This window comes from Schistocerca americana, chromosome 8, assembly GCF_021461395.2.
Source record: "Schistocerca americana isolate TAMUIC-IGC-003095 chromosome 8, iqSchAmer2.1, whole genome shotgun sequence".
Classification (NCBI taxonomy): domain Eukaryota; kingdom Metazoa; phylum Arthropoda; class Insecta; order Orthoptera; family Acrididae; genus Schistocerca; species Schistocerca americana.
In genome coordinates this window covers 489,360,017-489,432,105 of record NC_060126.1, presented here as the reverse complement: position 1 = coordinate 489,432,105, position 72,089 = coordinate 489,360,017, and the positions used below count along the sequence as shown (strand labels likewise).

Here is a 72,089-nt window from a genome sequence, read left to right as displayed (position 1 = left end):
TCTTATATGAGGAATACCACTGAAACCACACGTGAATCCTGCGTTTCAAGCAGTTATAAGATACGCGCAGTATAAAGTGAGGCGATGTGCTTCATCACATAATCATATGTATCGATCGGTGTACACGTGCTCCGCGTAATATTACGTCAGTATTTTGATTGTGGCTAACACGTCTGAGATTGCTTGCCTTCCAGAGTGCTTCATTCTACATCGTGACTTTTATGTGACCCTCTGAGTGGAACCCAAAGTACTGTTATGCCCTCACACGTATTAATAATCCGATAAAGTTTTGTTACAAACGTGGAGAAGCAGTTTATGGGCAGAGAAAGTGGGCACTCTCACCAGCAAGGAATAAAGTTTAATATATTTATGGTTCCGTGTAGGAGACGAATCGAAAGCATGTGCACTTCAAGTTTGTTGTGCGGCATGTTCATCAACTTCAAATGCATGGATGAAGTGAAAAAAGGATTCCATGAGGTTTGGAGTGTAGGGAAGTTGACGCTAAACCTACAAACCACATAACAGATCGCTACTCCTGCTTGTTGTCTCTGCTCAGGAAACGATTCCACAAGGAAAAAGAACCGCATCACACGGTACCAAGTCCGATACGACCAGTGTCCTACGAAGTGATCTTCCAGTTCCATATCCTCCAGTATCTCCTCCAGTGGCCACAACAATAAACTTTTCTAGTGACAGTGAAGATGAAGTCCATTTACATACATGCAACCTTTCTGCATCTAACGATCTCATCTTTACACCAGCATCAACTAGCCAAATGCACAAAACTATGCAAAGGACCGAGCGAGGTGGCGCAGTGGTTAGCACACTGGACTCGCATTCGGGAGGACGACGGTTCAATCCCGTCTCCAGCCACCCTGATTTAGGTTTTCCGTGATTTCCCTAAATCCTTTCAGGCAAATGCCGGGATGGTTCCTTTGAAAGGGCACGGCCGATTTCCTTCCCCATCCTTCCCTAACCCGAGCTTGCGCTCCGTCTCTAATGACCTCGTTGTCGACGGGACGTTAAACAACACTAACCTAACCTAACCTATGCGAAGGAAACTCAGTGATTGTTTTCGAGAACTGCACCTTCCAGAACATGAAGCTGAACAACTAGGATCTCGTTTCATCGAGAGGAAACATCTGGAAGACGCAGCTCAGCTGACGTATGTACATTCATCAACGTCAAAAGACAGTCGAAAGGTTTTTCAGCAGAACAAATTTAACGACGTGCTGTACGAATGTTGGGGGTTTGTGCAAGAACTCAATACCTTATACAAATAAGACTATTGGAGATTTTCCATAGATGCTTGTTTCCATCCCAGAGGCATATACGACCATAGCAAAGAAAAGTTAGATCATGATGACCGACATTTTACACAGTATCCATATGACAAGCATCAGTCGTTCAAATGCGCTGGCTTAAGAGTCGTCGTTATGCTTGTGGGCCTACAAAGTGGGTACACTAAGTACTGCAACAGCATTTGTGAGCGGGCAGCCCTGCTCAGCATTTTCATAACAAGCAGAAGGACTGGTCGCGAGGAGAAGCTTTATTGCCTGGCAAGAAAGTCTCATGCGAACCCCTTGTAGATCTCATACAAGTTAAGCTAGGATTGATGAAGTCAGTTGCCAGATCAGTGAGTAAGAGCAACGATGGAGCATTTGAGTACTTGCTTCGAAAGTGCCTGGACTAAGTGCTGAGTAATTTAAGTACGGATTACTCATTGATCCACAAGTACTTAATGTTCTTCGAGACCAGGAGTTCCAGGGTATTCTCCATCTTCATGAACTAAACGTGTGGAAATGCTTTCACAAAATTATGTCATTGTTCGGCAATCTGGCTGAAAATTAAATGAGCTTCTGAATAACGTTATATGTTCGTATGAGAAACTGAAATACAATAAGAAACTCAGATTTACTTCATTCATTCACATACCGTGGTTTTCACTGCAGATGGTGGAATAGTTGGTTTTGAATATGGTGAGAGGTTTCACCAACAAACCTCTGTATGGAATATCGATAGTAACGAAGATTAGAGCTTCAGTTTTGGCATATATCTGCTAGACGTTGCAGAAAGACTCGCAGTCGCATCTCCCGTATAAGCGGCGGATGAAGCGAAAGGCGTTTTTTACAAATAAATATAGCTCTCAGTAGTGTATCTGCAATGAAACTAAGCTGACTGCACCTTTTCATATATTTGATCTAAAGCACTCTGATTTATTTTTGCACACGACTTTGGAATAGGTCAGAATTTACGATTTTTCACTGCTCATAAATTTCAATGAAATACCCTACATAATACCTAAAACATTAGGGCCTATCTGGCAAAAATGGTGTGATATATGTATTCAGTATCCCGTGGTGGAAACTCGCCTCCTCGGTGTCAGATCGAATATCTTCACCTTAGCGGCAGTTACGTTGAATTTTCTACGACAGGATTATATGCATATTTCGCAAAATTCAACTGGAAAGCACGTTCTTGATTGATAAGAGCTTGAAACAGCCGTATCTCAGCAGGTTTACTGATAATGAATTCCCTGAAAAATATGCGCTAGAATTTTTATTGAACTGTATTCAACCGAACGACCGACAGAACAATGTTCTGCGACAGCGGGTTAGCTGGCTCGTGGGTGCAGAGTATGCCGCTGGTGTTCCGCAATGAGCTCCTGAACAGTGCGGGGCGTTTGACCTGCAGGTGACTTACCGCACTTGCAAGGAGTATCAGAAGTACCTACCTTGCGCAGCTCTTTCATCGATCGTACAAGATCCGAGAAATTTGATGGAGAAGGATGACTACCCACTCACCGTAAACAAAAATAAGTAAATGTTAAAGGTTATCGCTAGTGAAGTATGTGTATAAGTGTGTGTGTGTGTGTGTGTGTGTGTGTGTGTGTGTGTGTGTGTGTTTGCTGTCTTTCTGCATATGTATTATTATCGTTCTTGGTCAGCATATTCCTGCGTACCTATGCTTTCAATTTCCTTGGACAGCGCTAACTCGTTGCATTTTTGCCTTGAAAATGATGAACATGTGGAATTAGAGGCAGTCATCGAAGTAGTCATCCGACCGCTTTGGTTGAACATTTGGTACGCTGGGATGGACTTAAGTTTCTAATTATCTTCTTGATCTGTGGCCGTGTTTTCCTATGGGCGTGCTTTCCTGTGGCGATTATTACCACAGAAACACTCGCGCCCGTGATCTTCTGAAGATGACAACTGCTATTGTTAAATGATATAGCATGAGATGAACGGAATCCTCTAGAATGCAAATTTTTCACTTTGCACGATATGAAGTTTCGTGGAACATAAAAACTGCAAGTCGGACCGTGATTTGAGCTCGGGAACTGTGCCTTTCGCTGCAAGTGCTCTAGCAAAATGGAAATGTTATATAATTCTTTCGTCGCTGTCTGCTGTAACAACTTAGTGATTTCAAATTAAAAACCTAACATTGTGGATGTTCTAGAGTAAGCTAGGCGGTCAGGCACCACGTTGTGTTATGTAACAAACCAAAGTGTTTCACGAAGACTTGCACGCTTCGTCACTATTCATTGCTCTTGAACACATGCCTGGGAAAGGCAAAGGTCCAGAGTGCGAGTCTCGTTCAGGCACAGGGTTTTGATCTGCGTTGATGATTTATAAAAGTCTCTATTTTGAGCGATTCAGACGGTCTCATTTGTTCTATTCTCAATCGAGCGCATTCTACGTCAGGATAAAGATGACTAGTGCTGTAGAGGATTTACATAAATATCTACGTATGTGCTGCACAAGCCATCTTATGATGTGTAATGGAGGGTAAATAGCTGTCGCCAGTCATTTCCGTCCTCATAGTTCTATATGCGCATTGTCAGTAGGATTCAACACATCCGATGCCTATAGCTCAACCTCTCTTATTTTATCTTTAGCACACAAGCACTCACACAGACACCCCCCCCCCCCCCCCCACACACACACACACAAAAACACACACACAAACACACATACACACGCACACACACACGTAGTCTATAGACATACACGTCAATGTACTCGCCCACATAAACCTCCTTCTCCTTTTCAGCGACCAAATAATTGTTCAAAAGGGAGATTATAATCTTCAAATTATAATTCATCTTTCAAATCACCTATGTGAGATTTATAATCCCCTACTTTTAAAAAATAAGCTGAATAAAGCAAACACTAATAAACAAACAGCCAACAGAACGGGCATTTAGGGTGTGATACTAGCAGTCTATATTAAAACGAAGTCGTTAGTTAATAAGTTTCAAGAGATATATGGTACAATATAAGTAACAATAGTTGACAGGAAATTGAAGGTTATAAAGGCAAAAGTCTTAAAAAGTAATGTCTACCACTACAGCAACAAATACAAATTAATTCTGCACTTAGAACGATAAAAGAAAAAAACATTCTGCTGATAAATTATGAAATTGTAAGGAAAGTGAAGGAAATCAATCGGTGATATAATACAGAAAAATGTTATTAGAGCGAAATTTCGCATACCATTATAATGTGTGAATGAAAAAATAAGGCATGAATATATAAATTGGATACCTATTGCCAACATATGGGAGATCATTGTATGATCAGACAAGTAATTAACTGTAAACCAATACAAAAAGGAAACGTAAGTCGACCAAGAAGCACATGGCCTCAGAGAAGATGAAGCGAAATCCCAAAAGAATATTTTGCTGCATACCAATCTAAACATTGTTACAGATATCCAGTAGTTGCTGTGACACTGCTGCTTTTCTTTCCCAATAGTTATTTGCAGTGTCACTTCCTTCTCGACCACTGATTTATACGTTATTCCTCTTGCGATGCGGCAGAGGGAAATTTAGAGCCCTGAAATCCTGCTTCTCACATTTCAGCGTAAGCCACGAAGGCCGTTACGCAGAACACCAGAATGGACTCGACACCGCGCAGCGGGGAGGGCGGAAAGTAAAGCGCATCGTGGTGACGACACGTCCCTCATCTATCCCACGCCTTCCCCACCTCTCCCACGCCTCCCTTACGACGGACACAGTTCCTCGCTATAATGACAAATCAGAACTCCAGGGACAGTGCCAGCGGCCAAAGAGTGTATAAGTGCAGAGAGCTCCAGATGAAGGCACACACGTTCATCCATCACAAACCTCGCTGTCGCACATCGTCAGCTAGCCAACATGAAGGTCGTAAGTATGCGACAGTTTGCTGCTACTACCCACCACGTTAGGGAATTCCTCTGGCTTTGTGTGTATAGTCCTCGTGACATACCTCTGTCCATTTTGCTGTTTTAAGAACAGCATCGTTGCAACTACTGTAATGCAGTCATTCATACTTAGCTGTTCGTTAGGAGTTGCATTCCTGAAAACAAGGCATAGCTATAGCCATTAAGTACTTATGGTACTCTCATCTGACCATACGGTGCCTTTCCGGCTTCAGTGCACCACTTACATCTGCGTATTTCGTAGTAGGAAAAAGGGTATCATCAGTCGTAAATTTTAATCTGTTTACTGTATGTCGATTTTAGCTACAGTGCAGGTATCATATCCAAGTCATGACGGCCTGTCGTAAATAACATCGCACATGGTATTACCTTGACATTACATATAACAATGTATCCGTAACGTCGGTGTATTCGGGTGCGATTTTGTCTACGATGTGTCATCATGCCTGATATAAATGCGCTGAAGATAGCTATACAGCATCTGAAATCTTTTCCTCCTCCGTTAATGCTGCCACAAATAATTACATAATGTTGGCAATGTAGTGGGCCGAAGTCAGCGTTTAACGATAGAAGATGGAACCAATGTTGCGGCTGGCAGATACTGCACACCAAAACCCAATTTTTGATCAGACAACGGCGTTTCGTGCAAGTTATGCGGATCTCCTGCTGTCCAGAAGCGGTGACTCTGGAAGGTGACACTCATACCATGTGTGGGTCACGCAGGGTGTGGTTATACGCACTCACTGTGTTTATACGCGCCAAACGTATCCAATCGCCTGGACCACTTCTATGTGACCCAGCCCGTACATCACTTTTTCATAACATTCCTTGAGGACCTCTGCTACACTTTCACATAAGTTGTGCTGATCTGTCAGGAACCTATCAGCTTACTCACAACAAAATATATAAGGGCACTCTTTGCCTATCATCCAACCGATTCTACTTGTTGGTCTCATTTCGTATAGAAATATTAAGCGATATGAGAAGCTCCATACCTTAACACGGATACTGTAATGAAATACTATCAGATTGTCTAGCTTTTCTCTGGTAATTATGGTGTGTTTATCCACTTTTACGTAAAGATGTTATTAAGGTACAGAGTAGCAGTAGTGTCCAAGTAGTTCCGCATTTTCTTCGAATAATCCAGCGGCGATACTTCGACTGGATAATAGTAAGAGAATGATCTGACCGTACTGATGACATATCTGATGAATCGGTCGCACATGTTGAAACCGTGTGCGGCCATATTAAACATCTTTTTGAAGACACACGACGATATTTTGGCTTTTCTTTTACTTTTGATATCCATTAAAACGAATGGACCATGCCATTCAAATAATCTGTGACCTATTACATATCCGTAAACATAACGGATCATACATTGGTTATCGGTAAGAATGATGTAACACCTTTCACAAATCTAGGAATACGGAGTCTATTTGCCTGAGTCTACTATATGACAAATAGAGTACTCGTAAATGTGAGGTACACTTCAGCTGCGTGATTTTTCTTAAATCCGTACTGCATCATAGGGAAGCACTCTTACAATGTCGTCTACAATTTTAAAAAAATTATCTTAGGGAGGTTGGCTTGTAAAGCATATCGACCATTCTTTTAACTTTCCCGGACTAGGATAACTGTATATATTCCTGTTTTCTCTTCGGTCCTTGTTCTTCTACTGGCATGGTTACTTTATACCTTTATTGCTCGCCCATTCTCTTCGGTAACTCTTCAGTTTTCTTATTTGGTCTGTCCACTTAATCTTTAACGTAATTCTACAACACAACGCCTGTAAAAAATTAGATGGACGTTTTGGCAGTTTTCTTTTAGCCAATAATGGAACTATGAAATTGTATGTAAAAAAGTAAATCTCTCTCATAGCAGAAAAAGAAACCTTTTTTGTGTTTGTCTGGCTCCTGACAGAAAGAATGCCTTCGTTCATACAGATATGACACAAAATTCGAAGAACTGGCTCTAAAAAAAAGGTTCAGATGGCTCTGAGCACTATGCGACTTAACTGCTGTGGTCATCAGTGCCCTAGATCTTAGAACTACTTAAACCTAACTAACCTAAGAACATCACACGCATCCATGCCCGAAGCAGGATTCGAACCTGCGACCATAGCGGTCACGCGGTTCCCGACTGTAGCGCCTAGAACCGAACGGCCACTCCGTCCGGCCTGGCTCTAAATTATGACGCTAGAAAAATAATTCGTATCACTCGATAGGGACGGTCAGGACAAAATTAGGGTCATTAAATAACAAACAGAGACATTAAAGTAATTTTCCCGAGCTCCATACGAGAGTGGAACACGAAAAACCCCTAATATCTGGTACATGGGAATGTACCCTCTACATGTACATCACAATAATGTGGAGAGTATAGTATTGGGTAAAAGTGCAATGGAATGCGCACGGCCTGCAGCTGATAGCAGAAGGTCAGTTGAAGTCGTACAGTGAGTGGCGACCGCTGAGCTTGAGTCAGTTGCAGTGCGTAGTGTCTGAAAGAGTGGGAGACCAGTTCGAGTGTCCTAACAATATGTTTAGTAAACGCGATAAACACGCATGGATCAGGACTGTAGTGACGGGTAGTCGGAGCGCACAGCGGTATTTTCAGGCACTGGGTGAGGCGTGGGATAATGCAGCATTGTCGTATCGCAGGGTGGCGGCCGAAGACTTCCGACATATGAAGTCAGCCTCATTCTGCCAACGGCCTTGTCAAAGAGGGCGGAGGAGCGGATAGAGGTTCAGGGCACTCTCTTGTCCTAGGGGTGGGAAATTGCCCCTAAAGGCGGAAGAATCAGCAATGACAACGACATGAGGATGCAGAAGGCAATGGAAACCACTGCATTAAAGACACGTAACGTGTATCCACAGGACATGTGGCCTGTAATTGAAGAAGTGTCATGATGATCTCTCCATTGGCAAAAGATTCCTGAATAGTCCCCCATTCGGATCTCCGGGAGGGGACTGCCAAGGGGAAGGTTACCATGAGAAAAAGACTGAATAATCAACGAAAGGATAACGTTCTACGAGTCGGGGCGTGGAATGTCAGAAGCTTGAACGTGGTAGGGAAACTAGAAAATCTGAAAAGGGGAATGCAAAGGCTCAATCTAGATATAGTAGGGGTCAGTGAAGTGAAGTGGAAGGAAGACAAGGATTTCTGGTCAGATGAGTATCGGGTAATATCAACAGCAGCAGAAAATGGTATAACAGGTGTAGGATTCGTTATGAACAGGAAGGTAGGGCAGAGGGTGTGTTACTGTGAACAGTTCAGTGACCGGGTTGTTCTAATCAGAATCGACAGCAGACCAACACCGACAACGATAGTTCAGGTATACATGCCGACGTCGCAAGCGGAAGATGAACAGATAGAGAAAGTGTATGAGGATATTGAAAGGGTAATGCAGTATGTAAAGGGGGACGAAAATCTAATAGTCATGGGCGACTGGAATGCAGTTGTAGGGGAAGGAGTATAAGAAAAGGTTACAGGAGAATATGGGCTTGGGGCAAGGAATGAAAGAGGAGAAAGACTAATTGAGTTCTGTAACAAGTTTCAGCTAGTAATAGCGAATACCCTGTTCAAGAATCACAAGAGGAGGAGGTATACTTGGAAAAGGCCGGGAGATACGGGAAGATTTCAATTAAATTACATCATGGTCAGACAAAGATTCCGAAATCAGATACTGGATTGTAAGGCGTACCCAGGAGCAGATATAGACTCAGATCACAATATAGTAGTGATGAAGAGTAGGCTGAAGTTCAAGACATTAGTCAGGAAGAATCAATACGCAAAAGAAGTGGGATACGGAAGTACTAAGGAATGACGAGATACATTTGAAGTTCTCTAACGCTATAGATACAGCAATAAGGAATAGCTCAGTAGGCAGTACAGTTGAAGAGGAATGGACATCTCTAGAAAGGGCCATAACAGAAGTTGGGAAGGAAAACATAGGTACAAAGAAGGTAGCTACGAAGAAACCTCGGGTAACAGAAGAAATACTTCAGTTGATTGATGAAAGGAGGAAGTACAAACACGTTCCGGGAAAATCAGGAATACAGAAATACAAGACGCTGAGGAATGAAATAAATTGGAAGTGCAGGGAAGCTAAGACGAAATGGCTGCAGGAAAAATGTGAAGATATCGAAAAGGATATGATTGTCGGAAGGACAGACTCAGTGTACAGGAAAGTCAAAACAACCTTTGGTCACATTAAAAGAAACGGTGGTAACATTAAGAGTGGAACGGGAATTCCATTGTTAAATGCAGAGGAGAGAGCAGATAGGTGGAAAGAATACATTGAAAGCCTCTATGAGGGTGAAGATTTGTCTGATGTGATAGAAGAAGAAACAGGAGAGGATTTAGAAGAGATAGGGGATCCAGTATTAGAATCTGAATTTTAAAGAGCTTTGGAGGACTTACGGTCAAATAGGGCAGAAGGGATAGATAACATTCCATCAGAATTTCTAAAATCATTGGGGGAAGTGGCAACAAAACGACTATTCACGTTGGTGTGTAGAATATATGAGTCTGGCGATATACCATCTGACTTTCGGAAAAGCATCATCCACACAATTCCGAAGACGGCAAGTGCTGACAAGTGCGAGAATTATCGCACAATCAGCTTAACAGCTCATGCATCGAAGCTGCTTACAAGAATAATATACAGAAGAATGGAAAAGAAAATTGAGAATGCGCTAGGTGACGATCAGTTTGGCTTTAGGAAAAGTAAAAGGACGAGAGAGGCAATTCTGACGTAACGGCTAATAATGGAAGCAAGGCTAAAGAAAAATCAAGACACTTTCATAGGATTTGTCGACCTAGAAAAAGCGTTCGACAATATAAAATGGTGCAAGCTGTTCGAGATTCTGAAAAAAGTAGGGGTAAGCTATAGCGAGAGACGGGTCATATACAATATGTACAACAACCAAGAGGGAATAATAAGAGTGGGCGATCAAGAACGAAGTGCTCGTATTAAGAAGGTCGTAAGACAAGGCTGTAGCCTTTCGCCCCTATGTTGGACTGTATGAGAACGTGAGAGTAGACACAACTATCTGTACATCGAGGAAGCAATGATGGAAATAAAAGAAAGGTTCAGGAGTGGAATTAAAATACAAGGTGAAAGGATATCAATGATACGATTCGCTGATGACATTGCTATCCTGAGTGAAAGTGAAGAAGAATTAAATGATCTGCTGAACGGAATGAACAGTCTAATGAGTACACAGTATGGTTTGAGAGTAAATCGGAGAAAGACGAAGGCAATGAGAAGTAGTAGAAATGAGAACAGCGAGAAACTTAACATCAGGATTGATGGTCACGAAGTCAATGAAGTTAAGGAATTCTGCTACCTAGGCAGTAAAATAACCAATGACGGACGGAGCAAGGAGGACATCAAAAGCAGACTCGCTATGGCAAAAAAGGCATTTCTGGCCAAGAGAAGTCTACTAATAACAAATACGGGCCTTAATTTGAGGAAGAAATTTCTGAGGATGTACGTCTGGAGTACAGCATTGTATGGTAGTGAAACATGGACTGTGGGAAAACCGGAACAGAAGAAAATCGAAGCATTTGAGATGTGGTGCTATAGACGAGTGTTGAAAATTAGGTGGACTGATAAGGTAAGGAATGAGGAGGCTCTACGCAGAATCGGAGAGGAAAGGAATATGTGGAAAACACTGATAAGGAGAAGGGACAGGATGATAGGACATCTGCTAAGACATGAGGGAATGACTTCCATGGTACTAGAGGGGGCTGTAGAGGGCAAAAACTGTAGAGGAAGAAAGAGATTGGAATACGTCAAGCAAATAATTGAGGACGTAGGTTGCAAGTGCTACTCTGTGATGAAGAGGTTAGCACAGGAAAGGAATTCGTGGCGGACCGCATCAAACCAGTCAGTAGACAGATGACCAAAAAAAAAAAAAAAAAAAGAGTGGGGGGGTGGGGGAAAATGCTTCGTGATGGCAGGGATGTTATTCAAGATCGGCCCTGTTAAGGACGAGGACAACTTGACATCTTTGCGCCTTTCCTGGCTGCTGTATGTGGATCGCTGATGGATTACATCCCATCATCCTTCGTGACAATATACAAAACCACATGGTGAAACCCGTGTAGGTGCTCCTGCGTATTTGAGCGGTCGGAGATATTTGAACATCCAGTGTACATACCCGATATGTGTCCGTGCGGATGGGACATATTCGTCAAAATAAAGGACACTATTTGTGGCACGCCCTAAACAAAGAAGACGACATCATCTGTGACATACGGCAGTATTTGCGAGAAACTGCACTGACGGTGTACGACGCCTTCCATCTGTGGGGCAGAAGGTGATCGAGATGCGGGACGATTACATTGAGGGCATGTAATACGGTCATCATCTTCAGTCCACTATGAATTGTAACAGTGTTGCAATTATCTTTTATCCAACACATGTAGATATGGGCGTTGAGGAGATGGACTGTCTGTCGTTACTGTCTTCATACATATAGTTAAAGGCTACCCAGCCATTGACCTTCGTCTGTGCGAATGCGCACACGTTGCCCAAACTCTTACGGGAATCGCCAATGCGTGCGCGAGTAATGAGTGGATGGGCAAATGTCTACAAGGTACTTTACATATGTAGAATTGTGGACAGTTGGGAATGTGAGTCTCACGGGAAGCGTGCAAGGGATAAGTCCCTGCAGTCGCGCTATTCATCTGTGTCCTCGGTGGCTCAGATGGATAGAGCGTCTGCCATGTAAGCAGGAGATCCCGGCTTCGAGTCCGGATCGGGGCACACATTTTCAGCTGTCCACATCGAGGTATATCAACAACACCTGTCGGCAGCTGAGGGTTTCAGTTAGTCATCATTTATTCCAGGGAAAAGCTGCACGGTCATCAACAGTATCTGTTCTTTCAAGAACAGTTACAGTCTTCATATATATAGTTAAAGGCTACCCAGCCATTGACCTTCGTCTGTGCGAATGCACACAGGTTGACCAAACTCTTACGGGAATCCCCAACGCGTGCACGATTAATGAGTGGATGGGCAAATGTCTATAAGGTACTTTACATATGTAGATGGTTCAAATGGCTCTGAGCACTATGGGACTTAACATCTGTGGTCATCAGTCCCCTAGAACTTAGAACTACTTAAACCTAACTAACCTAAGGACATCACACACATCCATGCCCGACGCAGGATTCGAACCTGCGACCGTAGCAGTCGCGCGGTTCCGGACTGCGCGCCTACAACCGCTAGACCACCGCGGCCGGCACATATGTAGAATTGTGGACAGTTGGGAATGTGAGTCTCACGGGAAGCGTGCAAGGGATAAGTCCCTGCAGTCGCGCTATTCATCTTTGGCCTCGGTGGCTCAGATGGATAGAGCGTCTGCCATGTAAGCAGGAGATCCCGGGTTAGAGTCCCGGTCGGGGCACACATTTTCAGCTGTCCACATCGAGGTATATCAACAGCACCTGCCGGCAGCTGAGGGTTTTAGTTAGTCATCATTTATTCCAGGGAAAAGCAGCACGGCAATCAACTGTTCTTTCAAGAAAGAACAGTTACTGTCTTCATATATTCTCATTCCCGTTTTCCATCGTGTTCTTGGGCGCCCTCTAGGTCTTTTTCCATCCATCTTTAGTTCTTCCGTAATTTTGGGGAGCCTCTGCCCACGCATCTTCTTAACATGCCCGTAGCATCTTAATGTTTTTGATTTCGATTTATTCTCTCAAACCTTTTTGTTTAAGGTCCTTTCTAATATCTACATTCCTTACCCTGTCCATTCTTGTTTATGCCTTAACTACTCTGAGAGATTTCATTTCTCCTGCTGACACTCTGCTCCAGTCCCTTTCTGTCATTGTCCATGTTTCTCCTCCATAGGTGACAACTGGGAAGTAATAACTCTTATACATAAGGAGTTTTGCTTTTTCTGAAACTTAATTGTTCCAAATCAGGTGTTTTATTGTTTGGTAGAAATTGCCTCCCTTCTCTAACCTCCTATTAATTTCGTTGGTTATTCCTCCATCACTTGATATTTCACTCCATAAATGAGTGTAACTGTCTACCACTTACAGAGGTTCTCCATTCAAAGTAATATTCCCATTTGTCCCTTAGGCTCTTCCATATACCATTACTTCACTCTTATCTTTATTTATTTTTAATCCATACTTTTTCATTATTTCCTTCCAAGAATCAAATTGTAACTGTAAATCTACCTCTTTATCACCCCATATTACCATATCATCTGCAAAAATCATCTTTTTGTCTTTTTCTTTTACTACTATATCTTTAACTGCCCTAGTCACTCCCTCCATCACAACATTAAAAGTGCAGGAGATAGAATAATTCCTTGTGGTAGTATGCACACATATTTTTGCTGGCAGGTAAATGTCGACATTACGAAATGTTTCGTTGAAAATTTTCCTTCTTCCACTTTCAAGCGGTTTACCATTCAAACTTTAAAAGGACATCCATTATGAAGCTTTCGTTTGCCATCAATAAATCTTATAAGTACTATTTCTTTAGTTCTCACTCTGTATTACTACTGTTTATTCATGAAATGTTTCTCAGACAGTCAGTTTGACCATTATATGCTGTGGAAAAGGCGAACTGACACTGACATTTTGTTTACTTTCCTCTAGTGTGAACAAAACGTGGTTTGACAAAGTCGTCTGCGGCTTCTCAGTTCCATCGAAGTCTATAGGGAATCGACTTTAAGCCTGTACTTGTTGATCCACAGGTGTTCGCCGTCATGGTCCTGTGTGTAGTGGCCGCCGCCAGCGCCGCTGAGGTGCCCGCCAGTACCAGCACCAGCCAGTGGAACCCCGAGCTGGAGCAGTACCAGCCTAGGGACAGACGTGACACCGGAGTGCAGGGAGTGAGAGGGGTGAACTTCGGCAGCCACAGCTTCAACCCCAGTGTCAACAGAAACAACAAATACCTCAATGCACCCTGTACCAAGTGGGGATCACGCCGCTGTTAATAGACTCATCTCTAGCTAATCTCTTGAAGTCTACTCTGGTTTCCATCCCAGTGTTATCGTCCACTCTTTGGATTGTGTCTATCCATACGTGTTTCATTTTGTGAAATCTTCTGCAGTTACATATCTGTAGTTATGTGTCCATTTCACTTGAATAAAATATTGTCTTTGACATCACTGTGTAAGATTTTTCATTCAGTTCACGTCTCAGCTATCAACAGATTCATCCTTTTTTGTTGAATTCTTATTGAATTATATACTCAAATATTAAGTCACGTGTAAACCCTATCGACACCAATAACACTTACATAAAGAGCCATCGTCAACTTCATGTGAAGGGCTTATTTCAATAGTGGTATAAGTCCATTTTTGTTCATTCTGAGATATAGAGTCCTATAATTAAATGAGCACTGAAAAATCTGAGTAATTTTGGTATCTCAACTGCAGATTTTTCAGCGCTCATTTAACTTTAGTACTCTGTATCTCAGAATGAAAGAAATGGACCTGTACCACTATTGAAATAAGCCCTTCATCTATACATGCAGGAAAAAAATTGCATGCGTCTTATGTACATATCCTACACATGGACACTATGTGTCCACATTCACAAATGTAATACAGAATCAGGGATGCAGAGAGAGAGACAGAGAGGCAAGATATGGCTAAAAGAGTTAGAAACTGAGCAAGAAAACCAATCAACAGAGAGAAAGGCAGAAAATGCGAGGAAGAGAGAGGCGAGAGAGAGATGAGAAGCTAAAACTAACAGAAATGGAGTAGTAGGAATGGAGTTAGCAGAGGCTAGAGAGGGTGAAAAAGCTTTGAGATGGAGATACAGAAGGGCAGAAAGGCATAGAAAGTAAAAAGTGGTAAGACTGAATGGGAGGGACAGTAGGTGAGAAACAGGAAGATGTAAGAAGAGAAGGAAAGAGAAGAAGAGAGCAAAATACAAGGCGAATGTAAAGTAGCAAGCTTTTTTACAGCAGCTTTAACACATTTCAAGCTGGGAGATTGATTACCGAGCAGTACTGCGTTTCACAGAAGGTGATTTTGGTCGCAAAGTTCATTATTATATGGAATTGTAATAAATGAGGAACCTGAGCGGCATCGTTTACTTACAGTCGTCTGGATGCAACTTGCTTCCACTAGAGAGAATGTTTCAGGACCTCTAAAAATTTTTCAGAAGGTTGTACTATGATCATTTATAGTTTTAAATGTTATTAAAAACAACTGGCCGCTATTCAGCACGCCACATTACGTGTCAATCGAATGACAATCCATTTTAAGTGGATCTCTGTTAATATATTTAAAACAATGCCTCATCTTCACGTACATCGAATAAGCTGACAAACGCTTCGTCCATAGATTTAAGACGGAAACACCCTTCTTAATCCTTAGATTTAAAACTGAAACACCCTTATTAATTATGTAGTGTCCTCTAGTAAGCTTCATCGTGTACTGTATTCCGACAGTCTATCTCATGTTATCAACATCATCGTGGGGTTGTATAGTGGCCAAGAACCATATTCATGAAACTGGAGAAATGTAGATGCACCACCCTATATTAACCATATTAAAAGCTCCATTAGGCAGTTAAGTTGTAGTTTCATTCATAGAGTCGGTTTCGACTTAATTACAAATCTTTATTAACTGTCTGTCAACAGACGCATTTGTTGCAATCAGTAACAGTTCAAGAGCATTACAACATCGTTGCAAATTAAATAAAAGTGATCATAGGACCATACAGTATACTCACATACAGCAGTGAGATGCCAAGCCAACAGTGAACTCAGATTAGGTCAGAACGGATACACTGCACTGAAGCTGTGCCACATTTAGATAAACATGGTAATTTTTATCTCCTGTAGTTAATAAAAAATACAGCAATTAGTCCTAATAATAATTGAATGTGTGGACTGAAATAGGTTGGAAATCAACCAATATTTACGGGTTTGTTCTCCCATACTTCTCTCTATTAATAAAACTTTCTATCATTGGCTGCAAGCTACTGCATATTTATGTTTTTGAATAATGAAAACTTCCTATATCTGGGTTTTTATCTACTTAAGGGCTGTCCCTGATATTGATCCCCCAAACCAATTTCCTGATTTCGAAAAGAATTAAAATAGTTATGACAGATTTCATTAAAGAACAGATATAGTAAAGAACAGTACACACAAGAACATCAAAAATTATTCCTGTTACACCTGGAAAAATGTTACGACCTGCACCAACATATGACACCGTATGCCGTTATGGAGTGGAAAGAGTGTAGTGTGTTCAGAAATACTTAGAAATGATGCAGGATGTTACTCCTTAGAGAACAACGATATTCACACATTTACTGCAGTATGAGAGTAACAGAAATATTACATACTTAATAAAAAGACTACAGCTAGAAAAAGCGAGCTACTACCGTACGGTCATGAGATTATCAAACTCGGTGGCTATAATAGAGCTTTCCATTTTTAATACATTATAACACGGAAAGTAATTACCGTACGCGTATCAAACTTGGTGGCATTATTGTCCAGAGTATGGGCTGCATGATTTCCATATAGTCACAGAGCCGCCGTCCAGTTCCAACTACGGCGCCCAGGTGACATCATCAGTCGTCGTGATTCATAGTCTCAAACACTTGACCAGTCGCAGTGCACTTGTTGACGTGTCAACATGAACTTGGACAAAAGGAGCAGGGCATTATTGGTGAAGCTGTATTATCAAAATAACAATAATGCTGCAGCTGCAGTTCGAGAACATCTCTGGCTGAAAGGATTAGGGAAGGGTCCTCTTTCTCCACCTGCTGTGCGGAACGTGACGAAGTTCGAATCAAGTGGAGATATGGGCGTCGCTCCGGGAAGAGGCCGACCACCGGTTGCACCACAGGTGGTTGATGAAATCTCTGTTGCTGTAGCAGACAACGCTGCTCACAATCCCTGATCGTCAGGCACTGCGCGGTCAAGACAGCTGAACATCCCGTGGTCCACTGTACGGAACGTGCCTCGATCCATTCTCAAATGGTACAAGATCCATATCGTACGGCAGCTTGCACCACAGGACGCACAGCAACATGCTGACGTCGATCTCCACTTTCTCGCAAGGACTGAAGTTGACGAGGGCGGGCCGTGGACCATCCTATGGGCAGACAAAGCTCATTTATCTCTTACGGGTGAGGTTAACACACAGAACTGTCGAGTGTCGGGATATTCACCTCCAGTCACTGTGCATGAAGTTCCCCTGCATGGTGAACTTGTCACAGTATGTTGCGGTTTCGCGGCTACTTTCATCATTGCCCGATCTCTTTGAAGATGTTGGCGCCCAAGGACCAAAGACGTGCAGTGTGACTGGCCAACGTTAATGCGATGTACTTCGCCATCATGTCATACCCGCCCTACATGAGAGAGACGCATTGAACTCAACATTTTCCTGGAAGATGAGCCCTACCTCAATTCGCGCGCGAAGTTGACCAACTTCTCCGAAACACAATTGCAAAAGATCGACTATTGAAGAGTGGTATGGAATTTTTAACGAGGTTCCCACACTCAGCCTTTTTTGCAGCACACAGGAAGGTCTTGATGTGTACTCGCATGTTTTTTATCCAGTTACGGGGCGGGGAGGGGGGGGGGGCAGGAGGAACAATTTTGTTCCTCATCCGAATGAAATTGCTGCTAAAGAGCATGGATTAAGGACCAGAGTCTAGATTAGCAGGGTGAATACTGCTCCACAAGGTCGCTTCTGGCTTATTACAGAAATTATTCTGTTCATGGAATTCTAAGGATACATACAAGACATCTACCTTCACAGGTATATCTTTCCTCATCTTAATCCTCTCTCCTCTCCTGTATGTCTCAATGTCACCACTTCTTGTTCATCAACTCCTGTATGACCCTGCTTTCCTCGGCCTCTACGCTAACTTCTAGAAGTCTGAAGGTTCCTTGCAAATGCATCTGAATCAGTTTACCTCCGAATCAATCCTATCTAATAATCATAGTATAAACCAGCTGCAGCTTCTACCCCCACATCTTTTACCTTACCATTTACAACTGTCGAGTTCATCTAACACCTGATCACCGCTTAACGTGGAAGGCTCACTTACTAACCACTCAACGGAAAGCCCACAATAGATGAAACTTCCCTAAACCACTGACTGGTAATATGTGAGGTTTCACTTTTTGTGAAGCCTCCGCACCTGATCCCACCCACCCTCTACTATTCAAGTGTCATGTGGACTTCCGCTCGCTGGCCGCTGTGGCCGAGTGGTTCTAGGCGCTTCAGTCTGGAACCGCGGGACCGCTACGGTCGCAGGTTGGAATCCTGCCTCGGGAATGGATGTATGTGATGTCCTTAGGTTAGTTCGGTTTAAGTAGTTCTACGTTCTAGGGGACTGATGACCTTAGATGTTAAGTCCCATAGTGCTCAGAGCCATTTGAACCAATTCCGCTAGTCCCATTTTTTATCAGTCCCCACAGGTACTCAAATGTCATGTACTCCACCTAGCCTTTCGGACCTGCTTACCTTCAATAATCCGAATCCTTTAGCAGCTTATAAAATTCTGTGCCCTACTTTTCTAGCTTGTATACCTCTGAGTATCCTACGTTACCTGTACACTCGACATTTCCACCTACCAGCATCCCCTTTGCTTATTGCTTCTAGTATTCTGCCACGTCGCTACCACCACATTGCTCCACCGCGACACCTACAGACTTTCCAAATCCTCTCACAATGGAACTGTATTCACCTTCCTTTACCTGACCATGAAGTCCATCATGATACACACCAGCCCTACCAGATCCAGAAGAAACCATAGCTCCTCCCCATGTAAGGGCTGCCACTTTCTCCAATCTCTCCACCCACGAATTAATGCTTTGTCCAGAACCTCATACCTCTTCACTTTTACAAATCTCTCCTCCAGACGTCTTCCTATACAAACACCCATATATGCACCATTCCAACTGCTATATTTCCTATGATACCGTATCCTTGCCAGTCTGCATCCCCTCATCACTTTGCTCATCTATGCATCTATGTAAATCAATTAGCAAATCTGCCCTTTACCTTTTAACTTACACAAATGTCCATCTGTCCGTATTCTGCGAAACATTCATTTTCCATTCATCGAAGTCTGTATTTTGATTGATCAACAGGTCAGTCTGTTATACATTTGAATGTGTGCGATTGACGATCTGTGCTATTGTGTGAAACATTTATTTTTGTCACACATCATCCCAGTTTTACAATGTTTAAAAACCATCTGTATTAACTGACAGTCCTGCCGTCCCCCATATGGGGCGAGGGGATGAAATAACAATAAAGGAAGAAAATCACTGCAAAGTTTGAAGCCCCTTAACTAACAGTGACTGAACCACCAGATGCCACTCTTCTAGATTGGTAGTCTTTTAGCTGAAACCCCACTCTTACCGCATTGTATTGTCACCATCACCACTACACCAATTGCCAGCAGTTTTTTCCAACATCGACAACCAGAGGACAGCTTCTTCTGCCACAACCAGACGTTACTTCCACATCACAACGACCAAGCCATCAGAATGACGTCGCCAGGAACTACTGCCTCAACAAAGATCTACATGACACCACCTGCTACCTGGATAACAACATGGGCAACAACTACATGTCGAATGTTTGCAGGATCTTTAGAACACTCCAGCACAACAAACTACGCGGCTGGCTGCACAAGACGTAGCACCAACACAATCACCACCAGTTACTCTAGCGCCTGCCACATCATCGCCAACAGTGTCGACAGCCTCAGCATCACCAGCAACAGCAGCAGCAACACCATCACCAGGAGCTGCCCCAACACCGCCAGCCATGTCACTAGCTATGGTGCATAAACTGATAATAGCAGATAATCATTTCTTTCCTGCAGTCATTCCACAACCTCCCTTCCACACTCCAAAAGAACTTATCGCTGAAACCAAATACCAGGTTCAAACAAGCTACCTCTTCCATATGATGATGATACGCAGCTCAAAATCATCCCAGAACCGAAAAACCAAGTGTATTCCTCCTCATTTTTGTTCAGCTGATGTGGCCCCAAATTTCTAAGTCTTAGGACACTCCTCACTCACATTTAGCGATATGTACGAGCAATGCAAATCCAGCAAGTCATCCCTAGAAAATAATCTATCACCATTTAAATTAAGGACCCACATTCCCATTCTTTCCTTCTCTGATTTATCCTCTGTTTCGGATAAAATACCAACATAACGACCCTTATTAACCTTCCACCTAAACAACTCCAGCTTCCATACCAACCCCCAACGTTCATAGCTGTGATCAAGAAGGTTAACGTAAAGTACACGCATTAAGAAATCCAAAGTAAACTTGTGTGGCAACTAGGGATCAATATGCACGAGCCACCATGCATTCTAAGTGATAATCTACCTCACTTCCCAGTACGAGTACTCTCAGAATCATGCTACACCGCTGGTTAACTTATGACTCGTGAAGCCTTGATGTACCACAGGAAGTACCCTGTAGAAGCATCTCGATCAGCTAAATAAGCTTATAGATGTCAGGGATGCCTCCAGCATTAAACAACCTGACAGAAAGTTGCAGAAAACCTCCCACCTGTCGTCATTGCAGGTAAAACCACCTTCACAAAGAGTGTCTGAACCTGAACTCCTCACCCATTTGCGACCAACCTCACCACAGCTACTGCAACATAAACTAGTCCAAAACCACACTCCATATACACATGAACTCACTGTCATCATACACTCAATTAGTACAACATTCCATCCTCCACCCACCATCGAAGATATAATCCGTTTCGTAACCTTAACCCTGCAAAACACACATCGTTTGGAAAACTCCATATCATACGGCAAACCCATGCATACCATCTTGCATCTCAATACTTACATAACATATTCCCAAAATCAAGCTCATATCATTTTTGATATTCTATAAATGCTAGTCTAAATCTATTCTTGAAACACTTCCTAGCTTTACTGAAAACGGCGTACAGACATACAACACCATATACTAAAATATTCATTCCCTCCACTCCAATAAACATCTTCTGATCCATACCCTCGCACAAACAATGCGAAATCAATGTACACTCCTGGAAATTGAAATAAGAACACCGTGAATTCATTGTCCCAGGAAGGGGAAACTTTATTGACACATTCCTGGGGTCAGATACATCACATGATCACACTGACAGAACCACAGGCACATAGACACAGGCAACAGAGCATGCACAATGTCGGCACTAGTACAGTGTATATCCACCTTTCGCAGCAATGCAGGCTGCTATTCTCCCATGGAGACGATCGTAGAGATGCTGGATGTAGTCCTGTGGAACGGCTTGCCATGCCATTTCCACCTGGCGCCTCAGCTGGACCAGCGTTCGTGCTGGACGTGCAGACCGCGTGAGACGACGCTTCATCCAGTCCCAAACATGCTCAATGGGGGACAGATCCGGAGATCTTGCTGGCCAGGGTAGTTGACTTACACCTTCTAGAGCACGTTGGGTGGCACGGATACATGCGGACGCGCATTGTCCTGTTGGAACAGCAAGTTCCCTTGCCGGTCTAGGAATAGTAGAATGATGGGTTCGATGACGGTTTGGATGTACCGTGCACTATTCAGTCTCCCCTCGACGATCACCAGTGGTGTACGGCCAGTGTAGGAGATCGCTCCCCACACCATGATGCCGGGTGTTGGCCCTGTGTGCCTCGGTCGTATGCAGTCCTGATTGTGGCGCTCACCTGCACGGTGCCAAACACGCATACGACCATCATTGGCACCAAGGCAGAAGCGACTCTCAACGCTGAAGACGACACGTCTCCATTCGTCCCTCCATCCACGCCTGTCGCGACACCACTGGAGGCGGGCTGCACGATGTTGGGGCGTGAGCGGAAGACGGCCTAACGGTGTGCGGGACCGTAGCCCAGCTTCATGGAGACGGTTGCGAATGGTCCTCGCCGATACCCCAGGAGCAACAGTGTCCCTAATTTGCTGGGAAGTGGCGGTGCGGTCCCCTACGGCACTGCGTAGGATCCTACGGTCTTGGCGTGCATCCGTGCGTCGCTGCGGTCCGGTCCCAGGTCGACGGGCACGTGCACCTACCGCCGACCACAGGCGACAACATCGATGTACTGTGGAGACCTCACGCCCCACGTGTTGAGCAATTCGGCGGTACGTCCACCCGGCCTCCCGCATGCCCACTATACGTCCTCGATCAAAGTCCGTCAACTGCACATACGGTTCACGTCCACGCTGTCGCGGCATGCTACCAGTGTTAAAGACTGCGATGGAGCTCCGTATGCCACGGCAAACTGGCTGACACTGACGGCGGCGGTGCACAAATGCTGCGCAGCTAGCGCCATTCGACGGCCAACACCGCGGTTCCTGGTGTGTCCGCTGTGCCGTGCGTGTGATCATTGCTTGTACAGCCCTCTCGCAGTGTCCGGAGCAAGTATGGTGGGTCTGACACACCGGTGTCAATGAGTTCTTTTTTCCATTTCCAGGAGTGTATTTTCTTCAAAACGACCGTTTCCTCTTTCTTATATATGTCTCTGACAGCATAAATCACAATGGTAACCTCATTCTATTGCCTGTGGCGAAGCATCCATTGATCATATCAACAACTGTCCCTAAATGATCAAACTGAGCAGCTCATCCTCACCATATTTCTTCCGTAATTCAGATTAACTCTGGCTACTGTTTACACCGCTCTAATCTTTCCATTCCTCACTATTTCCTAACACATTAAGACTGAACCTTTACCACACACATAATCGCAGCCAACCTAAATCTTCACTTTCAGAAGTCTGCTGAAAAATTGTGGTGGTGTCAGTTTACCAACATTCTCAATGGACATGATATTGATATGCCTATCTACAGCCATCCTGACAACGATACTACTCCTGATGCCTTTATTGTCACCCCTAACATATTGACGTGCACCAGAAAAGAAGTCCTAGATGCAGCTAGAAGTTAGCACTATCTGTCTCTTCCAGATCTCAAACTATGTACCAAACCCAATCCAACCTTTCCCTAATCATACACGCCAACTAATCTAGGATTATTTCTATGCAGAATGAAATAAATGTCATTTCCAAATTTTCTAATTGAACGCCATGAGCCCAACGTTCAAATTGTTGACGACATCCGAAGTGAGGCTGACTTCCTACAACACGCCAACTCAAATGCATTTTGCAGTCATATCCAACTCTGAACACTCTATTGCGACAATCTTACTCTCCCTCCATATCCTCTTGCCATGAGCCAGTAATTCGGACATGCATACAGAAAAGTCCTTTCTACTCACGACCCTGATATGCTGATATGCCACTGATAGCTCCACGAACACGTTTTAGTCACTGGCAATCCCACCGACGTTGGGACTGACACACTACATACGCTAAATTAAACGAAACACCTGTGTTGTTGTGGTCTTCAGTCCCGAGACTGGCTTGATGCAGCTCTCCACGCTACTCTATCCTGTGCAAGCTTCTTCATCTCCCAGTACCTGCTGCAACCTACATCCTTCTGAATCTGCTTAGTGTATTCGTCTCTTGGTCACCCTCTACGATATTTACCCTCCACGCTGCCCTCCAATACTAAACTGGTGATCCCTTGATGCCTCAGAACATGTCCTACCAACCGATCCCTTTTTATAATCAAGTTGTGCCACAAACTTCTCTTCTCCCCAATCCTATTCAACACTTCCTCATTAGTTATGTGATCTACCCATATAATCTTCAGTAGCACCACATTTCGATAGATTCTATTCTCTTCTTGTCCAAAATATTTATAGTCCATGTTTCACTTCCATACATGGCTACACTCCTTACAAATACTTTCAGAAACGACTTCCTGACACTTAAATCTATACTCGATGTTAACAAATTTCTCTTCTTCAGAAATGCCTTCCTTTGCATTGCCAGTCTACATTTTATATCCTCTCCACCATCATCAGTTATTTTGCTCCCCAAATAGCAAAACTCCTTTACTACTTTAAGTGTATCATTTCCTAATCTAATTCCCTGAGCATCACCTGACTTAATTCGAATACATTCAATTATCCTCGTTTTGCTTTTGTTGATGTTCATCTTATATCCTCCTTTCAAGACACTATCCATTCTGTTCAACTGCTCTTCCAAGTCCTTTGCTGTCTCTGACAGAATTACAATGTCATCAGCGAATTTCACAGTTTTTATTTCTTCTCCATGGATTTTAATACCTACTCCGAATTTTTCTTTTCTTTCCTTCACCTATAAACTCTAAAAATTATTTGGATAGCATTCCACAAACTCTCTCATCCCACATAGCAACAGATCATTTTCAGACATCATCATCACAGCCAACCATTTTGTATCCTTTCTGGAAGGCTCATTTACCATTCCACATGAACCCAACTTTGATTTCTCCCTATGTGTATGAGCGTACAAACACCTCTCACTCCATACTTCCGTTACTTATACAACATTCCATGAACAGGACGCCAATAACAGCTGACAGCATTACACAAACACTAACTAAAGAGCGAAATAATCCTCTTCATCACGATACAGTCACCTACTGCCACCTCAAGGACTGTCGCAGAGCTTATCACAAAACCCTTCCATCTTTTACAACAACATCCTCTACACAGGTGCTTACCCAGAGCAAATGAAAACGTCCAAAGTTCTTCTCTTCCCTAGACTTAATAAACCATCCTCGCAGACCTCAGACTATCGATCTTTCAGCCTAATGCCAATTTTCAGCAAAATCTTTAAAACCTTTCTTACTCAACAAATCCGTCAGCACCTTACAATACACCTATCCATTCCCAACACCCATTGTCGCTTTGATCTCAAGTATTCCACGGCCGATCAATTTCTTTACCTTACCTATCCAATGCCCCATCAGCTGTATAAACGGAAGTTCGTCATGTTTGTCTCCCTTGATCTCCAAAAACCCTTCCACAACTTGTGGCATTCTGGACTGATGTTCAGACTACAAATCCATGCACTCCTAATATAACTATATCTGCCTTATAGTACTCTTCCTTCATCATCTCCCTACATATGTCACCATCAATCACGCCTGCTCCTTCATATATCACCCCTCTCTAGCTGTGTCTCGAGGTTCTCTCCGTTCACCCCTCCTTTACATCCTGTGTGATGCCGACATTCTCAACCTACCTCCTACCATATGCTGACGGCACCAGCTTCCTAGCGATCCACCATACCCTTCAACTCACCCATGCCTCCCTGCAACGTCACCTGAACTTCCTGGTCGAGTGATGTAATACGTGGAAACTTCAGGTAACTCCATAGAGATGCTAGACAACTATCTTTGGTCTCATTACTTGGTGTTTCCGTCGTCCAGATTTCCATCCTGTAGCTACAACAAATCCATGCCTCTGTCTAGCTCTGTAAAGTATTTAGGACTAATTCTTGCACAAAACTAACATGGAACTCAGAAACCGCTTCATCTTCTGCATCAGTATCACCTCCCCAACTCGCATCTTGTGTCACTCATCCCCTTCCAACACTTTCCTCTATTCTTAGAACACCTTCGTGTCTGGTGCATTAATCGCAAAACCTACATCAATTTCTTACGCATTAATAACTAATCCAGGTACAATGTATCGCCATTACTGCCACATTCAACATTCCATGCACTTTCATGCCTTGCCCGTCCTCTTCTGCTGGAATTTCAGCTAAGCACCACTCCTTAAAAATGCAATCCGTACGGAGATCTACCCCTCTTTCCAATGCTAATCTCAACGCTTCCCCTCACCCACGATTAACATTTTCTCCCTCACATTTATGTACCTTGCCTACTTTTAGTTCTATTTGCTGGCGTCATAGTCATATTCATCACTGAAACCTCATCTAGACAATTAATTTCACATATCACTATCATCACCATTACATTATGGCGCCACATTCGCAAGTGGTGATATTTTAACTGTAATATAAAATCGAAGTACAAGTCTTCAAAACTGTCACTATTTTTCATATGTGTGTCTTTTAAATCATTTATTGTCAGTTTTATCTAACAATCGTAAATCTCGTTCATAATGTGCTTTTTTTTCTTTTTTTACAAAATCGTTTGCTATTTTCATCTTTTATGTATTCTAGTCATCTTGTAAACATATGTAACGTTTGGTTGAAAAACTGGTTTTTATCCGTTGCTAGCCGGCGCCCTTTGTTGGGAACTGAGCTAACAATAAACAAACAAATTAATGTAAAACACTTCAGAACAAAGTAAAGTAGGGATTAAACAATCTTTTGGCCTCGAAGACAATTTTATTCTAGGCTGTAACCTTTTCTTAAACACTAAATTAAAAGACCGTCGGGTTTGATTGACGCATTCACTACAATCAGTCCTCAAGACGCCTCAGCCATATTTGTCATGTGCAGATCTAAACCTTTGTTTCGCAGAACGTTTTAGGGTTCTGTTAATTTGAAAATCATATTTGCCATTAGATTTTCGGGAACATTTCTCGGTTTGCTGAGACGTATGGCCGGTTAATTTTTGTGGAATTGTTTTCATTCTCTTTTTGTTAGTACTGTTACCTGTATGACTGTGTCTTTGCCTGCTGTTTGTTTTCTGTTTCTTTAGCCTGTTGTACGGGAGCACAACATCGTTTTCCGTATTTCCATACGATAACCTGGATTTGATGGAGAGACTCCACGACATTATGTTGCCTGATAGAACCACATTCACCAGCAAACTCACAAGAGTATACGAACATGGTGACAGTTTAGAAGGTGTTTAGAGGAATTCGCTATATTTCATATGGAGACGAATGTGCGCTTGCTCGCAGACGTTTCTGAGAAACTCTGGAGCTCTAGCTCTTGCTTGATGTTTGCCCATGTTGTTTTATTTCCTTACACAATATTTACTACGTGGTAACTAGAGCTGCGACTGCAGTACTGTGCGGCATACACCTGTTCATCTATGACGCTCGCAAATAATAGGATAATTCTAATCTTCTGAAGAATGGAACCATGTCCCTGAAATCGATCAAGAAATAATATATCTTCCGTGCATTGTTTTGATGACTTCTTCAAAAAATAGCCCTATAGCTGCTGAGGATGGATAAAGTACTGAATGTTGTAAGAAATACTGTTCGTGTGATTACAAGAATCACCGCTATAATAGCTCCTTAGCTACGCAGTGGAATTGTGCACAGAGAGCTTTGGACCACATTATTTTATCTACTTCGCCTCTGGCAAATAGTGAACAATCCTGCATTTTTAGTTTTGTAGTCATTGCAACTGCATTTATCAAAAGTAGCTTACGTATTTACTTAGAGCTCAGTTCGAGAGGATTCCGTGGTTTAGTGTCCCAAAGGCCTTGTAAGCACACATCGTTATTGGAACCAACCTGATCAACTTCAACTATTGGATCTCCGGCGCCGATGAACTACTGGTCGGTCCACAAGGTGCTGTTGTACATACAAAAATGGTAGCAATGAAAATAAATTTAAAAGCTGAAACGAAAATTCTGTCTCAACGTTCTTTGTGGTGACGACCGTGCCAGAAGGGTGTACCTGAGCACCCGTGTGCCATTGGGTGGCTGTGAGATATATCTGGTGTAAGAATTGTGGATTAATAGTCAGCTGCACGATACGTATTGTGAAGACCCCGAGATTACTGATCTCAACAGTACAACTATTACAAATTGTTATTCAAACTGATGCGAAAGATGCAACACTTTGTTGGGTATTAAAAATGATATACCTGAAGGCGGCATGCAACATACATTAAACAGGCATTCACTGACCTACAAGCTTGGATTTGCAAAAGATTATTTCAGCGAAAAAGGTAGACGTGATGTAATCTACATTCTCTTGTAAGGAAGGATGACTTAGTGGGTTTCATTATCAGAATCCGTATTTGATGGTTCTTTGTTTGTCAGAAGATCGCATTTTTCCTCGCATAACAAGCAGAAACGTTTAGCATCACGTGCCAGAATTCAACAGGGACTGGAATGTTGCTCTATCTCGATTGAAATTTATCGTTCTGCGATATGGATTCTCACATTAATCAGGAACCACAACTGGTACACAAATACGGATTCGATGGCTAGAAGAGGTCCTCACTAAGCGTGTTATAGCAACTAAATGGCCCCATACTGCTGTCGCAGAGAGGACAGGTACTGTTCGCTGGGTTGTGTAGTCCCCTTACGTAGCATCAATGGGGATAACGGCCAGTTTGCGGCAAGACAGTGTCCAAAGGTACAAACCGACGAAGGGTGGAGCACGACGGATTGTTGGCACAGTAATACATTGCTGTACCTTGCCTCAGCAAAGCAGCAGAAAAATGTGGGCCGGCAGTGTGAGTGGTGGCTGAACGTTCTGCCTAGTCACATCTCATCCGTGTAAGAAAGAAATGGTGGGATGAATTAGCTTGTTCTTAGCATTACACTCATCAGCTGGACTTGTAATTTTAAACGAAGGAGGTGACAGTGACTGCAGTGGCAGTACTAGCTGCCTGTGCTTTTATGTTCTGATTGGATTCCCTACATGTTCTGCTAATGATACGTAGACGCCGACAGGAAGCTATCCTGTGGACTCTCAGTCTAACCTCTTCCCGTATTTGGCCTGCACAATTCGAAATTTAAGTCCATTTTGCTCTTTCCCGAAACCCTCAGACCTAAGTAAACGCCCAGTTCACTCCAAACATCCCCGGCTTACTATGTAATGGACCCCGACCTACTCAGCGTTACCTGACACTCCATCACCCAATGGCGTACATCAAGAACTCTGCAGCCCAAACGGTAGCCAAACTGCACTATGTGATCAAAAGTATCCGGACGCCCCCCAAAACATACGTTTCTTATATTAAGGTGAATTGTGCTGCCCCCTACTTCCTCCATGTCAGCGACCTCAGTAGACATCTTGAGGGAGCAGAATGGGGAGCACTGCAGAACTCATGGACTTTGAAAGTGGTCAGGTGAGTGGGTGTCACTTGTGTCATACGTCTGTACGCGAGACTTTCACACTCCTAAACATCCCTACGTCCACTGTTTCCGATGTGATAGTGAAGTGAAAACGTGAAGGGACACGTACAGCACAAAAGCGTATAGGCCGCATTCGTCTGTTGACTGGCAGAGACCGCCGACAGTTGAAGAGGGTCGTAATGTGTAATAGGCAGACATCTATCCAGACCATCACGCAGGAATTCCAAACTGCATCAGTGTCTACTGTAAGTACTATGAAAATTAGACGGGATGTGTGGAAACTTGGATTTCATGGTCTAGTGGCTGCTCATAAGCTACACATCACGCTGGTAAATGCCAAACGTAGTCTAAGGAGCGTAAACACTGAACGATTGAACAGTGGAAATACGTTGTCTGGAGTGACGAATCACGGTACATATGGTTCTGAGCACTATGGGACTTAACAGCTGTGGTCATCAGTTCCCTAATCACGGTACACAACGTGGTGCTCCGAAGGCAGGGTGTGATTATGCGAATCCCCGGTGAACGTCATCTGCCAGCGTGTGTAGTGCCAACAGTGACATTCAGAGGCGGAGGTGTTATGGTGTGGTCGTGTTTTTCATGGAGGGGTCTTTCACCCTATGTTATTTTGCGTGACACTATCACAGCACAGGCCTACATTAATGTTTAAAGCACCTTCTGGCTTCCCACTGTTGAAGAGCAATCCGGGGATGGCGATTGCATCTTTCAACGCGATCGAGAACCTGTTCTTGGTGCACGGCCTCTGGTGGAGTGGCTACACGACACTAACATCCCTGTAATGGACTGGCCTGCACAGAGTCCTGATCTGAATCCTACAGAACACTGTTGGGATGTTTTGGAACGCCGACTTAGTGCCGGGCCTCACCGACCGACATTGATACCTCTCCTCAGTGCAACACTCCGTGAAAAATGGGCTGGCATTCCCTAAAAAACCTTCCAGCACGTGGTTGAACGTATGCCTGCGAGAGTGAAAGCTGTCGTCAAGGCTAAGGGTGGGCCAACACCATATTGAATTCCAGCATTACCGTTGGAGGGCGCCACGAATTTGTAAGTCATTTTCAGCCGGGTGTCCGGATGCTTTTGATTACATAGTGTATCTCAGCCTCCGCGTCAGACTCTCCGCTTGGCTCTATACGAAAAGTTCGCAGTGAATCCTTACGTTGATGCTAGAGATGGTGAATTGCGCCTTCATCTTGCAAGCAAGACTGGTAGCTCAGGTAGCAACGCAGAACTACAGAAAAACTCTTCTGAAACTAAGGGACACACATCATTAGAATTGAATTGTGCCACCATCTGCATCCGGCTGCACGATGTGCTCTTCACGGAATCCGGAAGAATCCCGCCAGGATACACAAAAAACACACACTGGACTTCATCCCCTCCTTGACATGATACACTGCATTTTTTTCTTCATGCTGCGTTTGAAATACTAGGGTCCACCATCTAATAAGTTCTGTGTGGGCTGGAACCAAAGGGACCCACTGTGCAGCTCTCATATAGTGCTGGTAAGACTGTAGGTACCGTTTCCCATGCAGCACCGGGTGGAAGTGTGTCCTTATGGAGATCTCCCGTCCTCTGTCTTTGTCTAAAAAGCAGCTGTATTATGCTTACAACACTCTTATCCATCACATTGCAAATAGGAAATTATAAATCAAATATACTGATTTAAGAATAGCGGTAAAATAGGACAGATTGAATAGTAGAGGTCCCTTCACTTGCACTGCCCATGGAGGAGGTCACGGAATGCACCCACGAGCCCGACGCTCCTGTGCAGTGCCTCCCAAGGCTACTCACTAAGGTACGTTGATATTGCTAGTCTAATTAGTTCCTGGTACATTAACCGTTCAAACTAAGTTATGCGTTCTACATGTTGATCGTATACTATGTGATAAGGGATTACTATTGATATATGTTGTGTATGCATGGAATGAGTCTTTTAATATGTTTTATCGTGAATTGACTCTTATTCTAACATAAAGCATGTGTTAAAAATCTGTGTTATTACAGTAGCAGAATTATTGTGGCTTCCACGGTTATATGATAACATGCGTATCTCTAATTTGGTCAGTGTAAGATATTCCTTTATTGTGGTATCTACATGTTCTTCTTCGTATCTTATGTCTTCTATGTCGGTGTTGGAGGAGACTATAGTACTCGATTCCCCATCTGAACTAACCCAGCCTTTCCTCTGACGTCTGCTACGATGCCTGTAAAGAAACATTTGTTTATAAATGGTCTGTTCTGTTTTGGTGATGTGGCTCTTTACTCCTTTTAGTTTTCTACATTTATGTGAGTCCCTGGTGTGTGTAGTAGCGTTTCTGTTATGAGTCCTGTTACGTATGTGAGAACCACTTACGGTACTGCGTTATGTGTTCATGCAATCCATGTTCACCACACTGGCTGCGACTTCCACAGAAAGTGAGAAGTACTGTATGTGTCTTAGATTTGGTCGATCACCAATCACGAAATGAACAGTGCCATACTAGGAAATGGCATGAAGCATCTGTTCTACGTTCGGGGAAAATGTGTACACCCTACGGGCTTTGTCACTTTGCTCCCATTCCAGCTGCCAGACATTCAGTTGCCAGATGTTCAGTTTTCGTATTCATGATTTTATCATGTATTCCCTCGTAAACCAGTAGCACGCTGCTATCTAGCTGATCGTTATGCCAACCGAGAAGTTATCCATCATCACACGAAGCACCTCTGTTGAGGTAGTGCGGATCCGCCCCCCTCCACCCTGACATCATCAGCAGTACATTTCTTTGTTGACGCCTCGCTGCTGCCCTGTTGCTCACGACTGCAAGCCTATGTGCCAATATACTTGCTGTGTAGTTTACCAACGATTCATATAGAGTTTAATGGTACATTCTGACATGTGTGATATATACTGTGTACTGTAACTTCTATATGTGTGCTACTTTGTGGAGCATCTTCTCTGCTTTTCTGGTTTCTATGCGCATTTATTGGATTAAAATGTGTTTTTCACCAATGTATATTTCATAGATAGGTGTCTTGCAACGAGCGTTAAGAAATATGTATGCTTTCTAGTGAGCTGTGATTGTTCGTGTTGCACAAATATTGTATAGTGTTTAGGATACCATTGGCTTTGATCTCTAGTGACTATCAGTTGTCTGCATAAACCACCACTAAGAGTCACCGGCGTACCACGAACACAACAGCGCGTGAGTCGTCGTATGTGAGATGCAACAAGGACTCGACTGAGATGTCCCAAAAGGGGGATCGACAAATCGAGCTTTGGAGCATTCCTCTGCAATCTTTTTGACTGCTTTCCGGTTTTCCGTTTGCCACTCTGTGACTCTGTTTGTGTAAGTATGTTGGATGCCGTTGTAGAGAGATGCAGGTACCTGAAGCTCACGGATTCGAGCAAATTTGACAGCCTTTTCGTAAAGGGGCCTAATTACATGACTAACATTTGAGGTCCCACCCCCTGTAAATGGCACTGAGCGAGATGGCGCAATGGTTAGCACGCGGGACTCGCATTTGGCAGGAAGATAGGTCAAATCCGCGTCGAGCCATCCAGATATAAGTTTTCCGTCATTTCTCTAAATCGCTCCAGGCAAATGACACCATCATTCCTTTGAAAGGGCACGGACGATTCCTTTCCCACTCCTGAAACAGTTCAGGCTTCTGCTCTGTCTCTAATAATCTTTTAGACAGGTCGTTGAAGATTAATCTTCAGTCTTTTCTTCATTGCACTACTCTTTTGATGACCAGGTATTGCAATCCGAGAGACCACCTGAGAAAGTGAAAGCGACTGCATCTAGCTCAACACGTTTATCAAACATAGGCAACGCCTGAAATTTTTTGGCAGACAAAGCGGAGAAGCCTTTCAATCATCCTCCCCCCCCCCCCCCCCCCCCGCCCCTCACCCAGAAAGTCTTTCGTTTCCTGCCACAACTCCCATGATCTCCCACTTGACCACAGGCGAGGAATCAGCGTCAGTGCGTTATTAACCGAGACAACCACAGTAGTGGACGGATCAGGGGGTAAGTGGGATATTCTGGACATCATTTGTAGACTCGAGTCAAACCCTTCACAGTGATACCCAACGGAAACCGCCTCAAGCTGCGCGACCAAAATCAGCACCGTCTGGCCCTGTGAATGAAAAATCACGAAATCAGCCTGCATCCGAACGAAGAAATCACAGTCCCTATTCATTTTAAAGAAAGGATGAAGGATACACTAGGAATTATGAAACTGCTAGTTACTGCCTAGTAAACACCCAAAAACGCAAGAAGTTTACCAATTAAATTACTTAACGCACAGCTAAATGAAAATGAACGGCTCCTCGCTGAAGGACGTACAAATAATTCACAAACGAGCATTGTTCTCTCCTGCGGTACTGCGGGAGCCCTCTACTGACTCAGGCTGTTCAACCAAACCGACTGAATCGATTTTTTCCAGTCTGTTGTGTCTATCATTAGTACTGGTAACAACACATTGAGCTCCTTATTTGAAATCCAGTCGGCGCTTCATTTTTCTAGTGAATCCACTTCTGCTGCAAGTCTGTTAATCGCTGAGATCTCCGTTGTGAAAACTCATCTTATTGATGTCAGAACGATCGCCTTTGCGCAATAAAATCACAGGAAAACGCCGTTAGAAACAGCAAGAAATTTTTGTATGACAGTATTCCATCCAAAATCAAACTGAAAACCGCCATCCCGCTTGATAGAGGGCACAGATACCGTATTTAGAGATCCGTTGATAACGGAGTTACAGAAGTTTGAAGCCAGCGCCACAATTTCCTTTCGATTGCATTTCCCTGAATGACCAATTGAAATGGTGTTCTGCGATATTTGATTAACTAATTTGGAGGAGGCGAGTATGCCACTTGTGTACCCCAATGTGGTCCTGAACAGGACGCGACTTTTGCCCTTTAACGTATTTGCCGCACTAACACAATCTCTTATATACACCAGTCTTGCGCAACGCTGTCTTTGGCCAATCACAGAATCGGCTAGATTTCTAATTGAGGAGAATGACAACACACACTTGGTGAACATCTAGCGATACTCCACAATGTAAGGCGTCAGGAGTTATCGACAGTGGCTACTGTGTATGAACTGTTTGTATATACCGTGTAATGGTCATAGTCGGCATAGTTTCGCATACCTAGGTTTTAAACTGCCTTCCACAGCGCCATCAAAACGACGTGCTGTGTATCAGTCAAAATGTCGCCGTGTGTCATAGACATTATAAGGCTATATTCCCATAAGTTGGTTGAACACTTCGTGTGCCAGAAGAAAAATAAGTTCCACAGTCAATTCTCGTATGTTAGGCTTTCGTCTCGTTATAATAACTACTGGAACTCTCAAACGTAGGAAAACTGGTAAGGCTTCCGTGGCCAATTGTCGAAAAATTGCCTGTTGGCTTCTGTCTTGGGTTCTTCGCACCGAATTGCCGGATGATTTTTCTGACGTTTCGCCAGTACGAGTGGATGGATTTCTCAAAACTTCACCCTCCATCGCCTGTGGCGGCCTTGAGCTCGCAGCAGCAGATTTCATGTCCCTGGTGCGCCAAAACCGGAGTCCTTTTCCATGGTCTTTACCGCTGCGTTCTCCGTTTGCTATCTGCAACGGTCGTTCGCTGCAGCACGCAATCCAGGACTCGTTCACCTTGACGATTTCCTCTTTCTTGTAGAAGCTTGGGTCAAGTTCGTGGATTTCTATAGCTTCCTGAACAAGCAGATGTTACAGCTCTTTCCACATCAAGAACTTTCGTGTCGGCGAATTTTATAATGTGCCCTTCTCCGTAATGGCCGATTTCTCCATCTGTCCCACCCCACAATAGCGCCTATGTTCGGTGATCTTGGTGTTGATTGATCTTCCAGTCATTCCACCACAGACGTAACCACACGTGTGTCATATGCGGTACATTCCCAACTTTGCAACAGCGTCCTTTTTCTCGACCTGAGACACCCTTTGACTTTCTTTGTCGTTTTATGGAGGGTTCCTATGTGGTGTCTGCGTAATATACAGCGCATTCTTGTCGTCACCATGGGGATGTACAGCAGAAAGGCCATATTAGACGTCTCTTGTTCTTCCGACGTGTTACCTCGCCGAGTGTTTGATTCTATGACTCTTCTTAAGTAACTGATGGAGTACCCGCTGACACTGTGAATCCTTTCCAGTTGTTGTGTCTCATGTCTGAGGTGCTGCGGCTCACATACTCGTCTTGTGCTCGTTAGTAGCGTATTAATCATCTTCTTTCCTGGCACGGGTGAATATTTGACATTTGGTGTGTGAGAGTTTTCGATACTCGCTACATTTCTGGTTTTCGCTATTACTCGTAACCAGCACAGCTAGAAAGGATCACTATTGTCCGTTTTCTACCTCATAGTTAATTTTGTGGTGGCACAAAGGCTGTTCCTCAACATGGCTCCATAAAACGAAGGTACTATCGGCGTATCTGCACAACACCTTACGTTTAAAGGAACCAAGTCCAGCGCCTGTGCTTCGAAATTTTCCACGAAGAAGTTGGCCACCACTGCACTAAACGGACAACCCACACCAACGACTTCCTATTGTTCGTAGAGGTTGCTATTCCACATGAAATAACCCTTAGTGAGATATGCACGATTTATTGCCGGGAAATGGAACTGATATAATCCAGAGAATCATTGAGCGGCACTTTGGTAAGCAACGAAACAACATCAAAGCTGACCAGAAAGTCTTTTGGGCAGTCTTCAGGAATCTCACACATAGCAACAGACAGGAAGAGGAAGTATCCATAGTATGATATGGCCATTTATTTTAAAACAACGTCACAAGCTAAATCAGCTACGTTTCAAGTGATCTACAATACAGTGTAATTAAAACAATTTTACAAGTGAAAGAAGAATATATAGTTGAAATATTACAAAGTAATATCTACCCCTACGGTAACAAGTACAAATGAATCCAGGACTTAGAATTACAACAGAGGAATACAGTCGGCTAAAACGAGAGTTTTAAGCAAAGTCATTGAAATCAATGGGACAAGAAGTACTTAACAATTTTGACAGAGGAAAATTTCGTGTAAGGCTATAATGTGTGAATGGAAAAGTAGAGTATATATAAGTTGAACACAACATTACTAGAGAATGCGAGAAGGGAGTATAATTGAAGAAGTAATTCTTTCTAAACTAAAAGGAAAAAGAGATTTAGGATGGCCGAGAAAGACATGGCTTTAGAGGAAATGAAGTACAAACGTACAATTCTTACTGTACACATATCCTAACTTCGTTACAGATTTAAAATGCATTCTGTAACTGCGCTAATTTTCATTACCATCTGATATCCGCTTTTTGACGTCACTCTTGACCGTCACTTCACACGCCATACTTGTAGCGCTGCGCCAGCGCAACATGTGGCGTTCTTAAGTCATGCTTCTCAGAATTGGGTGCTAGCTACGAGAGCCTTTGTGCGAAAACAACAAAACGAGTTCTGCACCGTAAAACTGGAGGATGGGAGGCAAACCACATCGTGATAGCGACTTGTCGCTCCCACCTTCGTCCTCCGTGATTCTTCGTTTGGGCGACAAAAAAGCACTCCGAGGCCAGCATCAACAGCTGAATACATATAAAAGAACAGATGCCATGAGAGGAAGACACACACGGCCCTCGCCGTCGTACATCCTCATCCAGCCAACATGAACGCCGTAAGTATGCGACAGATTGCGGATGCTACCGCTCAGCATAGGGAACCACTCTGGTTTTGTCTAGATAGTACCTCATATGGCACATCCTTTTTTTCATGAGAACTTAGAAACGCGTAACTGTTACGTGTACTCTAATGCCAAATTTCAAAAGAGCTATTACCATTTTTTTGTCAAGTGTATCATGTCTTAATACATACCGTATTCGAGTCTGTCCAAATGCTCCCTTTCGTCGTTTAGAAGCCTTTTGACACCTGTACGTACACTGCACTCTAGAAATAATTCCTCGCCTGCATATACCACATTTCGTCACAAAATATATTGTGAGAATTAAACACATTATCACAACATTTCCAAATGGCCTGTTCTACACTCTGATGTAAACTAAACCGACCTTTCAGGATCCTAGCACGACCTCCTAGAAAACGTGAGAACTCTATTTGTCTAGCCAACAACTGATTATCTGTGTTGGTTTCATATCATATCGGTTCGTCTATATCTACATCATCTACAGCTACATCATACTCCGTATGCCACCTAATGGTGTGTGGCGGAGGGTACTTTCGGTACCACTCCCTGATCCCTCGAACCCTGTTCCATTCGCAAACAGTGAGTGGGAAGAATGATTGTCGGTAAGCCTCAGTATTGTCTCTAATTTCTCGAATTTTCTCCTGGTCAATACGAGAGATGTACCGGGTGATCAAAAAGTCAGTATACATTTGAAAACTTAATAAACCACGGAATAATGTAGATAGAGAGGTAAAAATTGACACCCATGCTTGGAATGACATGGGGTTTTATTAGAACAAAAAAAAACAAAGTTCACAAAATGTCCGACAGATGGCGCTGGACGGCAAAACTGGTACCGTGACGGGTGAGAGATACGCCGATATGTTACAGAATCAAATCATCCACAGCCTGGCTGATAAACAACTGCTGGAACGTACGATGTTTATGCAGGATGGCGCTCCACCCCATATTGCTAGACGCGTGAAAGATCTCTTGCGCACGTCGTTTCGTGATGATCGTGTGCTCAGGCACCACTTTCGTCATGCTTGGCCTCCCAGGTCTCCAGACCTCAGTCTGTGCAATTATTGGCTTTGGGGTTACCTGAAGTCGCAGGTGTATCGTGATCGACCGACATCTCTAGGGATGCTGAAAGACAACATCCGACGCCAATGCCTCACCGTAACTCCGGACATGCTTTATATTGCTTTTCACAGCATTATTCCTCGACTATAGCTATTGTTGAGGAATGATGGTGGACATATTGAGCATATCCTATAAAGAACATCATCTTTGCTTTGTCTTACTTTGTTATGCTAATTATTGCTATTCTGATCATATGAAGCGCCATCTGTCGGACATTTTTTTAACTTTTGTTTTTTTTCGGTTCTAATAAAACCCGTGTCATTCCAAGCATGTGTGTCAATTTGTACTTCTCTATCTACATTATTCCGTGATTTATTCAGTTTTCAAATTTATACTGACTTTCTGATCACCCGGTACATTGGGGGAAGAAATGTGTTGTCTGACTTCTCCTGAAAATGCTGTCCCCTAATTTCAATAGCAAATTTCTCCGTGATACACAACACCTCTCTTGTAACGTCTGCTAGTGGAGATTGTTTAGCATATCAGTAACGCTCGCTCGCCAGCTAAACGATCCCTTGACGAAATGCGCCGCTCTTCGTTCGATCTTCTCTGTCTCCTCTATCAGTCCTCCCTGATACGGATCCCAGATAGATGAACAATACTCAAGAATGGGACAGACAAGCGCCTTATAAGCCACTTCTTTCGTGGAAGAGTTGCATGTCCTTAAGATTCTTCGGATGCATCTGAGTCTGGTGTCTCTTTTTCCCACTATCTGTTTGATTCCTCTGAAGGTCGCTCTGGATTGTTACGCCTAGATAATTTAGGGCAGGCGCTGTCTCCAGCTGTTTGTCATCAATAGTGTAGCTGAACAGTAGTGGATTTCTTTCTCTATGTGTGCGCAATATGTTATATTTATTTAAGTTCATGGTCAACTGCCAGAGTCTGCACCATTCATCTATTCTCTGCAGGCCGTCCTGAAAATTCTTACTATCTTCTGGCGTTGCTACTTTGGTATAGACTACAGCGTCATCTGCGAATAACCTTAAAGAGCATCCAACACTTTCTACTAGATCATTTGTATATACTGTAAACAGCAGGAGTCCTATCACACTTCCCTGCGGTACTCCGGATATTACCTTTACATCTGTCGATTTAGTTCCGTTAAGAGCGACGTGTTGAGGGCTATCTGCAAGAAAGTCTTGAATCCAATCGCAGGTCTGCTCCGGTACTCCGTAAGCTCGTATTTTTTTTCATTAAACGGCAATGCGGGACGGTGTCAAATGCTTTAGAGAACACAGCATCAACCTGAGCGGCATTTTCCACTGCGGTGTGGATCGCATCAAGGAAAAGAGCGAGCTGACTTTCGTAGGATATCTGTTTGCGGAATATATGTTGATTTTTATAGAGGTTATGCTCATTTTCCAAAGAGTCATAGTTGTTGAGCATAAAACTTGTCCCATAATTCTACAACAGCCTGACGTCAACGATATATTGTTTGGACTTGCCTTACGGCCTTTCTCAAAAACGGGAATGGCATGCGCTGTTTTTCCAGTTGTGAGGTACTTTTCGTTGCTCAAGGGATCTACGATAAATTACTGCTTGGTGGGGAGCAAGTTCTTTCGCATAATCCTTATAGACCTCATGGGTATGCCATTGGTCATGACTCCTTTCCACTACTAAGCGATTGGAGCTGGTTTTCAGTTCCGCCATCGGTTATCTCAATATCTGCCGTTTCGACGTTCTACGACAATTGAAAGAAGGGACAGTGCTACGATTTTCCGCGGTGAAACAACTTCGGAAGACCAAATTCAGTATTTCGGCCTCTCTTCCGTATCGATACCGGTGTGGCCGCAGAGAGAATGAATAGATACTTTTGACCCATTTACTGATTTTACATACGATCAAATCTCTTAGGGTTTTTACTCAGGTCGGTTGACAACGTCTCATTTTCAATATCCTTGAACGCTTCTCTTATTGCTTTCCTTACGCTCATTTTCGCTTCGTTCAGCTTTGGTTTGTCAGTTAGATTTTTACTTCTCTTGAGTGTGAGATGAAGTGCTCTTTGTGTACATAGCGCTTTTCTAACACGGCTATTAAACTATGGTGGATCTCTCCCATCCCTTAAAACCTTATTCGGAACATACTCGTCTAGGGCATACTGAACGACGCCTTTGAATTTTTTCCATTTGTGTTCCACATCTTCGTCCTCATCACTGAATATTTGACGCTGACTGCTGAAATATTCTGAAATTTGTATCCTGTCACCATTGTTGAGCAAATATATCTTCCTACCTTTCTTAACAATCTTTGTAGGACCCGTCGTCATAGATGCTGTGACAGCCTTATCATCACTGATACCTTCCTCTACGTTAACCGATTCGATAAGTTCAGGTCTGTTCGTTGCCAGGAGGTCCAAGACGTCACGCTCACGAGTTGGTTCTCTAACTGTCTGCTCAAGGTAATTTTCGGACAAGACATCCAGAGCAACACCACACCATTCCCTGTCTCTGGCACCAGTTTTGATGGCGCTACACTCCCAATGTATACCTGGCAAGTTGAAGTCACGATGATCAGGAAAATTCCTAATGATATTCTGCAAGTTTTGTCCGAAGCGCTCTACAACTACAGGTCGTGACCCATGTGGTCTATAAAAGCATCCGTTCATCATTTTTGAGAGTTCTTTGACACTCAGTTTCAAGCAGATTAATTCTCATTCTGAAACCATGCTAACCTCAGTAGATTTTACTGAATTTTTACTGCTATAAAGACGCCGCTAACATTGTCAACTAACCTATCCTTGCGATAAACATTCGAGTCTGAATTTTGGATTTCCTTGTCATTGACGTCTGGCTTCAACCAAGTTTGTGTTTCCAGCACTATCTGTCCATTATTCCTTCAGTAAGCGACTCTAATTCTGGGACCTTCCCTTGGATGCTTCTGCAGTTTACTAAAATCATATTAATCTTTCCTGTCTCTGATATGTGAGGAACAAGATTCTCTGAGGTCGCAGTGGGTGATGTAACAGGAAAATCGTCTTTGCTCCCAAGGGAGGGGTCCTCTAACCTAAAACAGCCCCATGTGCACACCACACATACTTCGTTGCCCTAGTACCCGCTTCCTGCGTGTAGTGCTCGCCTGACCTGTTAAGGGGAACCCTACAATTCTACACCCGATAGTGGAAGTCATGAAATTCGCATCAGATACGGTCGCAGAGGCGTCTGATGCTCTGGTTTGGATCTTCCGCTCTTCTCCAAACCAGACGACACTTATCAACGCTGGGTACGATGCTACAAATAGACAGCTTAGCCTGCACCCTGCGTGCGTTCCTCGTTGACTTCACCAAAGGAGCCGAGGATGGCGTGAGAACTCAAGCGGCAGGCGTCATTCGTGACGACATGTGCCACTACATGCAACCAGTTGCGTCCAGTGCCCTCGATAGCCGCTGGCAATGCCTCCTCTATATCACGAACGAGACCTTCCAGCAAACATACAGAATGCACACTGTAATTCTTTCCCGCCTTGCCTGCTAGCTCCCCGAGGGGCTCCATCACCCGCCTTGGAGCTCCCAATGACTAGCATTCCCAGCTTCTGTACTGTTCCCGACTGGGCAGGAAAATCGACCGCTGGTCCAACAGGAGAGTCATCCCGTGCTGTCTCACAGTTATCATCAACACTGAGAAGCACCTCGTATCTGTTATTAAGACGTAGGGAGCTAGCCGCATGGCCTGCTCCCTCTTCCGCCTTTCGCCCAGTGACACGCGAACTCACCACTGTTTTCCACCCACTCTGGAGTGAGGACGGACCTTTGAGATGTTGCGTATCGACGCCCGGGTCACCAGGGGACTCCAGTGGTATCGAAACAGCGACGTCCGGATCACCAGGGAATTCCAGTGGCACCAAAGGTGTCGTAAACCTCGTCACTGGTGCCCCGACGTCACCGCAACTTCGAGCATTAGCTGTTTACCTGTTTACGCACAGCAGCCCACTCTCCTTGTGTCCGCTCACAACAAGCACAGTCCCTAGCCATATCGAACTGTGTATAAAACGGACATATGGTCTCAAATGGCGCTAGTGAGTTAGAAAATATACCAGAGGAGAATAAAGTAAAACTAAAAGTTGGTGTGCAGATTTTTCACTGTACTCTGAGACTGATATAAACCGAAATAAATTTCTCTACACGGAAAATTTAAACTAGGAAGCCGCCCTACACAAGGATATTCACAAGACTTATGCTGAAAAAGAAGTACGATTAATTTTACAGTTGATCACAGAAGTGCTACTGCTGGCCTGCTGCGCTTGCTCTCAGCTCGGCGGCTGCCGCTCCACTACATGGTGTTTCCCACATCCTAAGTGTTATGAAAGGCTCCATTCCTTACCACTGAGGTTGTAATCAAATACTAACAGTTTCTTTCGATTTGCTTTCAGTCTTATTTATTTCTCTACTTTTAAAGTGAGTTTTCGTTCACACATGAAGTGGTAATCTAGTCCTATTAGTTTTGCATTTATGATGAATCATCCAAAGGCGTTGTTTTTCTTCGACTGTATCATGGAAAGAGGAAAATCTGACGGTAGTGCTGACCTATATGACGATTCGTTCACGGATAATGAAAACGGTTGTGGCTTCATTGCGCATGATGCTATTTTTGCTTATGTTGTGCATTCGCTTTATATTTCAACGATCTTATTTAACCATTGAAATATTCCCTAGCAAACCACGTACCGGTAAACAATAGCATTGTCTGTCGGCGACAGAGTTGTCTGTCGCAAATCCACCTACCATCTAACCAATATAGTGCGTGACAATGTGAGCTGCAGTTCAGCTGAGTCGCTTTTGTTGAATATGCGACGAATCGCTGAAGAGCTCCTTGCTTCCAGGAACGTCAAAACATTCGTACATAAGATTTAGTCTAGAGTACACCAACACATTGATGTTAGGAACACTAGATTGCAATTCTGAACAGCCGTTTTTATATCCTCCCAGGGCTAAAATAATTATTAATATTCGTTTATACCTTAGATCCATTTTATTTCTCATAGCAGCTACCCCATAGAGGCTTGCCCCCTCCTGTTCTATTCAATAATTTTTCACGTCACTTTTCACACGTTCGGTTAATCTTTAATATACGTCTACAACAACAAATTTGCAGCGAAACTAATGTACTTGTGGGCAGTTACATTTTACTAATCATGCATCTCCAAACGAAAGAAAAAAAAGACCGTACGTAAGGCTGAATATCATAGCAGTGTAGCACAGTATTCCATATCTTCGTAGCTTCCTAAAAATTGGGCCTTTTCCCACTTTAGCAGTTAGGAGTTCGTGGCCAGAGGTAACAGAAGTGATCAGTAGGAGACAAGACCGCACATTGGATTGAGACTTGAACCTCGTACCACTGAGAGACAATTAGTACAAACATCTCATTTACGAGCAGCAGCACAAATGTTGTAATACATTGTGCCTCTAGTCGTATCATCGTCGGAGAAAAAGACAGAAATTTCGGTCTACAGACCAAAGAGCTATTGTCATCTAGCCCATGTAAGCCATAGCAGAAAAGCTATTAAGCATCACACCGCTCTTATAGTGTGTGAGGTTCATTTTTTCATTACATACCGTACTTGATCCATATCTGAAGAGACGTCAGTCTTTATGCTCATGTTTCATCAACGAGTGTACAATATTGGGCCAGTTTACATGTAGACTTCTTTGGGTTCTGAACAATTCTTCTGCGAATGTCTGGAATAACTTCTTGTCTGCAAACTGAAGGAATTCTTTGGCGTTTCCATTTTGAGCAGATCCGTTGGTGCAGCCAGTTCTTATGTGGACTCTATAGTGCTCTCTTTGTTGGTAGTTAACTATCCGAATACCTGGCCCCGAAAATTTCGCAAGTTACCTTAATCGAACCTGTTTTCACACATATTTCAACTATTTCATTTCTTTCTTCTATCGAGAAAGTCAGTTTGCAGACCGCAAAGAAAAGCTCTTAACTTCGTTCATGAAATAAACTGAAATGCTGACAGAAGGATGGTAACAATCGATTATTGCAGAAAACTGTCCATTGTTGTAGCTGTTTACTCAATTTCAGAATCGAAATGTTTCATTCATATTCGAATGGGAGGCGGACTACTTTAATTGCATGTATCCTGTACTTAAGACCTGTAGGTGAAACTGTTAACGGAAATCAGCCGTGGACTTATTTAATAAACTGTTCAAGATAGATCTGGGTAAAGCATCCATACCTCACGGCGGGATGAGATAACGGATGTTGAACACTGCGCCTCCAGAATGCGAGTACAGTTCTTTTACCATACGCCACGTCATTCTCTATTTCATGATGCGTGTTGAGCTAGCATCGGTTTAATGCTTCCCTTTCACAACGAAGTTCTCGGGGTCGCTATTATTCTGGCACAGCGCTCATTGTCACGTCTTGTTACGCGTGTGCGTTGGAATATTATGGACTTGTTGATGAAAACCTGAAGAATGACTTCCCTTCCATTAAGAGTCTACTACGCCACACTCACCTTACGCAGCCAAGTAAGTCAGTCTTAACCTAAGTCAGTATCTTCACAGGACAGTCCAAGGATTACTCTGCCAAGGATGTGTTGACCTCGACTAGATCCTCTACAGATTCATTTATTAAGTAATAGGAGGAAATTCGTCTAGCTCAAGAACTTACTAATAACCGCTTTCAATTAGATAAAACGAGGGGGGATTCGGTGATACCTTTAATTTCTTCAGAAAGAAATCATTTTATGTCCAGTGACGTATCCAGTGACCTTTAATATTTACTCATTTTGAGTCCTGAATTTTAACCCCGTGATTTCACATTCCGACTGAGAGCGCAAATGTAGTATCTCATTACACATGCGTCTGGGTGCCGTAGATGGAGAGGTAGTCGAAGAGAGCGAGTAAATCGACAGAGGTCGCTCATTTAGCGGCTGCCTTTGAGCATGCGTGTTTGCGTAAATTTTTTGTATAAAGCTAGCGATGTGAACCAGGAATCTTCAGTGCAAAAAACTCACCTGAAGATGACTGAATGGTTGTCAGCCGAAACATCGTGGCAAGAAGTCGACGTTATCCGGGTGCAGTCCCGAAATTTCCTGAAATACTGTTCACACCGCGAAAGTTCCAAGAATGACATTGTTTATTTGTGTTTCAATTCCTTCGGAACATCTTCTCTGTGTTATCTAAATAGTTATTTATTGTTTAGAATGTATTGGTTAACAGGTACTTTTTAAATGTTTCTAAATAACCATGTTTCATCAATATCTTTTAATTTCATTTGGCAATTTACTAAACAGTTTTATTCCTTCACATAAAATGCCGTTTTGAGATTTATGTTTATTCCTTCTTGGTAAATGTAAGCTCAGAGTATATCCTGTTCGGGATTTTCTCTGCCTCGTGATGGCTGGGTGTTGTGTGATGTCCTTAGGTTAGTTAGGTTTAAGTAGTTCTAAGTTCTAGGGAACTGATGACCATAGATGTTAAGTCCCATAGTGCTCAGAGCCATTTGAACCATTTTTTTATATCCTGTTTGTGCAATAATTGTTGACGTTATTTTTATTGTACATCTGATTGATAAATATACTCACACGGTTCATTTAAAATACCCAATGTTTCGAACACGCTTTTTAGTGAGATCGATTGCTACTTTTGGTTACAATTCATACGGCACTTTTCCGTGGCTCAAATTTTGTTTTTAAACATAGTGCATTTTCTCCCCAAACATGAATGCCACACATCAGAATTACACACTGATGACAGTAGTTTAAGGGCATAACATACTGATTACGTTCTGTTTGCAAATATCTTTGTGTATTCGCACCACTTTAGTCGAGAATCAGTATTCATCCCAAGGAATTTTGCGTTTGTTATACAGCCTGTAGAGATGCCATCGGCGTTTAGTTGAATGACGTCTCTTGAAGAACAAGTAATTGACCAACTGTAAACCTCTTTGACTGTTTAATTAGTATACTCTGCAGGCAGTTCTCTTGGTTTCTTGGTGACTATGATATTGCGGTGATCAAGAAAGTGATTTTTTTTCTCATTACTAATAATAGTGAGAAAGTCATTCATGTACATGACGAACTGTACTAATCCCAATATGTTACCATGAGGAGTTTTTATTTTAACGTCTTTTGCTTCTGATAAATTTTTACTAAAGGTTGAAAGTTATCTTAGGTATGTGTCATATCTGCTCTTTGTACGCTATGAAATACCTCATGTTAATTTTTCCACTGGTTTCTCTTTCTTTGTAGTACACTACTGGCCATTAAAATTGCTACATCACGAAGATGACGTGCTACAGACGCGAAATTTAACCGACAGGAAGAAGACGCTGTGATGTGCAAGTGATTAGCTTTCAAGAGCATTCACACAAGGCTGGCGCCGGTGGCGACACATACAACGTGCTGACATGAGGAAAGTTTCCAACCGATTCATCATACACAAACGGCAGTTGACCGGCGTTGCCTGGTGAAACGTCGTTGTGATGCCTCGTGTAAGGAGGAGGAGTGCGCACCATCACGTTTCCGATTTTGATAAAGGTCTGATTGTAGCCTATCGCGATTGCGGTTCATCGTATCGCGACATTGCTGCTCGCGTTGATCGAGATCCAATGACTGTTAGCACAATATGGAATCGGTGGGTTCAGGGCGGTAATACGGAACGCCGTGCTGGACCCCAACTGCCTCGTATCACTAGTAGTCGAGATGACAGGCATTTTATCCGCATGGCTGTAACGGATCGTGCAGCCACGTCCCGATCCCTGAGTCAACAGATGTGGACGTTTGCAAGACAAAAACCATCTGCACGAACAGTTCGACGATGTTTACAGCAACATGGACTATCAGCTCGGAGACCAGGGCTGCAGTTACCCTTGACGCTGCTTCACAGACAGGAGCTCCTGCGATGGTGTACTCAACGACGAACCTGGGTGCACGAATGGCAAAACGTCATTTTTTCGGATGAATCCAGGTTCTCTTTACAGCTTTATGATGGTCACATCCGTATTTGTTGACATCGCGGTGAACGCACATTGGAATCGTGTATTCGTCATCGCCATACTGGCGTATCACCCGGCGTGATGGTATGGGGTGCCATTGGTTACACGTCTCGGTCACCTCTTGTTCGCATTGACGGCACTTTGAACAGTGGACGTTACATTTCAGATGTCTTACGACGCGTGGCTCCACCCTTCATTCGATCCCTGCAAAACCCGACATTTCAGCAGGATAATGCACGACCGCATGTTGCAGGTCCTGTACGTGCCATTCTGGATACAGAAAATGTTCGACTGCTGCCCTGGCCAGCACATTCTCCAGATCTCTCACCAATTGAAAACGTCTGGTCAATGGTGGCCAAGCAACTGGCTCGTCACAATACGCCAGTCACTACTCTTGATGAACTGTGGTATCGTGTTGAAACTGCATGGGCTGTTGTACCTGTACACGCCATCCAAGCTCTGTTTGACTCGATGCCCAGGCGTATCAAGGCCGTTATTACGCCCAAAGGTGGTTGTTCTAGGTACTGATTTCTCAGGACATATGCACCCAAATTGCGTGAAAATGTAATCACATGTCAGTTCTAGTATAATATACTTGCGCAATGCATACCCGTTTATCATCTGCATTTCTTCTTAGTGTAGCAATTTTACTGGCCAGTAGTGTAAGTTTGTCATTTGGTGCATTACAGTCAGTCTTTCGAGTGACTGATTCACATTTTCTTTAAATAGCAGGAGATTCTCTTTAGGCGCTGGAAACTATTTTCAGGATTTATCCTAAAACGATCTACTTCTCCCACGAGATCCTTCAGACATCAGTGCGGTCCAGAATAACATCAGTTCGCCACTGACGGTACGTGTCTTCCGGTTGTGACGAGAACAATGTCACGGTGGAGCACAAGTGGCTGGCATTGAGTGGTCGACCCGTGGCGAAGCATGACCCGATCCCAAGAGCCTCTGCTACAACGAATACATGACAGTATGTGGTCAACCTGTGACAGAACGTGATCCAATCCCACGACACTCCGCTGCAACGAACACCTTGCGAAGACTGGTCGACCTGTGGCGGATCAGGGTCGGAACCCACGACCCACCACTACAAGCAGGAGATAGCAGTCCACGTGGTGAGCTACCTGATTGCACAAGGCGTGCACAGCTGATTTGCCGGTGTCTGTTGTGTCCTACTTAGGCAGTTTCAATGAACAGCAGTAATTCATGTGCCGGACTTCCGCCAGCCACGTAGAAACGATAACTGTTTATTCCTTGCAGTCACGCCTGGCAGTGCACATGACACATTGAAAGCACTGGACGTTGCCAGCATTGGGCAACAGAGCTGTTTAGCTTGCCCTTGCGCCATAATAAAATATAGCACATTCCGTGTATATATATCGTTCTGCACGTTCTTTAGTAGTAATTACAGGCAGAAAGTTTACAGTTAGGAACTTAGTACCGTACAGAGTGGTCACGTCAATAGTGCAGGTAAGACGGCAGGCTTTGAACTTAACGGTAAACTTCATACCAAACTGATTTATTGGAAAGAAGGGGTTCAGAGGTGCTACACAGAGGGAGGTACTGCGATAAATTTTAATCTCTCCAAAGCGATGCGACAAATGCCAAGGCCAGTAGCCAAGAGAGCGAGCTGCCTTCCAGGTGCGCTATACTTAAAACTCTACCTGATTGGAAAAAGTTCATTGCTCGTTTGGGAAGTACAGCAACATAAGTTCTGACATGGTAGCGTCTGAACCGATGGTACCTTACATGAGACCTAGCCTCCCTGTTCCAGCCTCAGGATAAGGTTCGAAAATGCCAAGCTTACTGCAATACTTAATATTAATTATACATTGTGCTAGAACACAAATTCTATCAATAAAAAGCAAATAGGAACGCTTAGCACTCCCTTGTGTGACAAAAAAGAAAACAACATCAAGTATACAAAACTAAATAAATTTAACACTATTTAATATTAGGTACGTACGTTTGGTAGACTAAATATACCTCTCTATCTCACTCGGCAGTCATCTTGGATCTGAGTTCAGCACTAAAGGAAATGCATTAATTTTTACGATCCACAGCAATTGTGTGATTTTAACCAGTCACTTCATGTGTTTTTAGTCACAATAATACATTTTCGCAACAATGTTAATGAATGTAATATTTTAATTTAATATGTGCGTCAGAGACTGAAATTTCTACGTGTCCCTGAAAGGGACATTTTCACTGTGAATTCCACATTACTCGAGGTATTCAAAGTATGATTAAATATAAAGGCTGAGATAGCTGTTGACGCAAATTCATAATCTGTGCAATCAATTTTGAGGTGTTCCATGTCATTTTCAAAGTAATTTAGATGATTAGGGCCTAACGCCAAGTCTATGACCAGGTCATTGCCGGCAGTACGTAAGCTCTCATTGGGGAAGGGCAGCGAAGGAATTCTAAAGTGTTTACTTCAAAAGACGCATCCCGACGAATGCCCTAAGTGACTTTATGAAACGTATTGAAAAGATGAATCTGGATATCAGGACGCTAGTTAGAAATGCGATGCAAGGGTCTCACCCACTGCCCCACCTCTTGGGCCAGGTCGTATGAGCATTCGAAAACTGTGAGCGGTGTAAGATGGTGTTTTAATGTGGTTAGTATAAGCGCTACTCCCATGATGGTTGCAAACAGATTACAAAAGGCCATACTTGGAGCAGGTATGTAGCACAGATGGTTATGAATGCCCCAAAAGTGAATGACAATGTTTTACCATAAACAGTAAATCTTGTCTGACAGTCCACTATGTTTTAAACGATATAAAAATGGTTCAAATGGCTCTGGGCACTATATGACTCAACATCTGAGGTCATCAGTCCCCTAGAACGCAGAATACTTAAACCTAGCTAACCTAAGGCCATCACACACATCCATGCCCGAGGCAGGATTCGAACCTGCGACCGCAGCGGTCGCGCGGTTCCAGACTGTAGCGCCTAGAACCGCTCGGCCAACCGTGCCGGCTTTAAATGATATATTCAGACCAAAATTTTGATACTCCTTTAACTTTGCAATTGATTTGAAAACCATTTAAATGCGTTACAGTGAGGTAATTATTTACACATAGGCAGTACTGCACCTAAGTCTTTGATGGCTCACCTGGCGATGACTATCAGATGTTATGTTGAAATATCGTCTATCGTATGAACGACGACCAGCTGCAAGGGTGAAATTTCTTCGAGCACACACTCTGAGCTGTAAGTAATGCGAATAAGGGGCTTAAGTTCATCTGTAGGAGAGACAGTAACAGAAATCGTGTAGCATTTTATCTGACAGATAATCGATCAAAGAGGTTGTACAGTTCACAGGGACCTACTTCGAGTATTTTATGTTACATTTTACAGGCAGATACTAAAATACACAAGGTTTAAATGGAGTTTCTATCATCTGCTAGAGCATCCTCCAGGGGCCTGTTTCGGCAACTATGGATACCAAGGTAGTAATTCCTTAATGAATTTGCTCATTAACAATTTACTTCTTATTCAAACAAACATATCAGAATACAGAACTCCATACTACAAATAAGGATAAACTTCACAAAGTTATAATGTCATTTTCTTTTGTAGAGAAGAGTGTCCATTAGTCAGGAACACACATATCCAATAACTCCCTAGTGAACATAAGACGGTTAACGACCAATGAGGTTCAGTTTTAGAGGAGAGTAGAGAATTTATTGCTGCCCACATCCTTTCAATCCGCTGTTGAATTTCTAAGTAGACCTAACGGATGTGTATACATACGAATAATATTGTGTGCTTGAGTAAAAGCACAGTCTGACTCCTGTACAAATTTTTCACAATAATGTTATAATTTATAACAAGCACTGTGTATCAAAAATGTTAGTGACAAGCTTATAGCTCAGAGTATCAATTTAATTTCTGTCATAATCGCCTATAAGAACTTTGATATTCGTTTGTTAAGAGAAAAAAGAAAACTGGAATTCAGACCTTCTGCTTCCTAGATTGTCACTGCATGAAGATTGTAGCAGTCTTTTACAATAAATTCTTTGGAAAATAGTAATATTTTTAAGTCAAGTACGACTTAATTTTTGTATCTGAGTGTATTACCCTATCATTTGTAGACAATTAAGCTTTGTACACTACAGATATTTCATCATTTGTAAGTCAAACCATTGCATATGTTTTAACGAAGTCTGAATACATTATTATTATTATTATTATTATTATTACTATTATTATCATTATTATCATTCAAACTATTTCTTTTCATTGATAATCATCAACAGCATTGTCTTGTATCAGCGTGTTTGCTGCATATCAATTATGACATCCGGGCCAGTAGCTGAACTCGCATTACATAAAGAAAGAATTATTTCATGTCGTAAGAGCAGCGTAAGGTTCAATGCCGTCTATCTAATTTTTGTAAAGATGTAATTCTTCTTCTGCTTTCAGAGTGATGTGTTTTCTTTCTCCTGCATTTAACCTTCTTATTTAAATTTAAAGTCACACAAACCAAGACTGTAGGTAGAAAGAACATTTAGATGTTTTGTGACAACTTATTTGATATATTGAAATCAAAATTTGGTTTAAATTTTGGTGAACTATTTTACTTGGATTCTGTGGAAGACAGATCAGCATATTTATTTTACTTGGTATTTGAGCAGTCTTGTTTTTTCTGACCTGTTTGACATCGCAGAGGATCTACTCAGTTTATATATATTGGAAAGATCAACATATTTAGTCTAATGCACATATTTAAATAATTTATTTGACAGATAAGTACTTATTTACATTATAAGGGGGAATATTAAAAGTATTATGTAGTTGTATGAAGGATTCGATACATAAAATGGAAAACAGAGAAAAACCAATACTTACAAGCAAGCTGAAATATTATCCCTAGGAAAATTTTTTTACTAAACAGGCCATGCTCGGTGTAGGTCACGGAGCAGCAAAGAGTTATAAACTCTAGAAAGCTTAAGAAGTATATATTTACTCAGATCAGTAATATCGGAACATCCCTAATGTATCTCCTAGAGGTAGTGTAGATAAAATTTGGTGTGTAATACATCACACAGAAGCGGACAGGCAGCAATAACTATCACATTCTACCTTCGAATAGAAATGGAAGATACTAATTACATAGTACATAAAATAATATCCTCTGCCACACATTTCGTTATGATTTTTTGGTATAGATATAGAAGTAGGATTCTAATGAAACATCACATCAACAAAGGTCTCTGATCTTGTACAGAGAAACATTTTTGTGTGGACACTATGCATAGAGCAATTGTCATTTGGGCTGCACACTGGGGCCAGAAGAAATGGGACGATAGAATGGTATCACGTAACGACTAAAAGCCTTAGTAATGTGTGGTTCTTCACAGACAATGAAGTTCAGTCAAACAAACTTTTCAAGTCTTGGATTAACCCCCCTTCAAATCAATTGTAAAGTTGTTTGACGTCCAGTACATAATTTGTTTCAGTTTGAACACCTCTCATAAATACATGCACAGAAATGGTGCAACTTTTTTTATTTATTGCTTGATTTACTCACCTAAGGACCATTTCATTGTAATATAGGAAATATCATGGTAAGAAAACTAAAAAGAAGGTCTCAAAACTATGCAAATACGCTGTAAGAGAGTAGGACTAGTGGTTAGACGACGGTCAGTTGTGGATGATGGAGGAACTAACTGGCAATTTGTCTAGAATGACTTAAGGGAACCAAAGAAAACCTAAGTCATGATGGCCAGACATAGGAAATTCACCCTACCTAATACATGGTAACTTAGCAGCTGTATCACATCATTTTGTTACACCCTACTGTATACTTTTCTTTGTTTTACACACAATTTGCTTCACATAATATGCAATGTAAAACACTGTTATGCTCTTCATTGCTACTCTTGCGCCTTATTCGACTTTTTTATTAGTTTTTTGATCTCGTAACGCGATGGAAACGTTCCATTATGGGAATAGAGCATGCATCCACATGAGAATCCAGATATCTGAAAGTGAAATTTGATGTCAGTTTTACAACACATGCACGGAGAAAAATTCTCCACGGTATGTAATAGCCAAATAAATGACTATATATAACTGTATATAATAATAACATAAATAACCTGAAGGAATTTACATGAAGTAATCTTTTTCAACAGTGGAAAAGTCAGCCCTCTTGCAGGAGAAAACTACATTTATTTTAGACGAGATTTGGTACTTATAAAGAAATAACGCAGTGAATAAGATAGGCAGGATCACTAACTTTTCTATAAGCATTATTTAATGTCTTGTATATGTATTTTTGCTCACAATTGATGTATTAAAATATTTGGACAGAACCTTTCATGTTTCTGTACTAAGAAATCTTTATCAGGTGCATCTGTCATAAAGCTTACCTCTGCTGTCTCTTCACTTTGTAACTGATGATTCCTTAATTCTGGTATTGTATACGACCTTTTTGAATCTTGGATAGTATCCCACACCTCCCTTTGATCCCTCTGTATTGGAGTTGAGCGAAGTGACTTTCAGTTTATATTCCATCTAGTGTGAACAAATCGCCATTTGATGGTGATTTCACTTGTCATTCCATTGAGTTCCATCAGTGTCTAGTGTGAGTAGTTTTTAAGACTGTTGTTGGCCTGCAGGTGTTCACCGTGGTGATCCTGACCGTGATGGCCGCCGTCAGTGCCGCTACAGCGCCCACCACAGCCAACCCCTGCCACTTGAAGCAGAATGAGCAGCTTAATGCCGTAGGCAACATCGGAGTGTATGGTGTGAATTTTGGCACCAGGAGTGTCAGCCCCAGAGCCATCCCCTCTCAGCCACAGAAGAAAGGAAAGCCTGTGGCCATTGGCAACATCGGAGTGAATGGTGTGAATTTCGGCGCCAATAGCTTCAGGCCCATTGTGAATGTAAACAACACCAGCTACCCTCTGCGTGGCACCTACCATTCTGGATATGTTAGCCCCAGAACCATCCCCTCTCAGCCACAGAAGAAAGGAAAGCCTGTGGCCATTGGCAACATCGGAGTGAATGGTGTGCATTTTGGCGCCAATAGCTTCAGGCCCATTGTGAATGTAAACAACACCAGCTACCCTCTGAGTGGCACCTACCATTCTGGATATGTCAGTCCCAGAACCATCCCCTCTCAGCCACAGAAGAAAGGAAAGCCTGTGGCCATAGGCAACATCGGAGTGTATGGTGTGAATTTCGGCGCCAATAGCTTCAGGCCCAATGTGAATGTAAACAACACCAGCTACCCTCTGCGTGGCACTTACCATTCTGGATATGTACCCAGTGCTGGATCTCCTTCTTTCTAGAAACCGATCTTCACATAATCCCCTGCAGGCAACTCCAACATCTTCATGGGGGCTGTCGACTCTCTGCAGGTGATGCCTTCAATATCTGTACTACTGAGCTCCCAGATGATCCACCAAATGAACAGTTTTGTAATGTCTTCTTCAGTTATCTGTCTTAAGGGATGCCCAGTCTGTGTTAATAAATTCGGATCAGTGGCATCATTATCAAAAGTTTTTCATTCAGTCTGTGTCTCACTCCCAATAAAGATCAGTTTAGCCGACATTTTCCTGAATCACATACTCCAATTTTAAAACAACTGAAAATCTTTGTCCTGGCCAACACTTACATGAAGAGCAATTATCGATTTTGTTTTGACAGGAAAAAGTGTCATGTACGCTATGTGCACAGCTGTGTATGTATATCTGCTCACAGCCACAAATACATGAAGAAACAAACAGAGAGGGACAGAGAAATATGGGTGGGGAGGGGAAGGAATCAGAGACAGAGGAATAGAGAGAAAGAAAAGAAAGTAGGAGAGGGAGAGGGAATAAGCTGAAGATAGCGCATGTCTAAAAAAAAAAAAAAAAGGAAAAGAAAAAAGAAATGAGAAATGGGTTGACAGAGATACGGAGGGTCATAAAACAAAGAAAGAGAAACATGGGGATAAATAAAAGAATGGTGAGTGGGTGAGAGAAATGGAGGGGACGGGGTGCACAAGAAAGGGTAAGAAGAGGGAAGAGAAAAAGTGAGCTAAGTGCAGAGAGAAAATGAAGTAGCATGTCTTCCTGCATGGAAATTATGAGAGATTGATCTGCACTGAGCAGCAGATTCAGTAACAGGAAACGTGATTCTGGACGCAAAGTTCATAGTAATTACCGAATTATAAGGGCGTTATCGTTTACTTGAAGTCCTCAGGACTGGAGTTCCTTCCACTATAACGAATGTTCAAGGAACTATAGAAATATTTTAGAAAGCGGTACTATGAATCATTTTTCATGGGATCTCACCGTTGCTGTTCAGTTGTGCACTTGAGAAAGTAGTCAGAGAATGGAACACAAATATTAAGAGTGGTATAAGCCTGGGTTCCAAAAAGAACAACCTTAAAGTAAATTGCATTGCTTTTGCAGATGATATGGTCCTATTTGCTGAAACAATGCAAGAAGCATGGGAGCAAATCCTTGAACTAAAGAAGCAAGCAGCTAAAATAGGTCTTCACATCTCCTTTGAAGAAACTAAGATATTTAAAACATCAAGCACACATGTAAATGACTCAAAGTTCATGAACAAAAGAATGAAATAGTAAAATAATTCAAATATCTCTTATAAGGGATTAGTTGGAATGCTGGGGAAAGCAAAGCAATGGAATCCAGAAAAAATGAACTTGAATTAGCCTACCAAATAACAAAAAATACATACAACAAAAAATCCCTTTCATGGGCATCCAAAATTACGCATTACAAGACAGTGATTAAGCCAGAAGCACTGTATGCAGCAGAAACACTAAACTTGAATGTCAAAGGCCAAATGGAGAAACTTGATTTAAAAGAGAAAAAAATTTTAAGAAAAATCATAGGACCAAAATTTGAAGACATTAAAATTATATACATTAAAAATGAAACACTCTACAAGAAAACTGAAAAGCTTTCAGATACAAGAAGGATAAATTTTTATGGTCATCTTCTCAGAATGAATTCCAACAGAGTAACCAAACAAGTCTTAGACTTTTTCCGTAACCGCAAAATGAAACCCAATTGGTTTAAAAAAACTGAGAAAGACCTAGTAGGATTAAAGATTTTAGAAAATTCACTTATTGATCGAACAGCTTAATTAATTACTAAAGATGAAAACATAAGGTTCCTAGACAATTTACACAAAAGTCCAAATCCTTCACCTTGTAAGAAGAGAGTAAAAGAAGATCAGAAAGAATGAAGAAATACTGGGCCCTAAGAAAAGAACAACGCACAAAGAAATGATTGATCCAGCGCACCCCAAAGAGGGTCAAACGAAAGAAGAAGAAGAAGAATCATTTTTAGTTTCAAATGTGAATAAAAACAAGTAATTAGGTTTTGGTGCGTTAAATTATATCTTAATCGAATACCTGCCTGGTTTACGTTTTCCTGCTGTGGTATTGTATTTAAATGAGTATCTCTACTTTCTTGACTTCAATTACAATGACTGTGTCGCTAGCTCTTCGTTCATAGACTTTGTAGTGGAAATGTACTTGCTAAATGTGTGTGTGTAGCAAGGTTCGTCACCTGCTGTATTCCAGGAGAATAACTCGGATGATCTTTACGTTTCTCAAAACACCATAATTACATAGAAATGAAATTTTAAATATGTAGATTACGCAGACACTATTCTGCAGTCAGTGGAAGTATTCTTACAGATACACGATGAATTACACCATCTTTTTTTTTTCAGACTAATCTAACAGTTTGCCAGTTACGTTGTAGTTTTACTCATACAACCACTTTCACCTCAGTTTTGAATCATTCTTTAATTGCAATTGTGAATATAAATACACGTTCCAGTCACTAATGTTCTAGTCACTAACAGTTTAAGAACATTACGACATTGTAGCAAAATATATTATGATAAAATCCTAGAAACGTATGGTGTACTCTAATACAGCACTGCAGAACATGAGATCCAGCCAAGAGTGAAACCATATCACATCAGAATATATGCACTGCAATGAAACTGTGTCATGGACAGGGAAAACATTGTGACAATGTTATCAGATATAGTGAATAACACGAATATATACATCAACTGATCGTATTAAGAGTTTCATAAGTTGGCGTGAATAAGTTGAGAATCGATCTACCCCTAAGCTTCTCTCAAACTACTCTCTACTAGTAACTAAACTATCTACTGTTGGTGGAAAGCTATTGAATATGTGAGTATTTGACTAATAAAATCTCTTTCATGAAGGTTCTTTCTGGTACAGATTCTGTGATCCCAGTTTCTGTTCAAAGAGAGCTAAAATACATATGACACATTTTGTTAAAGAGTAGACATACTAAGAAACAATATGCCAAGAAATTGTTGTTTGTATGTACTTCTGTAGAACTCAGTTCACAAGGAACTAAAATTAGTAACTGAGGTGGCTGTTTAGAGAATAGTGAAAGTTACATCCATGTGCCCGCCCGGTTAGCCGTGCAGTCTTACGCACCACCGGGGGCTGAACCGCACAATAACCCTGACGGGGTGTTTCGGTATGGGGCGGCGGAGGCTGAAGTAGACTGCGATAGTCGTCGTGTGGTTGTGGGTCACGGCAGCTGCGACGGGGACAGAGCCTCTGTCATTTCTAGCCCCCAGTTAACATACAATACAATACAATACATCGATTGTTAAGTATTAGATGTTAGTTACTGCAATATGACCTTAATAGCATTATTACTAATATAATAAAATAATATGACTACTACTAGAATCATCAAGCAAAAGGTATTCAAATTGAGACATAGGCGCATCATACACAGTATGTGTTCAAAACTATCCGGATACCGCTAAAAACATACGTTTTTCATATTAGGGGCATTGTGCTGCCACTTACTTCCAAGTACTCAATATCAGCTATCTCTGTTGTCATTAGACATCGTCAGAGAGCAAAATGGAACTCAAGGACTTCGAACGTGGTCAGGTGACTGGGTGTCACTTGTGTCATAATCTGTACGCGAGATTTCCTCACTCCTAAACATCCGTAGGTCCACTGTTTCCGATGTGATACTGAAGTGGAAACGTGAAGGGGAACGTACAGTACAAAAGTGTACGGGTCGACTTCGTCTGTTGATCGACAGGGACCGCCGACAGTTGAAAAGGATCGTAGTGTGTGATAGGCAAACATCTATCCAGGGCATTACACAACAATTCCAAACTGCATCAGGATCCACTACAATTACTGTAACAGATAGGCGGGAGGTGAGATAATTAGGATTTCATGGTCGAGCGGCTGTTCATAAGACACAAATCACACCGGTAAAAGCCAAATGACACCTTGCTTGGTATAAGGAGAGTAAACATTGGACTATTGAGCAGTGGAGAAACGTTGTGTGGAGTGACGAATCACGGTACATAATGTGGCGATCCGATGGCAGGGTGTGGTGTGGATATGGCGAATGCCCGGTGAACGTCACCTACCAGCGTGTGTAGTGGCAACAGTAAAATTCCGAGGAGGTGGTGTTATAATGGAGGGGACTTGCACACCTTGTTCTTATGCGTGGCACTATCACAGCACAGGCCTACACTGATGTTTTAAGCACCTTCTTGCTTCCCACTGCTGAAGAGCAATTCGGGGACGGCGATTGCATCTTTCAACACGATCGAGCATCTGTTCATAATGCACGGACTGTGGCGCAGTGGTTACAGGACAATAACATCCCTGTAATGTACTGGAGTGCCACAGAGTCGTTACCTGAATCCTATACAACAGTTTTCGGAAGTTTGGGAACGCCGACTCCGTGCCAGGCCTCACCGGCAGACCTTATACCTTTCCATGGTAGCGCACTCCGTGAAAAATGGGCTGCCATTCCCCAAGAAACCTTCCAGCACCTGACTGAACGTATGCCTGCGAGAGCGGAAGATGTCATCAAGGCTAAGGGTGGGCCAACACCACATTGAATTCCAGCATTACCGATTGAGTGCCCCACGAACTTGTAAGTCATACTTTTTATGACAAGGTGTGTGAATATAATAGAGTCGGTTACTATGAAGTTAAAACGGGAACGTATACAAGAGATTATATCTTTTGACTATGTCGAGCACAGCTCGATCACATACCAAAATGTATGAATTAGGGAAACACGTCTCATTGCCAGCGGCAGTATTTAGTTCCGGTGGCACTGTAGTTCCAGCAGGATGTATATTGTGAAATATGAGGGGAATAAAAGTGAAGCAAAGGGGGACCAGATTCTCCACACACGTGAGTAGAGCGATCGTTACGTAAACATCAACGAGTGCTGCATCGCTCCAGTAGTGACCAAGACAATTAGAATGTTACTGTTAATTCTTGAGACAGGCGGGATGGACAAAGGGGATCTGAAAGCTTTACGTAAAGTCAAAGTCTCATTAAAGGAAATAATTCGATAATCAAGATAACAGGTAAATAACGTACAGTGATGATAATTTTCAGCTGACTATTTGGCCACCGTATGATCAGGAGTAATAACAGAAAATTCTACTCGTACTGTGGACGATTACCTGGGGGATTACATAAACCATAATTGTTTAAGCAAAAGGTCAATTACATTCCAGTTATAATACCATGGAGGGCTGTGGAAACATCGTGAGAAATGCATGCTTGAACGTAAATCGAGTTGCTACCTAATCTCGCAAATTTCTCTGTTGCGAGTGAGCATGAACGCCACCTATGTAATGTCCTCAACATGTTGTAAGTGCCAGTCGACGTAAGAAAAGTGATCCATGTAATTGTGAGTGCATTATATGAAGCTCAACTGAATTCAGAAGTGAAAACATTGTTGCTGCTCGTATTGTAGATTCTCCCATAGCCAAGTCCTCCGAAATGTTTAGCGTTTCAAGAGACTCAGTATCAAAGATTTATAGCACATAATGAAACAAAACATCATCCGCTAAGTCACAACCCATACGAAACTCTGTTTTGAGTGATCGTGACGTTGTTGAAGAGGCCTGTGCTGATAAATAATACGATGGCAGCAGCAAAGGTCTTTGCGGAACTGAATGTCGCTCTCGCGAACCCTGTCAACACCAAATAACAAGAACGGAGCTGCTGACGCAGGGAAATGCAGGGCGATCGGCAATTGCCAAAACACTCATTAGTGATGCAACTGTCTGTAATAGAAACATGTGTCAGCAAAGGCATGAAACTTGGACTATGGAGTAATGGAAGTCTGGCTTTACACTGTTTCCAACTTCTGGTTGACTTCATACCCCAAGAGTTAGACATGAAGGGATTTGGTGATGAACTGGGCAGTCGTATCTTGGTAATCCGTGGGCCCTATTCTTACTCTGACAGGTCACATAAGTGCCAAGAATTATTGGGTCATTTTGACTGATTAGGTCCACTCAATGCTGCAGTGGGTGTTCGCAGATGATGGTCCTGTGTTCCAAGACGACAGAGCCCCTGTTCACTCATATCACGTCGGCCCAAACTGGTGTTCTGAGCACGAAAGTAGGCCGTCGCGTCCCCCATGGCCACCGCGGTCATCTCAGTACTGTTGAGCTTCTGTGCCTTATTTTGGAGATAACCGTGCGTGGTTGCTATCCATCTCCATCATTGTTACCTGAACTGGCCACTATTTGGCAAGGGGTAGTTGCTGTTGTGGTCTCCAGTCCAGAGACTGGTTTGATGCAGCTCTCCATGTTACTCTATCCTGAGCAAACCTCTTCATTTCCGAATAACTACTGCAGCTTACATCCTTCTGAACCAGCTTAAGCCGGCCGGCGTTGCCGAGCGGTTTAGGCGCTTCAGTCTGGAACCGCGCCACCGCTACGGTCTCAGGTTCGAATCCTACCTCGGGCATTGATGTGTGTGATGTCCTTAGTTTAGTTAGGTTTAAGTTGTTCTAAGTTCTAGGGGACTGATGACCTCAAATGTGAAGTATATATGTACTAAGATGCTATCTGTTCTTTCGGACATGTCCGAAAGAACAGATATCGTCTTAGTGTATATATAGTTAAGGGTCACCGGCCACTTGACCATCTTTTTCTTCTGTGCGAATGCACAAACAGTGCCCGAACTCTTACGGGAATCGGCAACGGGCCGCGAGTAATGAGTATAATGGGCGGGGGCACTACGAATGTAGTGCGGGACAAAACGTTGAGAATGTGGGTTTCGCGGAACGCGTGCCAGAGATAAATCCATACAGCCGCGCTATCCTCTGTGTACTCGGTGGCTCAAATGGATTTAGCCGGCACGGTAGCTCAGCGTGTTCGGTCAGGGGGTTAGCTGCCCTCTGTAATAAAAAAACTGAGTCAATCGACCAACAGCGAACATAAAAGGATGTCTTACGACGTCCGCCCCGAGCAGATGCAACGAACAGAAGCGAACAAAATGAGACTAAAAAAAAAAAATGGATAGAGCGTCTGCCATGTAAGCGGGAGATCCCGGGTTCGAATCCCTGTCCGGGCACATATTTTCATCTGTCCCCGTTGACGTATGTCAACACCTGTAAGCAGCTATAGGGTGTTCATTTCATTGTAATTACAAATGTGAAGTCCCATAGTGCTCAGAACCATCTGAATCTGCTTAGTTTATTCATCTCTTGTTCTTTCTCTACGATTTTTACACTCCACACTTCCCTCGAATCCTAAATTGGTGATCCCTTGATGCACCAGAACGTGTCCTACCAACCGATACCTTCTTGTAGTCAAGTTGTGCTACAAATTCTTCTTCTCCCCATTTCTATTCAGTACCTCCTCACTATTTACGTGATCTACCCATACAAACTTCAGCATTCTTCTCTAACACCACATTTCGAAAGCTTCTATTCTCTTCTTGTCTAACCCGTACATCGTCCATGTTTCACATCCATACATTGCTACAGTCCATACAAACACTTTCAGAAAAGGCTTCGTGACAAATGTATACTCGATTTTAACAAATTTCTCTCCTTCAGAAACGCTTTCCTCTTCATAGCAAACCTATATTTTATAACCTCTCAACGTCAACCATCATCAGTCATTTTGCTCCCTAAATAGCAAAACTAATTTACTACCTTAAGTGTCTCGTTTCCTAATGTAATTCCCTCAGCATCACCCGAGTTAATTCGACTACATTTCATTATCTTCGTTTTGCTTTTTGTTGATGTTCATCTTATATCCTCCTGTATAATCCATTCAGCTGCTCTTCCACGTCCTTCGCTGTCTCTGACAGAATTGCAATGTCGTCGGAAAACCACAGAGTTTTATTTCTTCTCCATGGGTTTTAATTCCCACTCCCAATTTTTCTTTTGTTTCCGTTATTGGTTGCTCAATATACAGATTGAATAACATCGGGGATATGCTACAGCCCTCTCTCACTTCATTCTCAACCGGTGCTTCCCTTTCATGCCCCTCGACTGTTATAACTGCCCTCTGGTTTCTGTAGAAATTGTAAATAGCTTTTTGCTGTAACGCTACTCAGACTTGAACCTGGTGACCTTTACGATAGCTCCCTCATAATACAATCTGAATTATTAAACAAAAGTTGCACAACGCTAATAACATGAGACTTTTGGAGTTAAACAAAGGTGCGCCATCCCTCACAAAGATATAAGCAGAGGGTTCCGTCAAGCAAAGGGAATAAGCAAGCAGTCACTATAAATCGATGCTGCTATTAATATCCAAGGACTTCGCCTTTAAACAATAAATGGGTAAAGCAAGTAACTACTAACGTTTGTGACTTGAGAAACGAATTATACTGACGTTCATAATAACACCTTGGTGAAGGTGGATAAACATGGAATGGAGGTGAGGATAAGGAAGGAAATTAACTTTGTCTACATAAATCGTACGTGATTGCAGAGTTAGCTATAACAGTGAAGAACCAGGACCAGAAAACAACATACATACATCAGTTCCCATGACTAAGCACAAGTTTTCGTTTACGAATTGGCTGCAGGAGCTGAGTGGCAGAAAGAAAATTATTGTCACTCCTTGTCCCTTCTTGTGTCACTGCCAAACAAACATAGTGCGTACGAGTCTCATTCTGAAACTGCAATCTTATTACGATGAACCCATTGAGTTTGCTCTTACAAAATTTTAGGCATTACTTTTGAGCCAGGAGAGATCTTGACGCAGAAAGTGAACTCCTCACACTGCAGGGTGACACCTCATCCCTTAGCAGATCTTATCCTTGGAAAGCGTCCGTATGACAGCTTTTCTGAATCCAGTTTCACAGTCCACAGAGATCAGCCCGTGGCCTTCCACAATGCAGATTACCAGCCGGAAACAGCGCGCCAGTCCAGAGCATTACTGCCACTGACCCAGGCTTTCAGTTCTTACACTTCTATGATGCACTTGCCATTCTACCCGCAGGGCCTCTTTTTTCCTACAATCACTCAAAATTACACATTTCTCCTCCAGAAATAAATGAAATATGAAGTACTAGTTATTTTTGCAACAGCTGGTATTTACTCTTATAATCTGCATACTACCATGAATTTCTTAGTATTAGCTTTAACTTAATTGTGTTACTGAATTGACTGAGGCACTAATTAGGATACAATTTAGTTTTTGGAAAGCTACTCCATAGCAAGTATGTGTCTTTTTTAATCACTATGTAACTGACCTAATGATAATACTACTAAGTATTTTGCAATCCCTTCTGGGTACTATCCTTCAGTGCATTTTCAAATATCATTTCTGATCTGAAGATGGTTGTACAATCAGCTGATACTAGTCATCAATTGGAGTTACTTACAAGTTATCTTGTCCACAAAACGTTTTTGTTAAAAATGTTTGAGCAATATGTAACCAGCAATTGCCTTCCAATGAAGAGCTGTACGCTGTCGTGAAGACACATCACCTCTTCGTAAATGTGTGGAGCATTGTAACTAGTTGTTACCTTAGAAAGCTGTGTTACCTAATCCTCTTAGAGTGTATTTACATTCCCATATACTATACATATAGTGCCGTTTCTATGGAACACTCGTCCCCCATATACAGCGCGTTGTGCTCCATCAGTCGAAAATGAATCGAGCCAGTACCATACTTGCGAAAATATTGTATACGATCATATCTTGGTTAGCAGTCGATGATATGGCACAACTCTTTGAAATGCAGTAAAATGAAACACACTTCATCAGCATCCGCTATTTGCAATGCATCGCGTGTGAATATAGCGAGTTGTGGTTCCTGAACACGTGGCGAATGTTTGAGCCGAAAGTCTTTTCCTCCGACAATGTGATAATGGATGATATAATACAGGAGAGTAATTACTTAATAATAAATGCATTTACGTCAAGTTAAAACAATTGCTGTTGGAATAATTAGTTACGCAGTGGATTTGTCCATAACGGACTTTCGATCGAAATGTTTTGTGATAGTTGTTTCGTTCTCTTTTAATTTGGTAAACGTAAACACTCAGCAGTCCTACCGGCTTACACTGATTGGCACTACGTGTAATAAAACTGCCACGCCTTTTTTTTATGTATTCAGTGAGAGGGGAGTCAGTCGGCTTCAGAAGAAGATGTACATTTTCCGATCTCTTTCCGACAGTGTTTCTAAATCGATCGTTTACGATCGCCCTGTCGTTGTGATTTAAACGTCTTTGGTGTGGGGGCATCGTACAACGTCTTACCATTGGGCCATCTCACTCGGTTGTTGTCAGTATGAGCTTAAGACCACTAAATTTGATGCGATTCTGTCTTTTTATTATTCGGGAGTTGTCCGTCTGGTTTTAAACTTTCTTTGCTTTTTGCGTTTAATTTGATTGGGAAACCGTTGAGATTGAACTTAACATATACATGGATGGACAGAGACATGAAAGGTTGCAATAAATTTTTCATCTGTGATTATTACTTTACATATGAAATATTCTGTTCTAGATTAATAAAAATGAATTTCTTTGAATATTCCAAAATAATTATTCAAGTTTTACTTTTATTCAAGTACTAAAGCTGTTTGTGCAAGAATGAAAACATAATTGTCCATCGAACTTAGCAAACATTTTCACCTTGCAGTGGATTTTTGTTTAACTGGATATACCCCGACTAGCTTTGAAGCATAAGACTATCTTTACCATATGAAAATGTTTTCTTTTTTTATATTGCTAAGCTCTCATGAAAATCATCCACTTTTAAATATACTTTATGATATGTTTCAGAATTTATCACTATTTTGAATGAAAACTTACAAAAGCTGCAGCTTGTATCCACCTGTGAATGCACAAGATAAAATTTACTATCTCTTTTTATTCTGCATCTGGAATGCTGTGAAAAGAAACACTTTATTATTTTAGTTCACCTTTTTAGGATGTGGTCGTTATTACGATAGTATATTTAAATCTGCCGCTGCTGCAGACTGCTCGCTCGCGGCGCAGCTCCGCTCCGCCAGCGATATCCAACAAAATGCTGAAATTTCTTAAATAAAATGGGTAACGTCCGGTGCGAACCATGCAGTAATTGTGACAAACAGATTTTACTATATAAATATATTTTAACAGAAACAATTAAAATCTTTACACACCTTTTACAATCCCAGCGACTAATGACAAATGAAGACTACTTAAGAGCGTAATCCAACGTCACGAGTTCCTCTCCCATTCAGTCCGTGCAGAAGACAAGAGATTCTATTACAATATATTGCCTATTTATATCTTAACTAATTCTTGTACAGTCTTTGTCATTCTGATTACATATCGTTTCTTCTGTGGCGGTTTTCACATCCTCCGCCATGTTAGTATTTCACACTCTCTGAACTATGATTTATAATAGGAAAATTCATAATTATCTTTTTCCTCACAAAATTAAGTGTCCTTTTGAAATTCAATTAACAGAAATACATATAAATTATCTGTTACAGTGAGCATTATACATCGAAATGTTCTTTTAACTTCCACTTTGGATGCGTGCTGCCAGAGAACGTTACATAACAGTAAGAAATCTGATCCGTTTTCTCTGACAAAAATGCTGGAATAATCCCAGAAAAATGAGATGAACGTCAAACAAGGGTTGGCGTTATGGCGCCTGCACCTCTCATGAGCTCTGACGGACATTTGATGAGCCACAGTCCATATGCCACGTAGATGCTCCGGATCCTAAGAAAAGAAATAATCGAATGTACCTTGCGAGAAAGGATTGTTACAACAAAATATTTTGGAGTAGCAATGTTTCTTGTGTTGGACGTTCAACAACTGTTTCAGCATGGAACACCCGACGTGAAGGAGTTTCTGCACTTAGAGTCAGAACGTACCAGCGCAAACCAGTGGCTGCAGAAGCTGGAGCACTCCAGCCTAGGGACAGGCGTGACACAGGAATGAGTGGGGTGAATTCTGGCGACAGCAGTTTCAACCCCAGTGTGAACAACACATACAACTATCGTGTGCCCTGTAGTAAGCAGGGATGATGCCACTGTCAATAAACCCAGCTACTGCTAATCCCTTGAACTCCAGTCTGGCATTACTTGGATGCTGTCATCCAATCTTCAGGTGTTATGTACCTGCAGATGATTCAACAACATTCTCTGCTGTTACTATCTGCAAGGATGTATCTAGTTTGCGTGAATAAAATTGTGTCTGTGGCACCAGAGTCAAAGGTTTTTCATTCAATTCATGTTTCATTTTTGCAAAGCATTCACCTTCTTTTTATCGACTTATTGCCGAATTACATTCTATGATATTAAAATAAGTGTAAATCTCAATGACACAAATAACACTTGTACAAAGAATCATCATTAATTTGGCTTCACACAGTTCAGAAAACGTGGCATGCAGATTGTGTGTACATCATTACATGTATATGTGCTCACACCAGCAAATATATACAGAAACAGAGAGAGAGGCACACAGAGAGACAGAGAGGCGAGAGATGGATGAAGAAGTTAGAGGCAGAGAAAAAAAAAAACAATGAGCGATAGAGAGAAAAACAAAGAGCGAGAGAGAGAGAGAGAGAGACAGACAGAGAGAGAAACAAACATGAAGCAGAGATAGAGGGAAAGACAGTGGGAGAGCGAGTGAGAGAGAGAGAGAGATATAAGAAGCACAGACAGAGATGGAATGGTAGAAATGATACTACGACAAGTTAGGGAAAGTGAATAAGCATTCTGAGTGGAATAAAGAGGGCCAGGGAGACAGAGATATTCGAAAATGGATAGAAGGAATCGGATTGATGGTAGGTGGTAGAGAGAGGATTCACAGGGAGAGGGAGACAGGAATGAGTAAAGTGGAGGAGGATGGACGACAAAAAGGGAACAAAATGCAGGGAGAATTTAAAGTAACACGTCTTTCTATCGCATCTTTACTGATCGTGAGATGAGACACGGCGCAGTAAGCAGTAGATTTAACAGGAAACCTGTTTCCTCTCCCGAAGTTCATTATTGTAGCGAACTATGATGGCGCCACATGATGCTGTATATGTTGAGTATGTGGTGTGCGCATGGTACACATTTGAGTAGACCACAATTATGCCTCAATTACGCCAAATACATAACATTTATACATCCTACACGTACCATACCTAAGCCATTCATACATCATACGCACGTCATAAATACTTCATGGTAAGATACTTCGACACTGTGAAATAATGGCGTCGTAGCATAGCCAGTAAAAATGTTAGCTGAGTCGCACCAAATGTGGAACCTGGCCTTAAAATTGCCAATTTGGTTGGACGTCACGTCGCAAATTGGTAGAATTGGTATGAGAAACAAAAATTCAGATGAACCGGCCGAAACAGAAGTAACAGATCTGTAAAAACATCCATTTTTGCAGATGACTATTTGCATTAAGAAAATACTTGAGTGCTTTGCATTATTGACTGCTGAACCATTGCAATCCATATTTGCTGTAGCGGGAAACAGAGTTAAATAATGCCAAAGTGAGATACTTTGACATGCAGTGTGTGTGACAACACAGCAAATTCCGCAAAAGTTGTGGTAAATATTAAGATACTTTGACATTACGCTGAGTGTGAATTTTACAAATAAAGAGAAGTTATGTCCTCTGTCCAGCTGTGTGTGACTGAATCTAAAAAACTGGTAGTCAACATTAGCACAATCAATGACCTTTGCGTCAACCAAAAGAGTATTCTACATTTTCTGTGAGCACTCAACAAATATCTATAGCGTGTAATGCATTTATTTTAAATATGTGGATGCTGTGATCATGCATTAGCGATTTTCTATGTTAGACTATTGGTTTCTTCACAATGTCTCTATCAGGCAGTTTACATTTTTGCTGTCCCTACTCACATGCATACCTACCAAATCGATGACTGCTACAATTGCTGACGAAGTACTGCCACAGTACTGTCCTGGAATTGTATTTCGTAGCTCTTCAGAAAGAAAACAACACTATATCGAATGCAAAGTATTATCTAACAGTCTACGAACATGCGCTGTTGCTCTAGACCAAGATCTGCTGGGCTCCATTGCTGTTAGGAAATTTCCTCACCATTCTAAGTTTGAGCTCTGTAGTGATAGGATTAGGGTGCGGGTATTTGTTATAATAAATTAATATTTTATTATTATTATTCCAGTTACATGAATTCGCCTTTCACTGTAGTGAGAAGACCATTAGTTAAATAATGGCGAGGTGAGGTGCTGTGACACTACTATATGTGTGACATCATGTCATATTCTGCAAAATCGTGATGAATTTTAACGTGAGGTACTTTGACATAACAGTGTGTGGCGTCATGGTCAATTCTGAAAAAAAAAGAAAAAAACGCTAGGCTAATTGTGCGCCACAAAGTGCTATCCTACCATAGGTTACTGTAGCCAGTCTCACCATAAATAACGATCATTTTCAACCTTCAAATTTTAATGACGGCAGTCAGCAGCAGAGTACTGACTATTTTCTGTAATCTGCTATAATTTCAACTCATTTTTTACACAAGTATCCATTCTAAGTACCACATCAAACCACTGCTACGAGGATACACGTCTTGCAATACATTTTGTGTGCATCTTCATTAAACATACGACTGATCTCGTATTTCTGCAAGTCTCAGCCAGTTCGTATAAGCATTCTTTTATATCGAGACGGTGACTAGTATTGACTGAGTGCTTTTGCAAATCCCAGCTCTCAGGACATTCCATCTACTGATCCAGTTGCATTGTATCCTAATAAAAGAAGCAAAGTATAGTTATAATTGTTTCACGAGGATATCGAGACAGTTTAGTATTACTACATGTAACATATGGTTCATCTATTTTGTGTGTTAGGGTTTCGACTTATAACTACATCATTTACCTACACATACAAGGAAGAAAGTATTGTATCACTGGGCTGAGGTGCACGAAAAGATGTGACTTCATGAACTCCACATGTCACCCTAGTCAAGTGTAACCAGACGTAAAAATTTGTGAACAGATCGAAAATTCAATTTTAAACAAATTCGTAATGTTCGTGTCTGATGTTAGGATGAAACATCTCCTTTCGAGTAACTCCGTGACTGATTTCAATAGGCTTAGGGGCGATAACACCACTATAAAAAAAGACAAATATATACTACTTAACTAAGAGTCAATGCGTTGTCTATAGGCACTACAAAATATGACCACTGTCCGTCTTTTACAATCTCATGCAGTAAACCGATACCTACAGCAAGAATCGTCCGTGTATCTACAATGTTATTCGCACTGTCATGTGGCACCCAGACAACATGCATAGGACACACGTTGTCGATATCATGATCACCATGTCCGTCATAAACTGCCTGAAAGCTACCTATTGTATGCTGTCTTTCAGGTGGGACGTTATTTTATACTCACATCTGTTCAGCACTACTGAGCACATTTGGCGGCGCAAATAGACCCCCTCCTTGTCTCAGCTCGCCGGTCACACAAAATTGCATCATGCATGGGAACCGCGGATGCAGACCGTAGTCGATTTTTCAAATTGATTAGCCATTAAATGCCACGCCACTGAGCATCTAGATACTGCCAGCACAGACATGTCCACACTGCCAAGTACGGAGCTACATTGACAAACGTATTTCTCTTCGCTGCATTTGCGACTGGAGCAGGAAAATGAATTACTATAAAATTAAGGCTTCATGATATTTTTCTGGAAGTACACACACGGGCTGCCCATTGCCACACACGTGAAACAAGTAATCTATACGTAAATGTATATTCTCTTATTGTAGATGTGGGTGATATTTCCACTATCCAGCCGGAGTATCAGTAAAGTTTACTTCTTCCAAATGTTAACCCAACACAACTCCAACCTCGTTTGCCAACTCTTACGTGCGTTGAAAAAGAGCAGACATGGATTGCTGTGTGTACCCATATCTGACATACAGCTATAAGTCTACTGATTATTACAAAAAGTCAGTCGATAACGAAATAACAACATGTGTCTTGATGGACTAGATGCACTGCTAAAAATACTGCTGTGTTCTCATTAATGTTTACGATATTGACAGGTGGTGCTTACACTACTTCTCCATTGGATGTATTTTTTGAGAGTTATGTTTCTTTCGGAGGCCATGCTTCGAATATTACAAGCAGTGATTTATTTCTTAGCATCCGCACCTACATCGACATAGTGTTTACAGTTATTTGATATATATCATAAAACTTAGGTTACAGACAGATGACCAAAGCTATATCTCTGTTTACCAATCCCGACCATCCTACACTTGCCAAAATAACAATAGAATAATGCCCGTTCCTTTCATCTCACTAATGGATTCCTCTGTCAATGCAATAAAATGACACGCAAATTATTGTCATGTATTTTGGTAATTGCAAGCCCACTCATCGAAATATATCGTGTCCTTCAAGTTGACTTACAGTCCTAAAATTTGGCAAGGGGCAAAGTTTCTCAAAACAAGTAAGACCACAAATCATACACTTTCAATTTTTAGTTATATCTCATGAAAAAAATATTCTTTTTTCCATTTCAAACAATGAAAAATTGAAAAATCCAGGAATGTAAAGGATAGTTGCTATTCCCCATATAGCGTAGACGCTTAGTCGAAGATGTTGTTGTTGTGGTCTTTAGTCCAGAGACGAGCTCTCCATGCTACTCTATCCTGTACAAGCTTCTTCATCTCCCAGTACCTATTGCAACTTACATCCTTCTGAATCTGCTTAGTGTATTCATCTCTTGGTCTCCCTCTACGATTTTATCCTCCACGCTTCCCTTCAGTACTAAATTGTTGATCCCTTGATGCCTCAGAACGTGTCCTACCAACCGATCCCTTCTTCTAATCAAGTTGTGTCACAGATTCCTCTTATCCCCAATTCTATTCAGTATCTCCTCATTAGTTACGTGATCTACCCATTTCATTTTCAGTATTCTTCTGTATTACATTTCGAAAGCTTCTATTCTCTTCTTGTCTAAAATATTTATCTTCCATTTTTCGCTTCCATACATGGCTACACACTCCATACAAATATTTTCAGAAAGGACATCCTGACACTTAAATCCACACTCTATATTAAAAAATTTCTCTCCTTCAGAAATGCTTTCCTTGCCATTGTCAGTTTACATTTTATATCCTCTGTACTTCGCCCATTATCAATTATTTGGTTCCCCAAATAGCAAAAATCATTTACTACGTTAAATGGCCCTTTTTCTGACCTAAATGCCGCAGCATCACTAATTTAAATCGACTACATTCCATTAGCCTCGTTTTGTTTTTGTTGATGTTCACCTTATATCCTCCTTTCAAGACACTGTCCATTCCGATCAACTGCTGTTCCAGGTCCTTTGCTGTCTCTGATAGAATTACGATGTCGTCGGCAAACCTCAAAGATTTTATTTCTTCTCCATGGATTTTCATTCCCACTCCCAATTTTTCTTTTCTTTCCTTTACGGCTTGCTTAGTATACAGATTTAACAACATCGGGAATAGACTACAACCCTCTTTCACTCCCTTCTCAACCGCTGCTTCCCTTTCATGACCCTCAACTTTTATAACTAGCATCTGGTTTCTGTACAGATTTTAAATAGTCCTTCGCTCTCTGTATTTTACACCTGCCACCTTCAGAATTTGGAAGAGAGTATTCCAGTCAACACTGCCAAAAGCATTTTCTAAGTCTACAAATGCTAGAAACGTAGATTTTCCTTTCTTTAATCTGCCTTCTAAGATAGGTTATAGGGTCATTGTTGCCTCGCGTGTTCCAACATTTGTATGGAATCCAAACTGATCTTCTCTGAGGGCGGCTTCTACCAGTTTTTCTATTCCTTTCCAAAGAATTCGTGTTAGTATTTTCGAACCATGACTTATTAAAGTGATAGCTCGGTAATATTCTCACCTGCCAAGACCTGCTTTCTTAGGGATTGGAATTAT

At 42.1% G+C, this 72,089-nt stretch overlaps 1 protein-coding gene and 1 non-coding gene across 2 annotated transcripts; both read left to right on the top strand.

The window, feature by feature from the left end:
* The first annotated feature begins 12,546 nt into the window (after positions 1-12,546).
* On the top strand, positions 12,547-12,620 carry Trnat-ugu. The gene has a single exon. It is a non-coding gene; the product is annotated as a tRNA-Thr (tRNA).
* Positions 12,621-36,739: 24,119 nt separating this feature from the next.
* LOC124545244 lies at positions 36,740-54,383 on the top strand. The gene is made up of 2 exons (XM_047124116.1): positions 36,740-36,782; positions 53,511-54,383. Exons 1-2 carry the CDS (start codon positions 36,774-36,776, stop codon positions 54,183-54,185), a joined length of 684 nt encoding a protein of 227 aa, XP_046980072.1. The 5' UTR covers positions 36,740-36,773; the 3' UTR covers positions 54,186-54,383.
* The last annotated feature ends 17,706 nt before the right edge of the window (positions 54,384-72,089 follow it).